The sequence below is a fragment of the Elgaria multicarinata genome, chromosome 4 (genome assembly GCF_023053635.1).
Source record: "Elgaria multicarinata webbii isolate HBS135686 ecotype San Diego chromosome 4, rElgMul1.1.pri, whole genome shotgun sequence".
Lineage (NCBI taxonomy): Eukaryota > Metazoa > Chordata > Lepidosauria > Squamata > Anguidae > Elgaria > Elgaria multicarinata.
In genome coordinates this window covers 40,434,551-40,487,182 of record NC_086174.1, presented here as the reverse complement: position 1 = coordinate 40,487,182, position 52,632 = coordinate 40,434,551, and the positions used below count along the sequence as shown (strand labels likewise).

Below are 52,632 nucleotides of genomic sequence, written 5' to 3'. Positions count from 1 at the left end.
GTTTACTATTTTTAATTGTTGTAAACCACCCAGAGAGCTTCGGCTGTGGGGCAGTATATAAATGTAATAAAATAAATAAATAAATAAATAAATAAATAAATAAATAATTAAAATAACACAAAGAGTATAGCAAAAGCTTCAAAGTACAGCAAAACCTACAAAAGTAGGATTGAGTGAAGTTAATTTCAGATACAATGAATCTTTCACTTGTTCTTTATTTCAGTGATTTTAACATTAAAATGTTATGAAGAAGAGATTTGTCTTAAATGTGTGCTGTAAAATCAGACATGTGACCAAGGCTATGTTCGGGTGGGCACGCCCCCTTGGTGCTGGACACGCCCCCTTGGGGGCGACCATGTTGTCCTCCTTTTTGTTTTCCAAAATATGGTCACCCTACACATGAACTAAACACAAAAAATAAGAATTTGAACTGAATGTTTCACAAAGGTACCAAGGTAATACAAATGCTTAGGGCAAATTCCAAGATGCTTAATTTAGCCATGCTAAATTTCCAAAGAGCAGTTAACAAGCTCCCATGCCAAAAGAGTTCATGTTATTGCCATTGTTTGTTAGACTGGTTGCTGCTTATTAATCACTTTAATCTGCATGAACATTCACACCAGCTCCACAGAGCATGGCCACATTGTATTGCTTACCTGCCCTATATCTATAGCCGGGTTTAAGCTGGTGCCAACATCCATCACAATGTCTGTGCGAAGATTCTAAATATTGGCAGAAGCAAAGACTGAATAAGCACAGGCCTAGACGTATACAATTAACCAAACCTTGGGCTTGCTTGATTTTACATTTTCATAGGTTTTACAGCTAGTAGTCTGTAGTGGTGAAGAGCCTGAGCTATGAGCTGATACTGTCCAAGTCAACTCTCAGCCCAGACATAAATGTGCTAAGTTGTCTAAGGCATGCTATTGTCTCTCAGCCAGGCCTCACCCTCCCATCTGCAATACAGCAATAGGAAAACTGGCCTAAACTATGGCATGGCTAAGAATTAATAGGATAAGAGATGGGGATTGGATCCATATTTAATCATATCCAAAGCAGACTCATTGAAACCACATGGGACTTGAGTTTGTCCCGAATAATTCAAGTCCCATTGATTTCAATTGTTCTTCTCTAAATATGACTAAATCTGGATCCAACCTGGGAAGTGCTTTGAGCATATAAGGAAACACTATTGGCTCTTAACTCAAAGTCTGATACATGGAACCCTTGTCAAAGCAGACTTCAGGACTTGTCAGTTGTATGTGGCAACCACCCTACAAAACCCACCATCAATATGAACTACAATAATTATTATAAAGTAGGGTAGAGGGGTAAAGAGAAAGAGAAGTTAAGACTCTTATGCAAGGCCATATAATGAAGGCCAGAGAAGAAAATAAACTTTCTTCTCTCTCTCTCTCTCTCTCTCTCTCTCTCTCTCTCTCTCTCTCACACACACACACACACACACACACACACACACACACACACACACACACATATATATATATATATATATATATATATATATATATATATATATTCCCCATCAAAACAAAGAAGAACTTGTAATTGTTTAGCCTGCTTACCTTATGGTCACCTGTCAGACAGTCTATTTCAACCTCAGAACAAGCAACACCATAAGTGAAGTAATGAAAGGGCCTTCCTGAATTTGTCTTGAAGTCATACCCAACGTTAGGAATTCTTGAGGGAAAGGGGACACGAAAAGATTGAATCAGCAGAGATTTGATTTACTGTTTCACTGGAATCAAGATTTTGCCCAATTGAATCATAGTCATGATGTGCAAAACTGAAGGTTATTGGACTCAAAATGGTTAGGGAAGTTTGAGGATCAGGGCAGTACTCCTTATTAACCAACTTTGTAGGGAATTTGAGAATATGCATCATTTCGATCATTCCAATTTCCATCCCTCTCTGCTTCCCCACTTTTCTTCCTCCTCCACTCCCCATCACCCCACAGCAACAGAAGCTTTTTAGCTCTTCTCTCTACCTCTTGTCCATACTCCCCCTACTGCAATCTTGCCCAACCTGGGTCACTCCAGATATTTGGGTTTAAACTTTTCAAGAAATAATTAAAAATCAATCAGTCAAGTTCTACAAAGCATCAATGAATGGAAATGCTTTGTGTGTGTTTCTCATCATGGGTCAAATGGAAACTGCGCAGCTGGGGACTTCAAAGCTTAGAGGAGTTGGGAGGCACGTGATGATGTTTATAGTACACAACCTTCATGCAAGAGATGACTGAATCGTATCATCTTCTTATATGCCCAAACAGTTCATGAAATTAGTTCACATTTCATCCAGACAGGCAGAAAGAGCACCCAAGTGCCAAGGGCGCTTAGGACATCCTTTCAAAGACCAGCTGGTTCCTGTGCTGACTCACCTAAAAAATCCTGTAGCTGACAGACTCACACAATTATGGTAGGCTGCTGACACCTGATGAAAAAAATACAGATTACTTTTTTAAAATCTAGTTGTCTTAAACTAGAATGCCTATAATGCATTATGGAAAAGCTCAGAATGGAAGTGCTCTTTAGGAAAACACAAATGAGAGCATCCCCTCTATGCTCATAAGGGGAAGGATCATTACCAGTAGATTCCTAGGGGCTGTTCATACAAGACGCTAACCCACACTCAGTGGTTGAGTGTGGATTTGTTTTGAATTGTGGGTTGTTTGATGAACTGTGGGCTATTGTGCCATCTGAACACAGCCAGGGTGGTTTGTTAACCATGCAGTGTGGCTTATTTTCTTGAACAAGCCACCTTGTGAAACCATGTTTTGTAGCTGGGTTGTTCAGGGTGGATAACAAGCCACACTGCATAGTTAACAAGCCATCCTGGCTGCTTTCAGACAACATGATAACCAGCCCTGTGGGAGATCTTCACTGCTCTAGCACCTCTTCGGGCATGTTCTTGCGTGTCTGCCAACACCCCACCAATAATGTGGCCAACACAGGTGACCTGGGATTCAAAAGACCTTAGTTTAGTCACTGACCCCTGACAAACTCAGGCTGCTTTTTTATTTTTATTTCTGGAATATTTCATTTTGCAGTTATTATCTTTGAAACCCAATTTCAATTAAAATGGGCATGCTTCTGCATTTAGATATGCAGTTGCAGAACAGCAGGAGTAAATCAATGTTGCAATCAATGAAGTGCTCAGTATGTTTTATGAGAATGTTCTCATAAAACATACTCTGGTAAAACATATGTATCTCAGGGAAGCATCCAGCTCATTGCTGTCACTTAGGCTGCAATCCTACTTAGAAGTAGGACCCACTGTGTTTAATGGGAATTACTCCTAGGAAAGCATGAATAGGATTGCAGCCTGAAAGTATGCCTGCACCAGGGGATGTACTAAACCGAAGGACACCGAATGGCCATTGAAGTGCATTGTGTCATTCCGAATGGCCATAGGAAATCATTGAAGGAGTTTAGGGATCATCTACAAATTAAAATATCTAAAGGAGTTAAACATTTAGTTTTCATAGAAAACCACACAGAATCAAAATACAAACCAACAAAGTGGTTTTGGGGAACAATTCCTATGACCCCCAACACAGTGGTTTCTAGGGATCATCTCCAAACGGAAAAAGAAAACAGAATACAATAAAGAGAAGGTGACTGCCGTTTCATACAATGCTTCATAGGCACCAGTTTTAAAAGACCAAAATAAGTGGAGGGGGGTTGCCAAAAACTGTCACAGATTATTTCCATGTTTACAAATGCACCCCCCCCCCCCCACCGTCACCCTCTCCTCACAATTGGCTTACATTTCAAAGTGGTCATAGGAATACATGGGAATGATACCACAAGCCCCTTAAGAATCAGATGAAGCTGAAAATGCTTACGGAGGTTGAAATTAGAAACCCAAGCATCCTAAGACTCTGTGCTTGATACATGTTGCATTGGACTTGCCCCCAACTTGCGCATAGCCATAATACGGGGTGTCATTCAGAATGGCCATAGGAAAGCATTAGGCTGTCACAAGCAGGCACGCAGAAAAGAGGGGGAGCCCCAAAACGCTCATGGAGATTTGAACTAACCCCCCCCCAAAAAAACCCTAAGAGTTTCTACTGGAGACATGCTCCACCGGAAAGACCCCCACATTGCACATGGGCCCATAAGGTTCCATCAGAATGACCATAGGAAAGCATTGGACAGTCACGCAGCCCCAGAAATCAAGGGGAGCCCCAAAATTCTCATAGACATTTGTAATGAGACCCTAAGCATCCTAAGAGTTTTTGCTGCAGACGTGCTCCATTGGAATGGCCCCTAAGCTGCACACGGCCACGTGAGGTTTCTTCAGAATGGCCATAGGAAAGCATGGCGCTTTCTGGCAGCCCCAGAAACTCAGGGGGAGCCCTGAAATTCTCATAGATGTTTGTAATGAGACCCTAAGCATCCTAAGAGTTTTTGCTGCAGACGTGCTCCATTGGAATGGTCCCTAAGCTGCGCACGGGCACATGAGGTTTCTTCAGAATGGCCATAGGAAAACAATGGGCTTCTCTGGCAGCCCTCCCAAATCAGGGGGAGCCCCAAAATTTTCATAGAGGCTTGTAATGAGACCCTGAGCATCCTAAGAGTTTTTGCTGCAGGTGTGCTCCATTGGAATGGCCCCTACACTGCACACGGGCACATGAAGTTTCTTCAGAATGGCCATAGGAAAGCCTTGCACTTTCTGGCAGCCCCAGAAAATCAGGGGGAGCCCCGAAATTCTCATAGATGTTTGTAATGAGACCCTAAGCATCCTAAGAGTTTTTGCTGCAGACGTGCTCCATTGCAATGGCCCCTAAGCTGCACACGGCCACGTGAGGTTTCTTCAGAATGGCCATAGGAAAGCATGGCGCTTTCTGGCAGCCCCAGAAACTCAGGGGGAGCCCTGAAATTCTCATAGATGTTTGTAATGAGACCCTAAGCATCCTAAGAGTTTTTGCTGCAGACGTGCTCCATTGGAATGCCCCCTAAGCTGCACACGGCCACGTGAGGTTTCTTCAGAATGGCCATAGGAAAGCATGGCGCTTTCTGGCAGCCCCAGAAACTCAGGGGGAGCCCTGAAATTCTTATAGATGTTTGTAATGAGACCCTAAGCATCCTAAGAGTTTTTGCTGCAGACGTGCTCCATTGGAATGGCCCCTAAGCTGCGCACGGGCACATGAGGTTTCTTCAGAATGGCCATAGGAAAACAATGGGCTTCTCTGGCAGCCCTCCCAAATCAGGGGGAGCCCCAAAATTTTCATAGAGGCTTGTAATGAGACCCTGAGCATCCTAAGAGTTTTTGCTGCAGGTGTGCTCCATTGGAATGGCCCCTACACTGCACACGGGCACATGAAGTTTCTTCAGAATGGCCATAGGAAAGCCTTGCACTTTCTGGCAGCCCCAGAAACTCAGGGGGAGCCCCGAAATTCTCATAGATGTTTGTAATGAGACCCTAAGCATCCTAAGAGTTTTTGCTGCAGACGTGCTCCATTGCAATGGCCCCTAAGCTGCACACGGCCACGTGAGGTTTCTTCAGAATGGCCATAGGAAAGCATGGCGCTTTCTGGCAGCCCCAGAAACTCAGGGGGAGCCCTGAAATTCTCATAGATGTTTGTAATGAGACCCTAAGCATCCTAAGAGTTTTTGCTGCAGACGTGCTCCATTGGAATGCCCCCTAAGCTGCACACGGCCACGTGAGGTTTCTTCAGAATGGCCATAGGAAAGCATGGCGCTTTCTGGCAGCCCCAGAAACTCAGGGGGAGCCCTGAAATTCTCATAGATGTATGTAATGAGACCCTAAGCATCCTAAGAGTTTTTGCTGCAGACGTGCTCCATTGGAATGGCCCCTAAGCTGCGCACGGGCACATGAGGTTTCTTCAGAATGGCCATAGGAAAACAATGGGCTTCTCTGGCAGCCCTCCCAAATCAGGGGGAGCCCCAAAATTTTCATAGAGGCTTGTAATGAGACCCTGAGCATCCTAAGAGTTTTTGCTGCAGGTGTGCTCCATTGGAATGGCCCCTACACTGCACACGGGCACATGAAGTTTCTTCAGAATGGCCATAGGAAAGCCTTGCACTTTCTGGCAGCCCCAGAAAATCAGGGGGAGCCCCGAAATTCTCATAGACATTTGTAATGAGACCCTAAGCATCCTAAGAGTTTTTGCTGCAGACGTGCTCCATTGCAATGGCCCCTAAGCTGCACACGGCCACGTGAGGTTTCTTCAGAATGGCCATAGGAAAGCATGGCGCTTTCTGGCAGCCCCAGAAACTCAGGGGGAGCCCTGAAATTCTCATAGATGTTTGTAATGAGACCCTAAGCATCCTAAGAGTTTTTGCTGCAGACGTGCTCCATTGGAATGCCCCCTAAGCTGCACACGGCCACGTGAGGTTTCTTCAGAATGGCCATAGGAAAGCATGGCGCTTTCTGGCAGCCCCAGAAACTCAGGGGGAGCCCTGAAATTCTCATAGATGTTTGTAATGAGACCCTAAGCATCCTAAGAGTTTTTGCTGCAGACGTGCTCCATTGGAATGGCTCCTAAGCTGCGCACGACCACATGAGGTTTCTTCAGAATGGCCATAGGAAAACATGGCGCTTTCTGGCAGCCCCAGAAACTCAGGGGGAGCCCTGAAATTCTCATAGATGTTTGTAATGAGACCCTAAGCATCCTAAGAGTTTTTGCTGCAGACGTGCTCCATTGGAATGGCTCCTAAGCTGCGCACGACCACATGAGGTTTCTTCAGAATGGCCATAGGAAAACAATGGGCCAATCTGGAAGTTCCAGAAAATCAGGGGGATCCCCGAAATTCTCATAGACGTTTGTAATGAGACCCTAAGCATCCTAAGAGTTTTTGCTGCAAGCGTGCTCTATTGGAATGGCCCCTAAGCTGCGCACGGCCACATGAGGTTTCTTCAGAATGGCCATAGGAAAGCATGGCGCTATCTGGCAACCCCAGAAAATCAGGGGGAGCCCGAAATTCTCATAGATGTTTGTAAAGAGACCCTGAGCATCCTAAGAATTTTTGCTGCAGACGTGCTCCATTGGAATGGCCCCTAAGCTGTGCACGGGCACATGAGGTTTCCTCAGAATGGCCATAAGAAAACAATGGGCTTCTCTGGCAGCCCCAGAAAATCAGGGGGATCCCCGAAATTCTCACAGACATTTCTAATGAGACCCTAAGCATCCTAAGAGTTTTTGCTGCAGTCACGCTCCATTGGAATGGCCCCTAAGCTGCGCACGGCCACATGAGGTTTCTTCAGAATGGCCATAGGAAAAGAATGGGCTTAGTGTGTTATTACAAGCCTATGGCCATTCTGAAGAAACCTCATGTGGCCGTGCGCAGTGTAGGTGCCATTGCAATGGAGCACACCTGCAGCAAAAACTCTTAGCAGGCTTAGTGTGTTATTACAAGCCTCTACGAGAATGTTGGGGCTCCCCTTGATTTTCTGAGGTTGCCAGAGAAGCCCATTAATTTCCTATGGCCATTCTGAAGAAACATCATGTGCCCGTGCTCAGCTTAGGGGCCATTCCAATGGAGCGCAACTGCAGCAAAAATTCTTAGGATGCTTAGGGTCTCATTACAAACGTCTATGAGAATTTCGGGGATCCCCCTGATTTTCTGGAACTTCCAGATTGGCCCAGTGTTTTCCTATGGCCATTCTGAAGAAACCTCATGTGCCCGTGCGCAGCTTAGGGGCCATTCCAATGGAGCACGTCTGCAGCAAAATTTTTTAGGATGCTTAGGGTCTCATTACAAACATCTATGAGAATTTCGGGGCTCCCCCTGATTTTCTGGGGCTTCCAGATAGCACCATGCTTTCCTATGGCCATTCTGAAGAAACCTCATGTGCCCGTGCGCAGCTTAGGGGCCATTCCAATGGAGCACGCATGCAGCAAAAACTCTTAGGATGCTCAGGGTCTCATTACAAGCCTCTATGAGAATTTTGGGGCTCACCCTGAGTTTCTGGGGCTGCCAGATAGCGCCATGCTTTCCTATGGCCATTCTGACGAAACCTCATGTGGCCGTGTGCAGCTTAGGGGCCATTTCAATGGAGCACACCTGCAGCAAAAACTCTTAGGATGCTCAGGGTCTCATTACAAGCCTCAACGAGAATTTTGGGGCTCCCCCTGATTTGGGAGGGCTGCCAGAGAAGCCCATTGTTTTCCTATGGCCATTCTGAAGAAACCTCATGTGCCCGTGCGCAGCTTAGGGGCCATTCCAATGGAGCACGTCTGCAGCAAAAACTCTTAGGATGCTTAGGGTCTCATTACAAACATCTATGAGAATTTCAGGGCTCCCCCTGAGTTTCTGGGGCTGCCAGAAAGCGCCATGCTTTCCTATGGCCATTCTGAAGAAACCTCACGTGGCCGTGTGCAGCTTAGGGGCCATTCCAATGGAGCACGTCTGCAGCAAAAACTCTTAGGATGCTTAGGGTCTCATTACAAATGTCTATGAGAATTTCGGGGCTCCCCCTGAGTTTCTGGGGCTGCCAGAAAGTGCCATGCTTTCCTATGGCCATTCTGAAGAAACCTCACGTGGCCGTGTGCAGCTTAGGGGCCATTCCAATGGAGCACGTCTGCAGCAAAAACTCTTAGGATGCTTATGGTCTCATTACAAATCTCCATGAGCGTTTTGGGGCTCCCCCTCTTTTCTGCGTGCCTGCTTGTGACAGCCTAATGCTTTCCCATGGCCATTCTGAATGACACCCCGTATTATGGCTATGCGCAAGTTGGGGGCAAGTCCAATGCAACATGTATCAAGCACAGAGTCTTAGGATGCTTGGGTTTCTAATTTCAACCTCCGTAAGCATTTTCAGCTTCATCTGATTCTTAAGGGGCTTGTGGTATCATTCCCATGTATTCCTATGACCACTTTGAAATGTAAGCCAATTGTGAGGAGAGGGTGACGGTGGGGGGGGGGGGATTTGTAAACATGGAAATAATCTGTGACAGTTTTTGTCAACCCCCCTCCACATATTTTGGTCTTTTAAAACTGGTGCCTATGAAGCATTGTATGAAACGGCAGTCACCTTCTCTTTATTGTATTCTGTTTTCTTTTTCCGTTTGGAGATGATCCCTAGAAACCACTGTGTTGGGGGTCATAGGAATTGTTCCCCAAAACCACTTTGTTGGTTTGTATTTTGATTCTGTGTGGTTTTCTATGAAAACTAAATGTTTAACTCCTTTAGATATTTTAATTTGTAGATGATCCCTAAACTCCTTCAATGATTTCCTATGGCCATTCGGAATGACACAATGCACTTCAATGGCCATTCGGTGTCCTTCGGTTTAGTACGTCCCCTGCACCAGCTTAATTTTGCATGATCTATCACTTCAAATAGTGCAGGTTTGTGCTCCATCCCATGTTGTCATTAAATCTCCCCCCCCATTAATATTCCACTTCCTAGTTCCTGCTGTATTCATGTGACACTTCATGCTCCATTAGAGGGTCACCAACTTCCCCACAACTAGTTTGCAAGGGATTTGTGCAGTGTTTTTCATTCCAGCCATTGTCCCACTCCTCCTCCTTCATTATCATTTTAAAAATACCAAATATATGTATAAATCCAGTACAGATGCCCAACCAATTTCTTCTGTTACTTTTTGGAGGCAGGCAGGGGTGAAAAAGTACTGAAAGCCTCCATTTGTCATGGGGGGGGGGGAGAGAGATTTGATGAATTAACAATGCTAAGCATGTACAATCAAGTAATGTAGTCCCATCTTAACTCATAGGGGATAACTTTGAAAATTTTATGAATGGAACAAACAAAAAGGCTACATACAGTGTCCTTTGCAAAGATGGTTTCATCATTAGCAATCCCACTGGCATTACTCCCAGGAACATCCTTAGCAGAGACAAAACATACAAAGCCAGGTACTTTCTGGGCCTCTGTGGTATCAATAGAACTGGGAGGAAAGAGGAGCACAGAGAAGGATTAATTCATGTTATCTAACCACATAGGCTCATGTAAGCTGTATCGGAAGAAAGGATTCCCTAGAAGTTTGGCCAAAATTCAAAATCCTAAGTGCATATACACACAGCTATGATGTAGCAGATGGGTGCACTACATGACTTATACTGTTAGTTTTACCCTACCCTGTGCCTGCTTTCCCTACCCTGTGCCTGTTGGCATTCTCTTCCCCTCCTTATTGTTTTACTATGATTTTATTAGATTGTAAGCCTATGCAGCAGGGCCTTGCTATTTACTGTTTTACTCTGTACAGCACCATGTACATTGATGGTGCTATATAAATAAATAATAATTATAATTATAATAATAATAATGACTTGCCTCTTCTATAGATGCTTCCAGTCTTGCAGATTTTAAACTCCTTCCGGAGATAAGTGTGAGTCACAAATATTTCCTGAGCTTTCAGTTTAGTTGAAAGAGGCTGGAATGTGTTTCTGTGAGTGCAATAGACAGAAACGCCTTGTACCTCCCAAGGGGTCTTGGCTATATAAAAGTCATCCAGTGCTAGTCTAACTTAAGTCCTATTCATTTCAATGGGGCTGCTCTAAGTAGGACTAACACTGGATACAACTCCAAGGCCTTAGATAGATGGGGTGATATCCTGGGGCAATCCCCAGGATCATCCCTGTGCATTCACATGACACACAGGGGATTCCGGGATCAGAGAGGGATGATCCCTCCCTTGCCCCGGGATCTTGCTCCACCCTTTGAGCCTGCTTTTTCCACAGTCTCAGGCTCGTGCGCAACTTCTGTTGGTTTTTTTAAAAAAGAAAATGGTGGGCGCAACGTCCTCTCGCTCCGAGATCATCGTGCGCTGTGTGTAAACAGAGGGGGGATCTCACGCTAAAAATATTGCAAGATGTTCACCCCTCCGTCACGCAATACCAGGTAGGTCTAGCTGAGGCCCAAGACTCACACCATCATAATGGTGGGCATTGGGTGCTTGTTTGAAAAGACAAAGATACTTACACAATCTTAGCATGGGCTTTGGTGCTGGTAACTAGTGTTAGGTAGAGTTCATTCTCATAGCGAGGTATGTCATCACAATAGACTGCCTCTCCACTCGCCTGTTTGGCAGCCGAAAGGTGCATCAGGGGTCGTCCCACTGTATCTTCGATGGACTGCCCTGGAGGCACTTCCTGCAACAAAACCAGAGACTGGAAGTACTTTCCTGAGGCTACTGGTCCAAGGTTAACCTAAATATGCCTAACATATATTATACAATGGAAATATTGTATAAATTCCAGTAGCAGCAGTGGGGACATGAGAGGTTTATAGAAATATTCAGCACATTTATTCCATGGACAGTTCCTTCTATCTAGAGCTGAAAGGAAGAACACATATACAAATCCATACATCATTAATTTGGGTGTGTGTGTGAAAGGGACGCTATAGTAAACATAGCAACGTAAGACTCAGGGAAGGACAAATGCTAGCCAGGTTCCTAGAATGGAGACAAAGGCATCACCAGGTGTGACAGTAACTGGAAGGTTGACCATGTGATTCCCTATAACTTACTTGGAAAAGTTGTACATTATTGACAGGATCCTTGTGAAATAATTCAGTGGCACTGGCATACCTCGAGGGGACCACATCACCCAGATTATTCTGCAAAAACATATTTACAACCCAACTTTAATTTCATTTCTTCTAGGAAAAGTTAGTTTTTTTTTCATATATGACTTGTAACTTACACAAAAGCATTACTTTAAAAAAAAAACTCACCCCCTTATCAATAGCTAATACTACCTACAGTGGTGGGCAAAATTTTGGACACTTTTTGAAATTTTCATGTTTTGCAACTTTGCATGCTTATAGAAAATGTTCTGTTTCACGAAATTCAAATGTTTATATATCAATTGAAAGACCTGATTCACGTAATACAACAATCCTGCTTCTTTTCCTGGGTGTTCAATCAACTCTTTTCTTTGGTGCCATTTCTGATGTACGTACATACACTTTTAATTTGAGAAATCCTTCAAATATTCACACAATCTCCAATTGCGCTTCAGTTACAGAACAAACAGCAAAACTGACTTTCCCCAACTTGAAACATGATGTATCGCAGCTACTGCCATGTGATTGCTCCCCAGAACAAGGACTGTGATAGGCCAGTAGGGTTTGCAATTCCAATCCACTTCTTCAATCACACCTGTGTTTGTTTTTAGACTAAAGTAAGCATAACTTTTTTTGTACTGCAGATATTTGCATTCTGTTTTTTTGTATTGAATTCAGCATTAAATTCTCTTTCAACTGATAAATAAACATGAGAATTTCAAAGTGTCCACAGTTTTGGCCACCACTGTATACAACTTACACATTCAGTTTGGAAATCAGTTTCCGTTTGTGGCTGGTCTAAAGGATTACAGCGGCAATCATATACACATTTACCTGGGACCAAGGGCCTTGCTAGACCTACCACCAAATCCGGCGGTGAGGAGGGGCCAGGCCGTGCTAGAAGTAGCGCGGCCTGTAGGCCCTGTCTACACCTGAGGCACAACGGGGCCGAGGGAAGCCCCGTTACGTCCACCATTTTTTTTCAGTTAAAGCGGCCGAGTGCGCAGGAGCGCACCAATGACCGGTAAGTATTTTTTTTAAAAAAATAGGGTCCCCCTTCCCCCAATTCCCCCCCCCCGATCTCCCCTGGCCTGTGATCCCCCCCTGTCCCCACCTGCTGTGTCCTGCTGCCGCCGCCACCAATGTCCCCAGTCACTCTGTCCCGCTGCTGCTGCCGCCATCACTGTCCCCAGCCGCCGTTTCCTGTTGTCACCATGTCCAGCCTGTGATGCCTGCTGTTGCCGGACATGGCAACAACAGGAAATGCTGGCTGGGGACAGTGACGGCGGCAGCGGCAGCAGCGGGACAGAGCGACTGGGGACATTGACGGCGGTGGCGGCAGCAGGACACAGCAGGTGGGGACAGGGGGGATCAGAGGCCAGGGGAGGTCATGGGGGTGGAATCAGGGGAAGGGGGCGGGAGCGCTGCGGCCCATCTGCCGCTTTTCCCGGCTACTCGCGCATAAGTGCGGTAGCCAGGAAAAGCGGCGGAACGGTCCACACACCCACGGTCCCAGCTCCAGCCCCAGCCCGACCTGAGGCCGAGACCGCAGGAAGAACCGCGCTACAAGCAGTTCAGGTTATTTATTTATTATTTATTTATTTATTACATTTCTATACCGCCCAATAGCCGGAGCTCTATGGTCCCAGGGCGGCTGAAGCCCTGGCTGAAGCCGGCATCCCCTGTGCTTCATTTGGACACACAGGGATGAGCACAGGCCTCACACCGCACTAACCCCTGGTCTAGCAAGACCCTAAGTATCATTCAACCCAATCTGACCTACTTTTAAGTAGACTTGCATCGCATCAGCCAATTTAGTCTATCATAAATTCTTTGGGATTCCTCCTTTCCTTTCCAGACTTGCCATTTTCCTCCTTCTAATCTTTTATGTTTTTATGACACCACCCACTCAACAGTGGTAAGTTGAGTATCAGTTTTGCTTTCATAACCTGAGAAGGAACAGATGCATCTGCAACTAGCTTCCTCCATCAGCAGAGACAATCCAGTTCTCACACACATTTTAATTCTGCTTTGTACTGTTTAAGGTATTATGATTACACTCTGTAGATTAAGAGCTTTTCTACATGAAGCATTTATTGCGTGCTCATCATTCTCCACTCACAGTTGTTTATGAGTTCTTTAGATGATGTCATTACCCTCCAGTTTCACTTCTGTTTTTAAAGAGCACTTCAGTGATTGTTGTGAGGGATTGGGAGGGAGTAGGGAAAATACAGCATTATTTGTGAAAGCAAAATAAAATGCATCCCCTTGTATAATTGCGTTATCCTGTTATACTCAGCACCACCTAGAGGTTATATAGCAGAAAAGCAGTAAGGAAAAGCTCTTTGTGTATAGCTCAGAGCTCAATTCTGCAATGGAGCCAAAAGTAGATTCAACAGATTTAGCCTCATGTAGAAAAGCTCTAAATACATATTGCAGAATTCCAGTGCTAGAAACACACCAATAGGACCATTGAGGAAACCTAAATATCAAAGGAATTAGGTAATGGATCTCCTCCTCAGATAAATAGGTAATGATCAGTTTCTCTGACTTTCCTACCATGAAGAGAGAAGTTCTAGAATACCCAGAACCTAAGCACAGCCAAAACACCTACCACAAAGACTCATTTCCCATAATGCCCCAATGTCTAAAGGTTCCCCAAAAATTCAACAGAAGCAGCATTTGTCTCCACATGCTGTGAATTCCTGCCAGACCCTCACTCTGGCAAGATGATGGAAGCACTCACATTGCCATTGAGTTCTAAACTTAATTTCTGTAGCACGGTGAGATAGAACTTAAAGAAGAAGCTGAGCACGAGAGTCCGTCAGAAGTCCACCATGCCACCCGGGGCTGAAGGGGACAGATTCATCTCACCAGCCAGCCTGTGGCAGGCTTCCTGCAAAAGGTTTTCTTTCCATTCCCTGCGGAGAAATGAACCACAAATGAACACAAAATTCCGCTTGCCCTAAAGTCCATGCGGTACAAGTCCTTAGGCTGTCCCCATGTTCAACACATCTGCATTGCCAACATGGGCTGTGGAAAAATCCGTGGGGCCAGCCCAGGCAATATGCTGGCAGAAACTGTCGGCTATGGGTTCTCCTAGATAATATTCCTTCTGCACCTATGACTCTCATGCAGGTACACTGTAAGAATTTCCCCTGTTCTGTAATATCCGAGTCTTGTTTTCCTACCTCCCAGTGAGCTCCTGACATGTCTTTGTAACCAGCACAGTTGTGGGAGCCATTCCTCCATAGCTCAGCTTAATTTCTTGTACTCGATCGGTGCCCTCATGAAAGAGGACTCTCATTCCGCAGGTCACGATAGCAATGTCATCCTCCCGTCGTGAAGCTTGCTTGAATGCTGAGAAATATTCACCCTAGGATAAGAAAAGGAAACTTATTTATCTGAAATTCTTCACTTTGAGGTGGGGGAGAGGAATAGAATAAAGACACTCCAATAGTCTATTTCTATGAACAGAATTAAAATTTCACAGCATAATTTTAAGACATGGGAGCAGTGGCAGGGATAAAGTAGGGCAGCATATGGGAGAAAGATCATGGACTTCTGGGCTGAGGGTGGGGTTAATGTTTCATCATGAAAGGGCAGAAAGTCATTTTTGTGACTAAAAATAGGCACTAATGATGCATACAACAACTTACAGCATTCACTCTGTAGGCAATTTATTTATTTATTTATTTATTTATTTATTTATTTATTTATTTATTACATTTCTATACTGCCCAATAGCTGGAGCTCTCTGGGCGGTTCACAAAAATTAAAAACATTCAAAGTATAAAACAACAGTATAAAACCATAATATAAAATACAATATAAAAGCTCAACCAGATAAAAACAGCAGCAATGCAAAATTACAAATTTAAAACACCAAGTTAAAATTTATTTATAGACTCTTAAAATGGTGGGAGAATAAAAAGGTCTTCAGCTGGCGTCTAAAAGCATATAATGTAGGTGCCAAGCGAACCTCCTTAGGGAGCTCATTCCACAGCTGGGGTGCCACAGCAGAGAAGGCCCTCCTCCTTCCTTTGGCAGGGGCTCATGGAGAAGGACCCCTGAGGATGACCTTAGAGTCCGGGCAGGTACATATGGGAGGAGCGGTTCCTTCAGATAACCTGGCCCCAAGCCATTTAACCTGGCCCCAAGCCATTTAACCTGGCCCCAAGCAATACCCATTAATACTACAAACTGCTTCTACGTTATTTCAGTGCTGAGCTGGCTGAGGCATCCCAATTTGGGAGTGGTTCTGTTGTCTTGAAATTGTAAGCAGCTGTCAATCTGAGAAAGATCAGTGGATGTCCAGGGTCATTTGATTTCTCACCTGCTTCCAGCTAAGCCAACTGATCTTTCATTCAAAACACCAATTGTCACTTATTAATCCTTCTAGATAGTATAAAATGTTAATATTCAAGAGAGCCCTAGCATATTGTTTTTCTTGATTTAATCACAACCATTTCATATTAATATATTCTCCCGTTTTAGAATTTATACTGATAGATAAAAGCTAATTTAAACACACACACACACAATTCAAAGATCACTAATTTTAGATCTTTTAAAAAATGCAACATAAATTAAACAGTCAGTTGTCAACCGCATAATCCTGGAGCAAATAATTCCCCTTATTTTGGAGGTATTTCACACTCTCCTTAGGCCTGCACATCCTATAGATGGATGGATGGATGGATGGATGGATAGGTAGGTAGGTAGGTAGGTAGGTAGGTAGATAGATAGATAGATAGATAGATAGATAGATAGATAGATAGATAGATAGATTTGACATGAGTGAAACCATTATTCTCTACAATGGGAAATTGCTCAATGTGAAAATTGTGCTGCACAACTGTTATATAATGAGTTCTGGGAGAAGTCACACACTACATTTTGTAGGTGTGCACCTTAGATTTTCTAACTACGCGCCTGTAACAAGCAGATAATATACATTTATCACACTGAGCAGATGTACTGTAAACCTGATCACACACCTGGCTTTGCTGCTATGTAGGTGTGGTGGGAAAGGCCCTTTCATATATGTACTTTCTAAACACCTGGGTTGGGTGGATCATAGCCATTGCATTCCAATTCTTCCTAGGTGCGAATCACTCCATTGACATAAAGCCACCAACAGAAAAGTAGAAAACACCTACTACCAAAGTCCAGATAGTGAAGTTGGGAGCCAGTGCCTGTATGCCATAAACCAGCCTTCCCCAATTTGGAACCCTCCAGATATGCTGGACTCCGTCTCCCATATCCAAGTCCCAAGTAAGTGGTGGCCCAACACTATGGAGGGCACCAAGTTTTAGGAGGCTGCTACAGTCACTGGTGGCTGAGTGAATAAGGTACCCTGCCCAGGCATTCAACAGATCTTGACAAGAACAAAACTTCTGAATTAACCGTATTTCTCTTTCATACATCATTTCACAATCTACTTTCCTCCCTTCACCTCCACTGTCTCATATGCTTTGCTATACTGCATCATATTTTTAGAGAACTCAGTTCAGCAAAATATGACAAGAGTGCCGGTATCTCAGAGCAACTTTAGACATGCATGAGCCAATTCAAAAGCAAATGGTGTTTTTGTAGGTGTGCACTTCCTAATACACACCCAATGCCCTTCTGTACAGACAGTTTTGGATGTGGGCCTTAGCCCGTGAAAGTTGGGTATTTAAAACAATTTTCAGGAATTGCAGTTAAAACATGGCTCTCATGCAAAGGAGACTGAGGCCATAGCTAGACCTAAGGTTTATCCCTGGATCGTCCAGGGGTCAAACCTGTTCATCTAGATGACACACAGGGGATCCAGTTCTCAGGCAGGGGTGAACCCTGGATGATCCCAGGATAAACCTTAGGTCTAGCTGTGGCCTGAGTCTCAGTACAAGTAGTGCTTAGGAGAGCAGTGGGCAATTTGTGGTCTTCCAGATGTTTTGGTCTAGAACTCCCATCATCACTGGCTACAGCAGCTAGGGCTGATGGGAGTTGTAGGCCTAAACACCTGAGGGGCCACAAGTTACCCACCCCTGGCTTAGGAGGTCTAAACCCTTGTGCTTTTTCACCGTGTGGGTAATTCAACCCTTCCCATTTCCATGTGCCACCAAATGCATTTTGCTGAAATATGGCTTACTATGCAGCCTTAGCACCCTCTGCTGTGCATGTGTAAAATGACATTAAGCCCTGCTGATTTCAAAGGAGCTTACTTTGTAATTGTGCACAAGTTCGCAGCCTTTTCTACTGCCTCACCTGAGGTGCTGTGATTTACAGCATGGCAAAGCAGGCATGAAACACTAAGAACTCAGTGTCAGTTTTCCCTAGCGGCCACAAACACCCTAAAACCCACAGAAACCAGAGTAGCTCGGTTCCCTTTCCAGATGTTCACACATGTAAGTCTTCTTCCTTCTTCAACACTGAAATACTTATATGACTTGCCGTGAGAACCAAAAAAAAATGTGGATAAGGCTGGGTGAAAGTGCAAAAACAGCAGCAGCAGCAGCAGCCACCACCAAACAAAACAAAGTACTATAAAAGCTTTCTAAATTATGACATTGTACTGGTGCACCAAAACATCTAGGATGGTATGACTAATTTATGCCAGGGTTTATTTGAATTAGAGCCTTTCTGCACAAGACTTTTATTGCATGCTCATGATTGATCACTATGGAAGTTTGCGGGTCTTTTACATCACATAGTCAATTTCCAGGACAACTCCCATGCTTTCTGACCTTTATCCTACTTTCAAAAGGGAGATAACCCGATAAGAGACATTAATCCAATATACTGTCTGAGTGTAATGATGGCATTGTGCCATAACAGCACCATTTAGTGGCTGTAACCTATAGAACTGAATAGAGAAAGGAAGTCCTTCATTCAAAGCTTGTGTCTGGCCATGTAATCAGAATGAAACGACACACATTACTGCAAAGCAAACAAGATGGTCCTTCTGAGGATGCTATAATACTGGGAATCCATTTTTATTTTATTTTTTACATTTCGTAATCAATGATTTTGTGTGGTCAGTGATGCCTATCTGAAGGGCACCAAGGATCTATACTGCACCATGCTCTGGGGCCCAGCAGTTCTGGGATCCGTGCAGCTCTGCCTTGACAGGCATGTGCAAATTTCACCACCAGGCACTGTGTGGTTGCCCTGTTTCTTGTGGGTCCTGAGCTCAGCTGAAGGCAGCTAGCTTCCCAGGGGCTTTAGTGGAGAAACAGATATCACCTTACATTTGTATCTATCACCCACGCCTGCTGGTTTTCTTAACTCTATGTAAGTGCAGTGGTCCAGTCCAGATCTTAAAGGCCACCCGCCCAACCAACCAACCAACCAACACGCTAGTATCCCAATCTGGATCAGGGGGCCCCACCTACGCTACAGTAAAGAGGGGGGGAAGAGGAAATAAGACAAAGCTGCTAGATACAGACTGAAAGCAATATCTGTTTGGGCTCTCAAAGCACTTCCCTCTCAGCTTCCCCACCCCCCCACCCCCCAGCCTCCAAGCATTCCAATGTGGTGGCCAAGGTGCAAAGTTGCAGGGCCAAACCAGACTAGCCACTAAACCAGAAGCAACTTTTATGGCCAAACTTAGGGTAACTATATGGAAAGGAGGACAGGGCTCCTGTACCTTTAACAGTTGCATAGAAAAGGGAATTGCAGCAGGTGTCATTATTACAATACAGAGATAATCCAATATCAATTTATGACAGGTCTTTTATTCTACCACTAGATGGTGGTGTTTCATTGCAACAACCTAATTCTTTTCAATGACATTCCCTTTTAAATGAAAAATCACATGGGTGCTGTTCCACGCCCATTTTGAATGAGAAAAGATCCAAGACCTGGTTAATAAGTGATTTTTTCCCCTAGAAAACCTCTGTATATCTGGAACCTCACAGGAGGAACAGTAGCTGAAGGTGTATGATTTGGAGTTGAAAAAAATAACCCCCACCCCTGAGTTGCTTTTTCATAGAGAATGCAGCTGCTGCCATTTAAAAACACTCATTGGCATGAAATGTCTGGCTCATTCCTTTTCATGGTTTCTGCAGCCATTTTACAGTGGCCCTGGGAGTGAAAGGGTAGCCTCTTACCCATCACCCCAAAAAGAGGAAAAAAGAATACACAGATTTGCGTAAAATATGCGTGTGCTAATTTATATTTATAGATGCAAGTGTAGAAATAATTACTGTAATTGAACTAAAGGGGGGAAGATTGTGACCAGGGGGCTGTCTACACACGGGGAGTTACCTGGGCATTTTCAGATGGAGTTGTAGTACTTATTACATCAATATGGCACTTCTGTCATCTGACGTCACTCCAGGTACAATCCAGGGGCAGTGGATGGTGACCAGTGATTGGCTGCCTTCCCCCAGGAAGAGGGCGGGGCAGCTCCAGTACCCAGATGTGCACCTGCAAAGTCTGCTGTCCAGGTGGGGAATGTCCAGGCCTCTGTTACTCTCCCTTCTTGGGGTTCTTTATCTTTAAACAGGACTTGGACTGGACAACCTTTCAAATAAAGGAAGCCTTGAAATAGAGGACTGTCCTCTGTAAAGTATGACATATGGCCACCCTAAGGGAGAATTTCACAAATGTAGGGGGCAAGGTTCTGCACAACATTAATCAATATAGCCAAGAAAGATTAAATTTGTACTCACAATAAAGTAATGAAAAAGTAATGAAACTATTCTCAAAGAAAGGGGGGAAGTGCTTTCAAATCATCTCACCTTCCTGCTGAAGGGAATCTCAACTGAGACCAGTATTTCCTGAGGCTTTAGTTTAGTCTTTCTATAACCAGTAAAGAAGGTTTCATCCATCTTTATAGTCCTGCTGCCCTCTGCAAAGAAAGAAGATGGTGGAAGGAATGTGTAAACAAGCCATCTCCCAGGCCATGCAAGCAATTACGCATTCTGATGTTTTGTCTCCACAAGGAAAAGCATGGAGCTATACTAATGGCTCAATATGTTTTCCTGGCAGTTAAGAACATAGTACAAGTGGAACAGGATAGCAATGGAGTCTTCCCATGATGTTGTGTGTCAGTGTGTTTGTGTCTTGTGTAGTGTCTCTTGGCAAGATTTGGGTCTCCTGAAGACCCTTCTAAAGGGGGACCAGCAGCAGGGGACAGGCAGGGTGTCCTGGCAAACTCATCTTGTCACAAGGCAAGGCAAGGCAAAACCATGGACCAAAGAGACTGGCTGGTGTCCCATGCATCCAAGAGCCAGTGTGGCGTAGTGGCTAAAGTGTCAGACTGGGAGTCAGGAGATCCAGGTTCTAGTCCCCACTTGCCCATGGAAACCCACTGGGTGACTCTGGGCAGGTCACAGACTCTCAGCCCAACCTACCTCACGGGGTTGTTGTTGTGAGGATAAAATGGAGAAGAGGAGGAGGATTGTGTACTCTGCCTTGGGTTCCTTGGAGGAAAAAAGGTGGGGTATAAATGCAATAACAGATAAATAAAATAAAATACTGTTAAATATTACATATCAGTGGCATTCCAATATCCACCAGGGAACTCTGGTTCTTTAGAAGTTCCTCAGCAAGGGTAACGGCTGAAAGCACCTTGCCAACCAGTTCTGATCGCCCTCTACAGAGGTTCTTTGACAGACACTGATATAAAAAGGGTTCCCTGAAAGTAAAATATTTAATAACCGCTATGATGTACCAGTGCACATCGCTTACCAACACTGTCAAATACTAACTACTAGTGCATATGTGCTATCAAATGAATAAATAATAGCATATGGTTTTATTGATGGTTTTATCTTTTTAATTTGTTTTTAATGTATTTATGCAACCTGTGGTATTTTATTGATTGTTTTTATGTTGTTTATCTTGTTTTAAATTTGTATGCTGCCTAGGGTATTTTGTTTATAGGTGGGGTATAAATTGAAATAATAATAATAATAATAATAATAATAATAATAATAAGAAGAAGAAGAAGAAGAAGAAGAAGAAGAAGAAGAAGAAGAAGGCTGCAAAATATCAACTGTCAGATATCAAATATTGAAAACAAATACATAGGGAAGAATCCAATGCTGCCTGTGTACCTTCATGGATTATATTGCACCGGTGGGCCTCACTGCTGGCACAACAAGAAGCTCTTGCTTCCTAGAGCAACCCCAGAAACAAGCTGAAACACTCGTTTCTGGAATAGGACTGCTCAGCAGTGCTCCTTTCTGGAAGCTCCACTGACCTGTTCCATCCCATTTGGCTCATTTCCGTTTTCTTTAGGAAGCACTAGCTTCCTTTTGCACCGGCAGTGGGTCTCACTGGTGCACGGGCAGCACTGGACACTATCTTACAGAAAACATCTCGTGGGCCCTTAAGGCACAATCCTATGCATGTTTAGACAGAAAGAAGTCCTCCAGCATTCCCCAGTGAGAGTTGTAGGGCTCATCTTCTGACTAAACATGCATAGGATGGCACCTTAGGGACTATATGAATACACAAAGTTATCCTGAGAATATTCTTCATCAAAAGTCGCAAAAGGACTTAGAGAGCCCTCTGTCAATGGACAGAGGCCTCTGAGGTCAGAGCCCTCCATCTATCCTATGTCCTGCCAACAAGAGGCAATCAATTTCACTTCCTGTTTAAAAAATAAAAATTTCAGCTGCACAGGCCCCTGAGCCTGTCTAGCTGACCTAATCCAGTTGTGGGCAGAGACATTGATGGAGAGGCTGTAGGATCCTGGCCTCTTTTCTCCCTTCCCTCCCTGCTCACCAGAACATCTTTGAGCTCTTCCACTAACATCTTCCAAGCTCATTGTTGCAAACTTGGTGTTTCCTATGGTGGCGCTATCGGGACGGAGGGGGAGGGCAAAACAGTCCAATGACAGATTCCTCCATCTACTTTCTCCCCATCCATATGCCCGTCACCATCATGTGTTTTGTTACCACAGAGCTCTCTTTTTGTCTGTTCCCCCAAGAGCAGACTCTCAAGCTCTGTTTAGTCATTCCATCACTCATACAATTACAGTTACCATTACCAGGTGGAGAGGAAAAGGGCTACACCTCTTGACCCACCCTGTCCCACAAGCTCCCGTCGTGAGTGCAGCAGTGTTCCATTGCGTTGGGGGTGAATGTTTGCAGGGTCTTAAATTGCACAGAGAGCCTACACAAGTACAGCAGTGCCTCCTCCCCACACACTGAAGAAGATACCCCTCCAACATGTGAGGGGCAATAAAGCCAGCAATGAGGACACAATGGAGGGGGAGGGGCCAACAGGGTCACCTTAGCTCTCCCCCTCACACAATCCTAATCATGGGGGGAGTGGAATGACTGAAGAGGGCACAAAATTGGCTTCACTATTAAACAGAAAGCAAGGCGCTTCGTTAGATTGCTTTTGGAAAGAAGAAGTACAATTCTGACCAGATAGGTATCCATTCTGGGTTTCAGTCAGAATCAGCCAGAGCTCTAAAAGAGCTGTCCAAGGTGCTCAACCCTACCTTAGATAGTTCCTTTAGAGTTCTAGTTGACTCTGAATGAAACCTAGAATGGATTCACAGCCCCACTGAAATCGGGGCCTTTAGCCTCCACTGATTTTTATTATCATTTTAGCATTGCATTTATAGACAAAAACACTCCAACGGGAGCCAAGCTCTTCCTCTTACCCACTTCTGTGTTCCCGACCACAAGCTTGGCGGTGGGGTACTGAGCTTTGAGAGCCACCAGTTCCTTGAGGGTTGAGGGCTGAAACCACATCACACACTCGCCTTTAAAGCACAGCTGCTTTTGAGGTTTATTATTGTGCGTCTGTGGAAACAATGCCAAATTTAGCTTCAAATAGTGACAAAGACGCTTGGCTTTCGCAGGGACTGAGCTAAGACATCATCAAAGCTATAGGTCATGGCAAGAAAGAGATTTTTTTTAAAAAAAAAAAGATTAGAAATTAGTGATCATTGTTGCACTTTGGTGTTTTGTATCCTCTTAAAGTAACCGGTGATGTTACCAGACAAAACAACAGCATAACTTTGTTGTAAAAGTCACCACAAGGTAACTCTGTCCCTCAATATACCTGTGTTAAATAGTCTTCTAAAAGCCGTTGCATCTTAACCCGCCTATGTTGGGGGGAAGGTTCGTATGGGCCCCAGCCACTTCACATTTCATGTATTCTCCATATTCTTCAACAATGTGGTCAATTGTTCTGTGGTGTTTCAACCCACTGCACCTATTCCTATGTATGTTTGATCTGACCATGGTCACGCATGCCTTAGTTACATCCATTTGGACTACTGTAACACACGCTACATGGGGCTGCCTTTGAAAACTGTTCAGGAACTTCAGCTGGTCCAGAATGTTGTGGTCGGACTGTTGACCAGGGCCAGTTATAAGGAGCATGTGACTCCCTTGTTACAACAGCTTCACTGGGTAACCGGCCTGTTTCCAGGCAGAATTCAAAATGTTGGATATGACCTATAAAGCCCTATGAAGCTTAGGACCAGGCTACGTGAAAGACTGTCTTCTCCTATACGCGCCTGACCGGTTCTTAAGATCTTTGAGAGAGGCCCTTCTTTCAAGACTCCTGCCTTCAGAGACCTGTTTGGGGATGACACAAAAGAGGGCTTCCTTGGTGGCTGCTCCCAAGCTGTGGAATTCCCTCCCAATGGAGGCTAAGTTCACTCCTTGTCTGCTGTCCTTTCACCCACAGGTACATGCCAAAGGGATGCTTTTTATTCAAGCACCCCTTTGGCATGTAAACAGGTCTGTTGGGCTGGGTGCTGTTTTTATTCTGTTATTGTTGTGTTTTTCAATGTGTTTTAACACATTTGTATTACATTGTTTTAATGCATTTGTTTTATTATTGTTTTAATCAAGTTTTATTTATGATTGTAAGCCACCTTGAGTGCTCTTTTGTTGGCACAAAGGAGGGGTACAAATCAAATAAATAAACACTCCCCCGTACATGTTTTATTTGAAGGTTTTATTAAACTGTCAACATGGCAGAGTATGGGTTAAGTGTGGGTTGTCTTTGAACCATGGGTTGTTATTGAATCATAGTTTATTGTACTGGTGAAACCAGCCACACTAACAAACCATGCTTTGTTAACCACGAACAACCCACAAAGAGAGCCCATGCTTTATGGTTTGGTTGTGAACTGTGGGTTGTTTGTGGTTAACAAACCATGGTTTGTTAGTAAGGCTGGGTTCACACAACAAAACAACTCATGGTTCACAACAATGCACAGTTCACCAATAACCCATACTCAAAACATACTCTGGCTTACTGTGTTGTGGGAAACAGGTCATTATCTCACACAGTAGTTATTGTGATGAGGAACAGAATCTTAAGAATTGCACTAGATGGTCAGTTACTGAAGAGTTGGATGAGAAAACAGATTATTTAATAACAATAAGCAATATTTTTGCTTATTGTTATTAAATAAAGGTTATAAAATGTCACCATGAACTGTGCATTTTATCAAACAAACAATAAAAGTTGCGACAATAAAATGGGATAACCTGATGTCTATCACCAAGAGCTTCACGGGGAAAGGTCAGAACACAAATGTAATTTTAAGAAGAGCGTATTTCTCTGTCAAGTCTATCATCCAAGGATAACTTTCTTGATCTAATAATCCCAGTCTACGCAAACGTGAAATTAAAAGTCGTTTCTGAAGCACCCCGCTGCTTAATGTCTTGGAATATTCACAGTGTGTTTTCCTCTGGAACAGCAAACTGCCAGAAATAACAGAGATACTGTGCGTAAGATTATTTACCCAAAGATTAAAGAGTGGTGAATCAAGAGTCCCTAATTTGCCTACAGTTGTTGATACTCTCTCTTTTCATCTCATACACATGATTCCCGTCCCCCCCTGCCCCACTTTTTCTCTCTCTCTCCCTCCACTTTAACTTCTGATTCACCCCCTAAATGTGTAAACTAGCAGAAGCTGGAATGCATCATTTAAACATGCCCTCTGTCAGGAGCAGTGGAGCCTGGTGACTCTGATCTCAGCGGGGTGGTGAATCCGCTCCAGGTTTCAGTCAAAACCAGTCAGAACTCTGTGAAGCACCTTGGATAGTTCCTTTAGAGTTCTGACTGGTTGCGGATGAAACCTGGAGAAGATTCACCAACCCACTGGTATCAGATCCATCAGCTTCCACTGATCAGGAGTGGAGACCCTCAGGCCTGGGAGCCAAATCCTGCCTTCTTGGGGTCCCAATCTGGCCCTCCAGGGCTCCTCAGGGGGCCGCACACCCTTCCCCTTGCCCCACCTACTTTCCTCTAACCACCAATCATTTGGCGATTTCCTGGCTTTTCTGCAGTTTTTTCCCTATTCTAAAACATCAAAATGCTTATTTACTAGCAGTAACAGCTTCTAACTAAAATATGTCGATATTTTTCAATATTTTAGCCCTGCCCCTTTTGCCATCAGACCTGCCCATTCCCTGAGACCTTCTCCAGAACTGAATTTGAACCCCGCGCTGAAAGAAATTCAACTCCCCGGCCCTAGGTGAACGCACAGACGTCAACAGGTTCGCCCAAATCTTCTAGGGTGTGTGGAATGCCTCAAGAAACCTATTGGAAGAGGGTGTACCTACCAATAACTCTGGTGGAAATATAGGCTCTTGTGTGAGATCCAGAGGCTGGAACTCAGATGGACTGAACAAGGTTGAGGATATCAGGCCCTACAGAAGACAAATTGCCATTGGTTAGTGCAGTTCTCTTTTCTTCACTATTAAAGAAGAGTGCTCTTTCTAGGAAAATCTTTCATACATACGTGTGTGTGTGTGTGTGTGTGTGTGAGTATTATATCTTAATTACTAGTCTAATAAAGAGAACCTATAAGTAATACAGCCCTCATCTTCATGCTTTTTGCTTTGCTTTTTATGAATAGGATTCCCCCTCCCCTCCCAGCTACAATAAGAGTCTTAAACAACTGCAATACCTGCTTGAGTAATAGTAGCCATGTAACTTCGGAATATACTCCTCGGGGTTTCAATAGTTAGATAAATAGAAAGAAATACATGCATTTCACTATCAGCCAGTGCAGGTTCCCAGTTTCTGAGGGCCCTTAAGCAAAGCAGCCACACTGGGGCCCTCCTTCAGTGACTCTACCTTCTCACCACCATTGTCACCAGCTGCTATTGCTCTTCATCCACTTCCCCATGCTTGCTTGACAGGCAGAGAGTCAGTGACCAAGTAGGCAGCGGTACCTATTGCTCCTCCTTCTCACAACCACCATTGCCTTTGTGAGAGTAGGAACAAGGCCACGAGGAGCAAGTCTGCTTTGTCAGTGGGCCCCTACTCCAGTGTGGACCTTTGGTAGGTGCCCAGCCATGCCTATTCTTGATGCCAGTCCTGCTACCAGCACAGAAGCACAATAGTTCATAGTGGAGCTCCATGGCCCTGATACTGGAAGAACTGAGGTTGACCTCAACTGTATACCATTCCTGTAAAAAACCCAGTTAGGACAAACTCTTTCAACAACAGACAGGAAGATGTTGAGCTCATCCTTGGCTTTCCTCCTTCAGAGGTCCTGCCCAGTATTACAAACACTTCTGGTTTTTATCCCTTCGGTGAATTGGCTTCCTCTTGCCCTGAATGTCATCCTGTGATGTCACCCCCAGCTGGCTTATTTTTTTCAGCCCTCCTCCAGCCAGCCTTCCAGGATGCCTCTGCCTGCCATTCTTTGCAGGAAGCTCTGAGGATTGAGGCCAATTTCTCGGTGACTGCTGGGTGAAGCGTGCCATGATAGAGATAGATAGATAGATAGATAGATAGATAGATAGATAGATAGATAATATAGCTTTACCTATAGCATAGATAGATCTATGCTTTACCTAAGCAGGCACTGATCATCTAAATATTTAATTCTACAATAGAACAAGAAATAAGGGGAAATATCTATTGGCCCTTTGCACTTACTGTATGGTCTTTTTTTTCATCCATGCAACAACCCAGGCCATTGACTTGATTTCCACAGCATCCATGACCATTCTGGAAAAAAGAAATAAATATTTAATAGCATAATAGCATACTGTCAAATATTAAAGCCCCCCCCCCAGCCCAAAAAAATGTTTTAGGAGAACTATCCTGGTGCCTTTCCAGCCTCCTTCTCTCCCACTCTGGAATTCCCCAGCTAGATGGGCAAAAAAAAAAAAAAACCCATCTAGCAAAAATGCAGAGCAGGTGGCATAGTGACGATCACCTCCACTACTCCTGGATGATCATAAGCCTCCAAAAACCCATAAACAATCTATTACAAATACAGCAAATTATAACAAATATAATTCTCTAATTCTGAAAAGCCATGCCATCCAAAATTGTACAAAGACATTAGGATAAAATGTCCCTTTAATTTTTTTTCTGTGTTCCCTTATTTTAATGTATGTCAATCCTTCCATTTGATGACAGACCACACCTTATGGACCATTCTGAGATAGAAGGTATACTGATGGATTTCCACATAGGGGCTATATTTTTGATAAACATCCAAGAAGATTTATATAAATCTACTATGGTTGAAGGACAAGGGGAAGCATGCCCTTTATAAAGGACTCAGAAGTTTAGAAAGCTGTGATCATTCTGAGCCCACATTACACAGAGACAGATGAAAAACAGGAGTATATTGAGCCACATGGGAGGTCTGCATTTCGGAGCCTCACAACCGGAGTCAGAACAAAGCAGAAATCTCACTCTGCTAGGTCCGCCTCTTTGGTCCCACCACATCCACACACTCATTGGCTCAGCAGCCCGTCGCCCCCGAAGAGGAGATCCTGTGCTGAAGCTGTGCAGCTGCTCTTCACCAGCCTTTCTCCCTTCGCTGCCTTCCTGTTTTCCTCTACAAATCACTGTTCACTCCCTTTTAAGAGGAGAACCCAGCTTTCGCACATTTGTAAAGAAATCTTGAACATATCCTTGACATTTTTTTGCATTTCTCTTGAATTCAGCAGCATTCTTTTTATATCCCTTCTCCATTTTTATGTTAGCTCTCCTTCCAAAGAAGATTTTAAAAATATTTTGTGGTTTCTAAAAAAGATAACAATTTACATTTTGGAGAAGAATGTCTGTTTTATTTTTAAAGAAAACCCTCTTTTTTTAGCGCAATCTACTCAGTTCTAACTGAGTCAGGCCATACCATTTTGACACTAGAGAATTAAGACACATTCCCTCTTTCCAGAAAACCCTGGGCATTGTAGCTTTGCTAGTGAGGGACTAGAGATCTCTAACAGATAATTCTCTGCACTGCAATTCCTATAATTCTTTGAGGAAAACCATGACACATAAAAACTAATACATAGCATCTAAACAGGAGTGGGCAACTTGCAGCCCTTGGCTTGATTTCAAAATCCCTCTGCAAACTATCAGTTCGGACCTCTAGCAAGAGCAATCTGCCTCTCCCTTAGATGTCTACTGGGCAGGAAAGAAGAGGGAGAAGCAGAAGGAGAAGAGTGGTGATAGAGAGAGTAAGAGAATGAGAGAGGGGGGACTGGAAGAAACAGAGGGAGAAAAGGATGACTTTTTCAGTGCTATCTCCCATTGGTACATTATATATCATTAGACTATTCTCTGGCCTTGTCTCTTAGAATCATAGAATCATAGAATAGTAGAGTTGGGAGGGGCCTATAAGGCCATCGAGTCCAACCCCCTGCTCAATGCAGGAACTTCTCTGGAAATTCTTAGCAAATGCCACTTTCTCTCAGTTTCTTCTACTGAATCTGAAGCATAACAGAGAACTGTTATACCAAGGAAATTCTATACAGATAATTTTAGTATGCTTACATGTTGTCCTCTGGAACTTCTCAAACAAGGACTACCCTGAGTAAAATTTAATTGCTAATTAGTGACGCTTTGCATGCCCTCTTTGAGTTTAAATACCCAAAAAGCATGGTGAATAACACACATAATGAAGGTTCACTCTCCTTTTTCCTAGGAGACATCAGTCAGATGATTTACCCCTCTGACATTGCATTGCTCACATGCGCTGTGAGCTACATTTATGAGCTGCAGAGCATATATACGGACAACAAATAATCATATAGCATATTAAGCTTGCAATCCTATCCATGTTTACTCGAAAGTAAGTCTCACTATATTCAATGGGACTTACTCACAAAGTTATTCTTTGAGAGAAGACATGCCATTTAAACTGATATAAAAACAATATAGGTCGTAGGCCATAGCTAGATGGTGCTTTATCCTGGGGCAATCCCCGGGGATCATCCCTGTGCTTTCACATGACGCACAGGGGACCCCGGGATATGGCCCTACACTTTAGGCCCGCTTTTTCCATGGTCTCAGGCTGATCCCGAGACTGTGGAACGTGTGGACGGGCGTCATGGTTTGTCCCGGCTCGTCACAGTTACTCGCAAGGAGCTGGGACCTGTGCATGGGGCACAGAGCCCCTCAGGAGCTCTGCACCCATCAGGGGTGGGGTGGGGGGAGCAGGGTTTTTTTTAAGAAATAAAAAAACCTTACCTTTTGTGCACAAGTGCTCGTGCGCTCCTTCACCTTTTTTAAAAAAAAAAACCAAAATGGTGGGTGCGACGTCCTCACCCTCTGAGGTCGTCATGCACCATATGTAAACAGAGGGGGAGATCTCACAATAAAAATATAGCGAGATCTTCAACCCTCCATCACACTAGACCGGTAGGTCTAGCTGAGGCCATAGTGTCAATGCACAATCATTATTGAATTACAGTAAATTAAAGCAGATCATTAAAGCCAAAGTTAATTTCCTCTTCTGGAACTATTTTAGGGTTTTGAGAAGCAACCAATATGTTTACCCAACTAACTTACCACTTCATTTTCCTTTCCAGCCATACAGCAGCCAAAGCCATTTACTTTTCCTCCACAGCATCCCCCATCCTAAACAGAAAGAAATGCTTCCAAATAAACTTTTTATTAAAACTTTTTCACATTGTTAAGAGATATTAACTACCTTTGAATGAAGGGGGATGGGGAACCTGTGGCCCTCCAGATGTTGCCCCAACTACAACTCCTATTATTTGTTTTTTTTTTTATTTTGTTTGTTTTTATTACATTTCTATACCACCAACTGGCCAAAGCTCTCTCAGCAATTCACAGAACAGACTTAAAACTCTAAAATATAATAATATAGTAAATCAATATAGAAATGCTGTAAATTTAAAAAAGAATCAGATCAAAGCAGGAACCAAAATAAGAGGCAGCAGCAGCGTGACAATCTAAAATGTACTAAGGAAATTTTAAACCTGAAAGGCTAAAAAGCCTTGTAAAATTAAAAGGTCTTTACCAGGGGGCTGCCCTAAGGCACCAGGTTGCCCTGCTTTTATCACACACACACACACACACACACACACACACACACACACACAGTGCTTTTGCTCCTGCTGGGTGGCGCCAGGTAATCCCAATGCAGGAGGCAGCGTTGGCTTTCTGGAGGCCATTTGGCTTGAAGGGGCGGCCCCTCCACTCCCCCTTGCCCAGTTTCCAGTGACCAATGGGAGGTTGCCTTCTGCCCATTAACACCCTCCGTGTGGTGCCAGACTGAGGATAGGTGGCACAAGAATTGCGTTAACCTCGCTCCAACATGAAAAGTCCCTGACTTTACCGCTGCGCGTCTTCGTCTCTTTGCCCCGCGGTTGCAGTGAATTGGCGGCTGTGGCATATAGCTGACTCAGTGTTGATTCGCAGCCACCTTGGGCGACATTTTCCCTCTGGTGCTGAAAAGACCACAACCTAGGCACCCGGCTAGGCTCTCTGGAGAGGGCCTTTAACAACTGAAAAGACCCTCTCCTTAATGGCTGCCCACCTCACTGCATTCATCGGAGGCATCTGGAAAAGGGCCTCTGAGGATGACCTTATGGAAGTTCGTGATCCTTCAGGTAACCTGGCCCCAAACATTTTAGGGCTTTGCAGGTTAATACCAGCACTTTGAATTGGGCTCAGAAACAAACTTGGCAGCCAGTGCCAATCATAAAGCACTGGTGCAATATTAGGCTGACCATATGAAAAGGAGGACAGGGCTCCTGTATCTTTAACAGGGCATGTGGACGTGCCCAGTGCCCTCACTCTCCTGTACTTGGAGGGTCATCAGAGCCCTCCAAAGAGTAACCAGTGGAGACTAATGCCTATCATGAGTTGAAGTGACAGGTAGCTTCTTAAGACTGGTACTTACTTAGGGGCAGTCAAAAATTGGCATATCCCCCTCCCCCTGGGCACATCAACTTTCCTCTTACTGGTAAAAGACAGACATAGCCTTTTTAAAAAAATTCTTCTTGTTGTTTATTCAGCAACGCTGCTGCTTTTAATTCCAAATAAACAAAGGAGGGGTGGAAATTTTTAAACTCACCCCAAATCAAGTCCAATGCTAGAACTCCGTCAATTTTCATGTCAGAAACGTCAAGTTAGGCACCATGACAACTGATGCACGTATACACATGTATGCCAAGGCTCAAGGCAATCCAGGCCTCCTCTGATTTTTGGGTAATTTTTGAAAGTTGGACACCTCAGTATCTCAGGGATTTAAAGCTGCAGACAGCTCAATGGGGCCATTTCAAAGGAAATCCCAACATGCCATGAATTGGGGAATAGATAAACGTATGAATCTTCTTTCACACTTGTAAAATTAATTTGGAACTTCAAAAATTCTAAGTGAGTGCAGGAAGGACTTGTCCCCTGAGACAAAGCAAGACACACAAAAACCATCCCTGCGAAGCAGGCACAGAGGAGGAGGACAGGCAGGCACAGAGGCAGGCAAAGTTCTGCCATAGATCTATGGGGGAGTCAGTCCCGGCAGATACCCCAAAACAACAGCACACAGGTGGAGGCGGGAGAGCAGGCATGGAGTAGACATTTCTGGGGGCACAAGGAAGTGAGCTAAGAATGCCAGTAATGCAAACCATCCCTGTGAGGTGGGAGCAGCACAGAGAGATCCCTTTTCTTTTGCATCCCATAACTAGGAGGTTAGGAGGATAAGAGTAAAGCTTTGTGATTCTTGCTTCAGAGTTGATTGACTGCATTGTGATCACAGCCATTATTAAACAACAACAAAATAATAATGTTAATAATAGCAGTACTAATTAATAATTAATAGCAACAACAACAACAACAACAATAAGGAGTTGAACCACAATGAAAGCCTGCCTGACTTCACTGAAGAAGAAAAGCCAGGAGAGCTTGGGCTATGGGGTGTAAAATGGAATAAATAAATAAATAAACAAAGGCGGGGTGGAATTAAAAGCAGCAGTGCTGCTAAATAAACAACAACAAGAAATTTTTTTTAAAGGCTATGTCTGTCTTTTACCAGTAAGAGGGAAGTGGACATGCCCAGGCGGCGGGGGTAATTAAGACGCTACCTGTTACTTCAACTCATAACAGGCATTAGCTTCTCCAGTCTCTCCACTGGTTACTCTTTGGAGGGCTCTGATGACCCTCCAAGGAGTGCACTGGGCACGTCCACATGCCCTAGGGGACCTCATCCCCATGCACCACATCTATTCAGCTGTTAACCAAGGTTAGGGTGGGTAGCAGTGCTGTGTTTCCTATCCGACTGTTATTTATTTGCTTTGTATATGGTTTCAGGTTGTGTTTGTGCATTTGGTGGGGATACAGTTTTAAAAAACACTGGGAAAAGTCCGTTCAGACTAAGAAAGAGAAGTTTCCCAGTATCCCAAGTTACTAAGACAGTTCCTACCTGCAGGCTTAAAAATCTTTAAAAGACACGACACACAAGGAAGAATGGACGTGGACGGATGAGGAAAATAGCACACGGTCTTTCAGGATGTACACTATGCTCCCTATGTTGGGTTCTCGCCTTGAGCATTCATATTTGTTCATTCCTCTCCAGACGGTCCCTACCTGCAGGCTTAAAAATCTTAAAAAGACATGACACAAGAGGAAAAATGGACGTGGACGGATGAGGAAAATAGCACATGGTCTTTTAGGATGTACACTTTGCTCCCTATGTTGGGTTCTCGCCTTGAGCATTCATATTTGTTCATTCCTCTCCAGACGGTTCCTACCTGCAGGCTTAAAAATCTTAAAAAGACACGACACACAAGGAAGAATGGACGTGAACGGATGAGGAAAATAGCACAGGTCTTTCAGAATGTACACTTCGCTCCCTATGTTGGGTTCTCGCCTTGAGCATTCATATTTGTTCATTCCTCTCCAGACGGTCCCTACCTGCAGGCTTAAAGTGAACAACGGTTCTGACCCACAATCAACAAGGACATTTTCTTGTGCACGCCCCATTGAATGAATGAAAGCTGCACAAGGGCCCTCCCAGTGCTGTTGCACAGCTCCTCATATTCCTTTCAATGGGTTCTTTGCAGGACAATGTTCTGGTTAGTTGTGCATCGTATTAATTAGCAGAAAGAAGAAGTCTACAATTTGGATGTTCTGCTTTGCGCACCAAAATGTCTTAGGCAGATCCTAGTTACTCTGAGCTTAGCCAGAGATCTCTTGAGTTAGATTTAAGTTGTTTCTCTTGGTTTTTTTACATGCATGCCAGGATGTCCAAAGTCATACAAATATAGCAATGTGGACAGAAAGAAAACTGGTTGTGCAGTCTAGATTGTGTGTGTGTGTGTGTACATTTGTATATATGGATAACCTGGTGAAATTCCCTCTTCGTCACAACAGTTAAAGCTGCAGGAACCCTGCCATCTTGACCAGATACAAAAGAGGCAAGGCTCCTGCGACTTTAAATGTTGTGATGAAGAGAGAATTTCACCAGGTGCTACATGCATACAAATGACACCTGCTGAAATTCCCTTTTCTATGCAACTATTAAAGATACAGGAGCCCTGTACTCTTTTGCATATGGTCTATTAAAGATACAGGAGCCCTGTACTCTTTTGCATATGGTCTCCCTAGCCACATGGAAAGGAAAACAGGGCTCCTGGATCTTTAACAGTTGCCTAGAAAAGGGAATTTCAGCAGGTGTCACTTGTATATATGGATAACCTGGTGAAATTCCCTCTTCGTCACAACAGTTAAAGCTGCAGGAACCCTGCCATCTTGACCAGATACAAAAGAGTCAAGGCTCCTGCGACTTTAAATGTTGTGATGAAGAGAGAATTTCACCAGGTGCTACATGCATACAAATGTAGGGTGACCAACTGTCAGGATTTTCCCGGATTTGTCCTGGTTTTTGTTCTTTCCATGGTGTCAGGGGGGATTTTCTATAATTTTCAATAATGTCCTGGAATGACACACCTTCCTCTTTAAGGCTGCCATTAGCATGGCAGGAGGGAATGACATGCTTTCTTGAGGCACATCATTCCCCCACCCTGAGCTCCAATTGAGGTCTTAAAGGGGAAAGTGGGTCATTCGTGGACATTATAGAAAAGGCCCCAACTGGAGTGGATGGTGGTGGTGCAGAATGAAATCCTTTCCCCTCCTCCACTCCAATCGAGTTCTTTAAGGTGGCGGGGGAATAACGTACTTTCTGCAGGACTCAGAAAGCTGCTTCCCCACACACACACTAGGTGTCCTCTTTTTTGGTTTCCCAAATATGGTCACCCTATACAAATGACACCTGCTGAAATTCCCTTTTCTATGCAACTATTAAAGATACAGGAGCCCTGTACTCTTTTGCATATGGTCTCCCTAGCCACATGGAAAGGAAGACTCCTGCATTTTTAACAGTTGCCTAGAAAAGGGAATTTCAGCAGGTGTCATTTGTATATATGGATAACCTGGTGAAATTCCCTCTTCGTCACAACAGTTAAAGCTGCAGGAACCCTGCCATCTTGACCAGATACAAAAGAGGCAAGGCTCCTGCAACTTTAAATGTTGTGATGAAGAGAGAATTTCACCAGGTGCTACATGCATACAAATGACACCTGCTGAAATTCCCTTTTCTATGCAACTATTAAAGATACAGGAGCCCTGTACTCTTTTGCATATGGTCTCCCTAGCCACATGGTCACTTCCGTTTCCAGCACGGAAGCACATTTCCCGCCAGACCAGCAACGTGGAAGGTAAGGGAAGTCCCCCCTCTCCTCTCCTTCCCTCCCCCGCCCAAGTCGGCTAAAAGCCCGGGTTTCAAGTGAGCGCCCGGCTTGCCGGGCGCTCACTTGAAACCCGGGCTTGCAGCCAGGAAGGCCCGCACCGCTGTTGTGTGTGTGTGTGTGTGATTGATTGATTCCCTAGCCTCCGGCCGCTGCCGCGGTTGGCAGCAGCGGAGACCAGGGAATCAATCACACACACACACACACACGGCGCGGGGCTGAAGCGTCCGTTGCTGCCGACGCTTCATGGCGTGTGAAGGAGGCGCGGTGCGGAGTCGAGGGGGCAGAGGCCGCCTCCTCCTGCTGACGCTTCGGGGGCCACGCTTTAGGTGAGGAGAGGGTGGCCGAAGGGAGAGGAGGAGGAGGCAGCCGTGGGAGGAGGGCTGGGTTTGGACGTGGGCGTCGTGGGTCGAAGTGGGTCTTGTGGAGGTGCCAGGCTGGGCAGGCGGGCGACATGGGCTTGAAACGAGCATTTCTCTCCACACGTACACGCACACACGCTCGCAATGCAAAACGTGATCAGGGAGTTCTTCAAACACGCGTTTCTTCCCTTTGTTCTCGAACGCCCTGGCGGCTTAAGAGGAGGTGGCGGCAGTCGCGGGGACCGCTTCGGATTTGGCGCTTATCTGTGCGGCGATGTGGGTGGGTAGAGTGGGGGGATTTGACAAGGGAAAGCGAAGATATTTACTAGGTGGCTTTGAACCCAATGGTATCTCACGGCCTGACCTATTTGTCAGGGTGGTTGTCACGTGGAAATGCCCTTTTGAGCTCAGCGTATCTGGGTATTCAAACAGCACACACACACACTGACTGGTTTGAATACACTTGACAGAATTCTCATCCTGTTTTGAGTGGGAGGACTACAAGACCCATTTCTCTCCCACTTCAATTCCAACTTATAATGGTGTCTTCTAAAAAAAATCCTCTAGAAATTGGGAGGGCGGCTATTAGTACATACAGAGGCTTATGTGATACGTAATATAGCACTTTCCATTTAGGATTATGGGCCAGGGGTCTGTTGAAGTGGACTCCAGTCCATAAAAGCTTATGCCATAATACATTTGTTGGTCTTTAATGTGCCACAAGACCATTTGTTCTTGATGCAAGAAACTGATAGGTTTATTCTTCTATAAATAGCATAACATTATTTTCTTAAGAATTCTTGCCTGACTTCAACTATTTTTAAAGGTTCTTATTAATGTTGACTAGTTTGATCAGGGCCCTACTTTTGCTGGATGAAAGACTGCATTGTCAACTACTACTAAAATAGCTCTGCTTTGTAAAGATATACTTCAGTTCTTTGCATGCACACTTGTGTGGCCACTGCCTTTGATTGAAGTTTAATGATTAAGTTATCATACTTATTGCTAGTTGAGTTGTTCACATTCTTGGATGCCCTTTACTGTGTACTTTCAGGCTTATCGTGAAGTTCTATATTGTGGTAGTTTTATCTGTTAATGACCTCTAAATCTTGCTTTAGGGATGCTCATAGCTACAGTCTTACAGAAGCATAATGAAGAAGGAATTTTTGAAGTGCATGAAACCATCTAGGAATGTATTCTCTAATATGCATTAAATGTTTTTGAGATATTATATGCAAGAATCTAAATTCTTATTGTAGTTTACTCATATGTAAAAACAAAATCAGTTTTGTGTTAAAGATGCTTTTTCTTCCTTAACATTTTTTCCTTCATGTGAACATTTCTATGATTTCCAACAGAGGGTTTTATCAATAGTAAAGTTTGTTCTGTAGAACATATTATGTAATATGATTTTTATAGGCACAAATAACAAAATATGGTTTAATTTAATATAGGATTTCTCCCTCTCTCTTTTTTACTGTCTTTAAGCTAGAGTCAGTGACCAACGAAATGCATAAAAGTACTACATTTCTTCATTGAGAGCATTCAGAGAATTGCATATAATTGGCCTATGTTTTGTTTATCCTAAAAAAAATCTTCGTGTGCATGTATTTATTTTATTTATTTATTTATTTATTACATTTTTATACCGCCCAATAGCCGAAGCTCTCTGGGCGGTTCACAATAATTAAAACCACAAAAAAACACCCAACAGGTTAAAACACAATTACGAAATACAGTATAAAAAGCGCAACCAGGATAAAACCACACAGCAAAGTTGATATAAGATTAAAATACAGAGTTAAAACAGTAAAATTTAAATTTAAGTTAAAATTAAGTGTCAAAATACTGAGTGAATAAAAAGGTCTTCAGCTGGCGACGAAAGCAGTATAGTGTAGGCGCCAGGCGGACCTCTCTGGGGAGCTCATTCCACAACCGGGGTGCCACAGCGGAGAAAGCCCTCCTAGTAGCCACCTGCCTCACTTCCTTTGGCAGGGGCTCACGGAGAAGGGCCCCAGTAGATGATCTTAAGGTCCAGGTAGGTACATATGGGAGGAGGTGTTCCTTCAGATAACCTGGCCCCAAACCGTTTAGGGCTTTAAATGTCAATACCAGCACTTTGAATTGGGCCCGGACCTGGACTGGCAGCCAATGAAGCTGGAAAAGGGCTGGCGTAATGTGATCTCGCCGGCCAGTCCCTGTTAATAACCTTGCAGTGTTAATAACCATGTTAATAACCATGTAGTGGCATGGTTATTAACCATGTAGTGGCATGGAAGCGACTTCAGTCTGGTGTGATCTTGTCCTGCTGGAGGGTTTGTGTGAATATTGCAGCCTAGTGGGTGGGACCTACTGCATGGGTGTTCCTGGTAAGTTCTAATTGGAGGGGAAAGACCTATACAATTGTCCATGTGTTTTTATTACATTTTTAGCCTCCCATATTGGTGAAGAACTATAACTCAGTGACAGAACACATACTTCCTGGTTTAATTCCTGGCTTCTCCAATTAATGTTGTTTATTTATTATTTATTAAAACATTTATATCCTGTCCTACATCACAAGGATCTCAGGATGGCATACAGATAAAATCTTACATATAAAATAGAACAATAAATATACAGTTCTAAAACAAATTAAACCATTAATATATTAAAACCAATATGAAATTTTAAAACAGTAAAATCCAATTAAAACAAGACGGTGTGCAGGCTGGTGGATTTAGCCAGCAAAGGCTTTGTTAAAAAGCCATGTCGTAGCCTAACACTAAAATGAAGCCAGTGCTGGTGGCAGTTGGTCCTCCAGGAAGAGGGGATTCCACAGCCGGGGTGCCACAACTGACATTCCTCTCATGTGTCCCACCATAGCATATATCTCGCGTTGGTGGGGCACAGAGAAGGGCTCCCCCAACAGATCTTAAGTCTCGAGCAGGCAGATAAAGGGAGAGGTGCTCCCTCAAGTATCAAGGTCCCAAGCCGTTTAGGGCTTTAAACATTGCCAACACCTTGAATTCCGACTGGAAACATATTGGCAGGCAGTGCAATTCCTTTAAGACCAGTGTTATATGGTCTCTATGAGATGTCTGAGTCAGCAGTCTAGCTGCTGCATTTTGCACTAGCTGCAACTTCCAAGTCGTCTTCAAGGGCAGCCCACGTAGAGTGCATTGCAGTTGTCTAATCTGGAAGTTACCAGTGCATATATTACTGCGGCTAGGTTATCCCTGTCCAGGAAAGGCCATAGCGGTTAGATCAACCAAAGCTGACCCCAAGTACTCCAAGCCATGGAGTCCACCTGGGACTCCAGTGACAAGGATGAATCTAGGAGTTCTCCCAAGCTACGCACCTGCTCCTTCAGAGGGTGCAATCCCATCCAGAACAGGTTGCTTACCCAATTCCTGGACTTGGGAACCACCAACCAACAGAGCTCCCATCTTACTAGGATTCAGCTTCAGTTTATTAGCCCTCATCCAGCCCATTACAGCGTCCAGGCACTGGTCCAGCACTTTCACCACCCCAGCTGCCTCCGATGACTAGGAGAAATAGAGCATACTGATGGCACCCAAACCCCTAATGACCTCTCCCAGCAGCTTCATATAGATGTTGAACAGCATGGGGGATAGAATAGAGCCCTGTGGCACACCACAGCTCAATAGCCATGGGGTGGAACAGGAATCCCCCAATACCACCCTCCGGAATCGGCCCCGCAAATAGGAGCGGAACCATTGTAACACAGTGCCTCCTACTCCCATCTCAGAGAGCCGATCCAGTGAGATACCATGATCAGTGGTATCAAAAGCTGCCAAGAGATCCGGGAAGATCAGCAGGGTAGCACTGTCTTCCACCCAGAGTAGGTCATCGGACAGAGCAACCAAGGTTGTTTCAGTGCCGTGCCCTGGCCTGGCACCAGACTGAAATGGGTCCAGATAATCCATTTCTTCCAAGAACATCTGAAGCTGCCCAGCTACCACATGCTCAAGCACCTTGCCCAAAAGGGATATTAGTGATTGGGGCAGTAGTTCTCACATACCTCTGGGACCAGGGAGGGCCTCTTCAGGAGAGGGTGCAATACAGCCTCTTTCAAGGCAGCAGGCACCACCTCCTGACAGAGTGAGGCATTTACTACCCCCTGGACCCACCCAGTCAATCCACCTCTGCTAGATTGTATTAGCCAAGAAGGGCAAGGGTCAAGCTTACAAGTGGTGGGACAGATTGATTCAAGCATCTTGTCCACATCATCAGGCTGCAACAACTGAAACTGATCCCAGGAAACATGACCAGACAGGGGCACTGGACACCTCCCCAGGCTCTGCGATAAGTGGCATCAAGTTCTGAGTAAATTTCTCCTCGAAGTGCCTAGCAAATTTATTACAGCAGACGACAGAGGGTTCTAATCCTGGTTTCTCTAAACCTGAGCCTGGTCCCAGGAGGCTCTTAACCACTCGGAATAATTCTGCTGGGCGACATTTCAAGGATGAAATAACAGTTGCAAAGTAGGATAATTTTTTTGCCATCTTCACTGCTGCATGATAGGCACACCAAAGTTTTTGCTAATTATAAACAAATAAGAGAAGTAGGTAGTTTGTTTCCCCATTTTAAGACTACGAGTAGCTTAGCTGTTTTTAGCCCTATTAAAAAACAATCCCTCGTGATTAGAGTGAGACCCTGCTCACTCTATCACATCTTCATTGCCCATCTCCGTCTCTTGGGTGCTGAATGCCAGCAGCAGGGTGCTGAATGCCAGCAGCAGGGAATTGGCTCAATGTTTAGGCTCCATGAACCCTATTGGGTTTCTAAATTGCACAATGAACCTACATGAGTAGAGAAGGCTCCCAGGGTGGATAAAAAGTAATGAAAAAAATCAATCAAAACAATTGTTTTTTTAAAAAAAGTAATCAGATTTATTTATTTATTTCAAAAATGTCATAAAGTATTAAATTTCCCCCTAACATACTAAACCTACACTTAAAGTCTCATAAAACTTTGGTAGGTAACTTCAAGATGGGCATTAACTTCAGTCTTTCATCTCATGAAATAACTCTGTTCCACCCTGTAGGGTTTTTTTCTCAACACCATAAATGCCCCCCGCCCCCAGGTTTTGTCCCATCCTGCTTTAAAAGTATAAGTTAAGGTTCTGTTAGGCTTCTTGGTAGATTATCTTCAGTATCGGCTTGCTATTATAGAATCAGGTAATTGGCTTCATATCAAAGGTCTCAAGGTTTTCTATGGCTCTTAACCATTCAGTCCCAAAGGTTTATTTGGGATCTATAGTAGCCTTGCCAAACTTTATATACCCTATTTCTTCGATTCGAAGACACACTTTTTTCCCATATAAACATCTCTAAAAATGGGGTGCGTCTTAGAATCGCGGGTGTGTCTTAGGTGTTTTTTTTTCTGTTGGTGGTACTGCAATTATTGTGCGTCTTACAATTGAAGAAATACAGTAATGATTTTTCCTAGCTTCATCCCAGATTATCTTCAGTATCTTCTGTGGTTTAGTGTGGGTGACCTTTACTTCATTCTGTATATTTTGTTGATTCTGGCTATGAATGCCTTTATTACCTGCCTTTCTGTGGCTATATTCTTCATCCTTTGCAGTAACATTGAGGTTATCTGTCTCTTATTTCAGTTTTCAATTTCTGCTATAAGGAAACTCTTCTCCCTCTATCTGGGATTGTTTGCTGCTTGCCTTTTCCCAATTTGCTTGATGCTTTCTACATGCTTGATGTGTTCACTTTGCCCTATCAGAAACTCTTAGGGTTTGTCTTCCAGTGTTTCAGATAATCTAAATTTCAACATTTGGAAAGAATGACTGGCCCGTTAACTGTAGTTGGAAAAGTCCATAGTTGTAAGACTTAGCTAGTAAAGATATTGTTCTGGTAGTCAGCATATCTCTCCCTTTTCATCTCATGGTTGTGGTGGATGCAGAACAAAACCTATTAGAAAATGTGGCTGTCTGTCTTGATAGATACTGGAGAACGGGTGAAATAGTGGAGAATTGGAGGACAGACGTCATCCCTATCTGCAAAAAGGAACATCCATGGAATTATAGACCAGTCGGTCTGACATCAATACCTTTGAAGATTCTAGAGCAGATTATAAAGTGCTCAAAATGTAGGCACCTTGACACTAATGCAGTGACCACGGGTTTGTCAAGAGCAAGTCCTGCCAAACTAATCTTATTTCATTTTTTAATCAGGCAACTTCTTTAGTAGGTAATAGACATGCTGTGAGCATAATATATCTTGACTTCGGTAAGATATTTGACAAAGTGTTTCATGATATTCTGATTAACAAACTAGTTAAGTGTGGGCTGGATGACACTACTACTAGGTGGATCTACAGTAGGCTCTAATACCATAATACTAACTATATATACCTTGCTGTATATTCCAGTAACCTCATTAAAAACATAATTCCAAGTACACATACTTAGAACACAGTATCACAACTCAGTGCTAAACACAGTTTCTCCGAAGACATTGCTAAATTTGTTTTAGATAAGAATGCCATTTCTAACATAATGACTCCTAAGATGGCGATCTTAAGATTACTGTTGTGAAACACTTGTTATGAGTTTGAAGAATAGGCTGAGATATGCTTTTTATTGTTCAGTTCCTGTGCTACCGTTTATAAAACATCTACGTGGCACACGCAATTCTGAATGAAGGTGGCAGGGAGAAATCCCACTAAACAGTAGTACATTAATACTGTAAGCAAATTCCATTTCAACATGGTCTTGTAAACAAGTGCCACTCCTGCACATTGCTGCCAGCTCATTATGATTTCACCAGCTGCTGAGTCCCCAAACAAGGCCTGCCTTATTGGTTAACAAGCCCTTTTAATCAACCAATGAAGTCTTTCTCCTCAGTTAACAGGTTAAGTGGCCAAGTATCTCATAAAGCCTGTTCGTTGTCTCAGCTAAGGTTGTATGGAGCTAGACTTTTCCATTGCTTTCATCCTTCTTTTTTCATGGCTTCCCTGGGCTTTTGCAGAATCCAATGATACTTTGAGCCCGATAGGGCTGGATTAACAGTGGTTACCCTCCCAGATGTGCCTTCAGTTTGCAGCCTGCCTACTTTGTCACACAGAACTTGGAAAGCTTAAGCTTGATGTTATCTGCATAGCCCTATTGCTTCCACTCGACTTTGGACTTCTACATCCTTATAAATCAGGTGGTCTGTATAGTTGTCACCTCATGTGTGACTGAGGCTTGAACTATAAGTATAAATATATTTAAATATCTAGATGTCAGCACCACATTTTTAGGGATCTTTGTACAGGATTGGAAAAAAGTTAAGCTGCCTTATACCAGACAAGACTACTTGTCCTACTTCCCAGTAATATCTGCTCTGTGGCACTAGCTCTCCAGGGTCTAAGGCAAAAGTCTTTTCCACCATCTGTTACCTAATCCTTTTAATTGGAGAAGTGGGGGAACCTGAGACCTTCTGTATGCAGAGCATGAGTTCTACCATGAGCTATGGCTCCTTGCCATAGTTTTAGGAAGTTGAGAGGTCAGGTTGCTGGAATAATTTTCTGGCCTGACTACCAGCCTTTAAGAATCTAAGCACGATTTCTTAAGGGAGTTGTGTTAGACATGATACCTATTTAGATGTTTGGTATCTGTGAGTATTGAACAGGTGAAGAGGCCAGCAAGATAGTGTGGGACTATTCCCATCTCCTTGATGCTACCATATGTGCCAATCACAGTCTTGGTTGATGTGGGACCATTGTCAGTCTGAAGGAGGCTGCTCCCTAGAGACAAAAACTCTGATTAACTGGGGTGACGGGAAGGGTGCAAGCCTGAGGTCCTCCATGGCTTGTTTAGGATCTAAACCATGGCTTAAATGATTGTTTAAACTGGGCCTCTGTCAGTAAAAAGGCAACCAAAGTATTGATCAATTTCTCCAACAGATATTTGAATGTATTATTCTTTATATGTGTTTCGTGATCAGTTAATGATTATTATGCAAATAATAAGAATATATTAAAAATCTTTTGTATACAAGTTCATTGGTTTTTAAGTAAGTTTATAAGGCACAAAATAACGTGCACATTATTAAGTCTTTTTTATTTGCAAACTTTGCTAAAATATCTCTTCTTGAATGCTTATCTTGGAATGATTTCCCTAGGATATTTTTTTACCAGTTAGGAATTGCAGTCTGAAATAATTCATGGAAAGGAACAGCATTCTATGTACAAGCAGTTTAGAGCTGAAAAAGATAATTGCACATCAGTGCCAGTTTCATCTTGAAGTATTTAGAAATCAATTTTGGTTTCTCATAATTACAGCGTGTGAAGAAACCGGCATTTAAACGTAGGGCAGCATTTTGGAAGAAGTGTATTCATTTCTCTAAAGTAGACACAGTTTTTCCATTCACTTTATAAATAGATGTTAATCACTGTAGGAAAACTTCTTTCAGATATGTTCAAATAAGTTTCAAAACCAAGCTTTGCTAATAGAATCTTACATATCTCTATAGGTGGGTGAAAGTGGTGAACATAATAAAGTGGCAATTCTAATGCTGAAAATATAGATAACTTATTTTTGTTAATACGCAACCTGAATTGCTTCTTGGAAAATCATATTTACTCCATTGCATTGAATTGATGATGGGGAATTTGGGAAAGAAGTGCAAAACATTTACTGAAAGCTGTGGCTATGATCCAAAGACATGTGAAATTAGTTTTGGGAGCCCAAGAGAGATTTATGCTTGTATCTTCTCAAACACCCCCCCCCCCCAATGCCGCAGGGTAAGCTGCTCCTGGAGCTGAGGAGAGATTTCTGTAGCAATTTGTGTTCTGCCATGGAGGAATCAGCTGTTCAAAGAGAAAAGTAATCGGGGGCTGGTGCAAGCCCTTTGTGTGATCCAAAGCAGCTGTTCAGATTCTGTCCAATGTGGTTCGTGTGTTGTGTGTATGTGGACACATCCTATGTGGTATATACATTCACTCTGTGTACCAGAAACCTTCAGTTGACAAATGAAGATCAGCTGTAAGCAACACACCTAAAGAAGTATACATAAATGAAAGATTGAAACCACAATGGAATGTAGAGTGGAATAAGAGATGCATACAAGTGATATGAGCGTTCTAGAGGCCTACAACCTGGCCTTCCATATCTGATACCTGTTGGGATATGATGGTCTAATATTTACAACCTTATTTTAGTTATTGCCAGACTGGGCTTCTGGCCAATAACCTTATAACAGAGTTTTGCAGCGGTTTCCAGCAAACTCAGCACAGACACAGATTAAGACTGAGACTTTCAGTAGGTTTAAAGAAACCTTTACTGGCATATAAAAATATAATTTAGTTATGGCATTCACAAATACAAATACTTACATACGATCAGTCAATACAGCTCTGATACAGTGATCATTTCAGATCATTTCTGATAATTTCTGATACATGTACATGGGAATACATCCTTTTTATAGGCTAACTGTACAATGATGCAACTGCTTGCAATCCCTTAATTGAAACAATCAAGTCACCAATTAATCAATCATGACATCAATGTCCAGGTGCAACGTTGACCTTTAAGTTTTCTGCTGAGTCTTCTGATTCCTCCAGCTCCTCAGCAATTAGTAAATCCCTGGAAACATATCTAGGATCCATTCCAGGATCCAACAACATAATGTACATCAATTCTAGCCAAAGTAGAAATGAGATGGAGCATTAACATCAAAATGTTAATATATTGGATGTGTTTTCATTTGGATCAGACTGAGTGGAAAAAGTAATATTTTCATCTTGTTAGAAGTTTCTTGCATTAGTTATTTAACAACGGGCAGTATTACAGGAATCACTGTAGTGATTCCTGTTGTTAAGGCCGGTGAGTGAGTTGAGCATTCCACCATTATAATTTATTTAGCGGGGGGGGGAAGGGGAACCTAGGACCCTAAAATGAAAAATATTTCAGGAATCTTTCTGAAACGCGGGTACTGCCAGAAAGAAATGCTGGCTTTACATTCCCTGCGCGTTTCAGGGAGATTCCTGAAATATTGAGGTCTGGGTGGGAGTTTAAAGGAGAAAAAGGGAGAGAAAGTCTGTCCGTCACAATCTGCTTTGTTTTTCTCGGGGGGTGGCGACTTTTTTTTTGCGCACTCGTAGCGCAAAAGGGGGAAGCCTCCCGGTGGAATCTATAAACAGGATTAAATTCTGCTATCCATCCGATTGATGGAATGGCCTTTCTTTTTTCGAAAGACCGTTCCGTCAATTTTTAATTAATTTTTAAAATCCCCATGTTTCTCAATGGGGAATCTGATAAGCTCACGCATGCGCGTGAGCTTCAGAATCCCCAGAGGGAAACGGAGAGCAGGGAGAGCGCGGCCGGCGCTCATCCCCGATGGGCCAGGTAAGTGGGGTTAGGGGGCTTCTCGGGGACCAGGCGTAGCGGCGGGGGAAGCCAGGGGGGGAAGTCGCCCCCCACCCCCCGGCTTCACCTTGTCCGTCGGCGGCTGGCACGGGTTTCAATCAATTGAGCGCCCGGTTCCACCCGAAAACAAGGCCGCAATTGCGGCCTTGCTTTCGGGTGGAACCGGGCGCTCAATTGATTGAAACCCGGCCTGTCTCCGAAGGTTTCAATTGAGCCCCCGGCTTCGGATGGAGCCGGGCGCTCAATTGAAACCCAGGCCTGCTGTGGGGGGAGGGAACGGAGAGGGCCGCACTGGTGTGGGGAGATCCCTAGGCCCCAGCCTGCTGGTGCCGTAGGAACTATGACGATGGCAGGCGGGGGCCCAGGGACCAGGCCGAGGCGCGCTGGGGGGGGGAGGGGGCCCTAGCCGGGCTGGGTGGGGGGGGAGAGGAGGTTCTTACCTTCTTCCTCGTTCCAGGCATGGCGGGAAATGGAGTCTTTACAGTAATAGGAAGTGTCGCAATACCCCTTTGCGACACTTCCTGTTGTGGGGATGCCATTTCCCACCAAGCCTGGATGAAGAAGGAGGTAAGCACCTCCTCTCCTTTCCTTACCCCACCCTGGCGGAGGGAGGGGAGTTAGAGGAGAGGGGGGGCCGCGTCGCTGGGGTGGGGGGGCGGGGGGAGCTTCCCGTCGAACTGCGGCGTCGGCGTCAGGGAAGCGCAGCGCCGCTGGTGTGTGTGTGTGTGTGATTGATTCCCTGGTCTCCGCTGCTGCCAACTGCGGCAGCTGCCGGAGTCTAGGGAATCAAACACACACACACACACCAGCGGCTGCAGCGGACTTGGGTGGAGGGGGCGGAAGGAGAGGAGAGGGGCCCCCGCGTCGCTGGTGTGTGTGTGATTCCCTGGTCTCCGCTGCTGCCAACCGCGGCAGCAGCGGGAGTCTAGGGAATCAAACACACACACCAGCGGCGCGGCGCTCGAAGTGCTAGGAAGCTCCCCCCCCCCCGGTTTTACCTTGTCTCTCGGCTGCAGGAGCAGGTTTTACCTTGTCTCTTGGCTGCAGGAGCTTGCTTTTGGGTGGAGCCGGCCGCTCAATTGAAACCTGAGCCTGCAGCTGTATTATTTCCCAATACGTGTTGACTCCGCCGTACGTGTATAATCTCTGATACATGTACATGGGAATACAATCCTTTTATAGGCTAACTGTACAATGATGCAACTGCTTGCAATCCCTTAATTGAAACAATCAAGTCACCAATTAATCAATCATGACATCAATGTCCAGGTGCAACGTTGACCTTTAAGTTTTCTGCTGAGTCTTCTGATTCCTCCAGCTCCTCAGCAATTAGTAAATCCCTGGAAACATATCTAGGATACATTCCAGGATCCAACACCCCTTCATATGTTTACACTGGATTTAACAATACATTGTACAGTTATTTACATTTGTCCTCCCTGAAACCTAAAGTTTCACAAACTTCCCTGTGTTTGGTGGGACCTAGTGGCTTTGTGAACATGTCAGCAAGGTTTTCTTTGGACTCACAATAAACTAACTTTAAACTTCCACTTGCTATATGTTCCTTCACGTTTTGATACTTTATAGCTATGTGTTTGGATTTGGATTTGAACATTTCTGTGTTGGCCAAGCCTATGCATGCTTGTGAATCACAGTAAACTGTTATTGGCTTCTCTACCGGGGCCTTAAAGTCCTTTATTAATTGAATTAGCCAAGTAACTTCTCCACACAGCTCAGATAAAGCACCATACTCAGCCTCGCAAGACGATATAGAAACAAACGCTTGCTTCCTGGACTTCCAGCATATCGGTGCCTTTCCAAATGTCAAAATGTATCCAGACGTGGATTTGCGGTCCTCGACAAAGCCACCCCAGTCTGAATCCACATAGCATAACAGCTCCTTATCTGCATCGGCAGATAACTTCAAGCTATGATTTAAGGTCTCTTTCAAATACCTTAAAATCTTTTTCACTGCTTGCCAAGCAGGCACAGTTGGTTTAGCAACAAACCTGCTTAAAATGTTGACAGAAGCAGACAAATCTGGCCTTGACCAATTCACTAAATACATCAACATTCCCACCACTGAATGATACAAGCCTGGATCACTAAAGTCCTCTCCTTGTAGATTCTTTAGGGCTTCCAGTTCCATAGGGCTTTTTGCTGGTTTGCATTCAGACATTCCACACCGTTCCAGCAAACTCAGAATTTTTTGCTTTTGACTTAGCAAAAAACTTCCATCTTCTGCCCTGTTGATTTCAACTCCTAGATAATTCTTTACAACACCTAGGGATTTTAAATTGTACCTGCTACTCAGCTGCTCAGCTACTTTGTTGATTTCAGCTTCACTAGAACAAGATATTATCAAATCATCAACATAAATCAAAATAGCCTTGTAGGCTTTACCTTTTCCCTTTGTATAAAGACAAGGGTCAGCTAGGCTCCTTACAAATCCCATTTCACTCACCAGAGTTTCGTTTAGTAAAGAATTCCAGCACCTAGCACTCTGCTTAAGCCCATAAATCGCCTTCTTTAGAAACCACACGGTGTTGTCATCTGTTTCTAAACCTTCAGGCTTCCTTAAATATATTTTCTCAACGATTGGTGCGTTGAGATAGGCAGTTTGAAAATCATATTGCCTCACTTTAAGGTTTTCTTTGGCTGCAATAGTCAAAAACAAACGCAAAGTCTCTGATTTGGCTGTGGGGGCGAAAGTTTGGTCATAGTCGACCTCCTTGACCTGGTTGAACCCACGGGCGACCAGCCTAGCCTTGAACCTCTGCTCCCCTGTTTCTAGCTGCTTGAGTTTAAATACCCATCTGCAGGTTAGAGATTTTTGCCCTACTGGCAAACTCGTCTCTTCAAACACTCCGTTTTCTCTGAGACTGTCTAACTCTCTCTGCATGGCACTTTCCCACTGCTGCCTTTCTAAAGAATTCAACTTCTTTACTTCAGAGTACGAACCAGGCTCATAATTCACACAGCAAGCTTCAAAGCTGTACCGTTTTGGTGGTACGCCTTTATTAACTCTTTGACTACGTCTTGGAGCTTCTTCTTGCTGTTCTTCTAGCCTTAACTCTTGAGTCTCTGTACTTTGTGGGTTAACCAACAATTCAGGCTCCTGCCTGCTTTCTAGTTCTACCAGCACTTCCGGGTTGCCGTGCACTCTTTTCCAATTCGCTTCACTAAAGCTAGCTGACCTAGAGACCACTATCCTTCCCCCTTCGCACAAAAACCTCCAGTTGTTGTGATCATAGCCTACAAAGCGTAATCTAATTCCCTTCGGTGATAAATTACGTCTCGTGAACTTGGAACATTTACAACAACAAAACTCCCCCAAGTTCTCAAGTGCTTTAGATTTGGTTTCCTGTTGTAAAGCAAAAAGAAAGGAATGTTATTTATGGTTTTAGTCCAAGTCCTGTTACAAAGGTAATTGGCTACCACAAACGCTTCTCCCCACAATTGTGGCTCTGCTTCAGCGTCCTTTAATAAACATTGCAATTTTCTTTCAGCACGCCGATGCACCTCTCCACATTGCCGTTCTGATGCAGTGTCCTTGGGCTGCATAATTTATGACTTATGCCAGTCTTTTTACAAAACTGCTTAAAACGGGTCGATTGGAACTCGCCTCCCCGATCCGTCATCAGCTGCCGGATCTGCTTCTGGAGTTTTCTCTCTATGAATTTAACCCATTCCTGCACCGTGTCTAAACATTCAGATTTGTGCTTTAACAAATATACCCACGAAAAACGGGTTTTATCATCCAGAATGACTAAAGCATATCTGGCTCCTCCATAGCTCTCTGGAAATGGGCCGGTCAGATCCATGTGCACCAGTCCCAATACGTGTTGACTCCGCCAGTCTCTGACACGTGGAATATTCTTCTCTTTCGACTTGGCAACTTTACAAATCAAACAATGGTTTATCGCCTGAACTGCTTTGGGCTGACTTTCTCAAAATCCTCTTTTGACATTCTTCTATCAATCTGCCCGATATCAAATTTAAAGTCATGTCTTGGATCCTCATTGCTTCTAAAGTTGTCACCAGCACGTCCCAGGACGGTGGTAAGCTCGACAAAACCACATACGTTTTCATTTCGTCACTCAGAGGTAAGCCTGCTGCATTTAGACTTTCAAAACAGTCTCTTAATTTCTGCAAATGGGCTTTTACATCTTCTCCCTCTTTCATCAGTGTGCGGTAGAGCTTTCTGGTTAAACTTATTCTAGCTCCTGCGGTATCTCTAACATATACAGCTCTCAGTTTAGTCCAGATAACATCAACTGTGTCTTCTCTGCTTATATACGACAGTTGGTCATTTCTCATGGACAGAACAATGTGGGCTTTTGCCCGCTCAGCGCGACGTCTCCACGCCTGTAAATCTGCTGCATTCAAATCTTCTGCTGGGGCATCTGTTACAACCTCCCACAAATCAAGATTTCTTAGGCTCATTTCTAACTTGAATGACCATGACATGTAATTTTCGTCTGCAAGTAATTCCATAGGGACAGTGTTCCCAACGTTTAATGCCATACTTTAAATTTAACAGGTTGTTTCTGATATACAACCCCTTCAGTAGTTTAATTTCTTTTAGGGCCTGACCAGCTATACAGTTTTAGCTTCCTCAGTGCCCCCTTAAATTCAAAACCACTCTTGCCAGTTCTCTCCGTGTGATTTTTCAGACACCAGCTATACGAAATAGCTTTCCGGCTGCCTGTTCCAACGACTTTCAACAAAGACGCTCAGGAATTTAATCAACCACGGCTTAATCCCTCAGTCCTACTGTTCTTGCTGTAACCACTCTGCTTGCTGGTTGTTTTTGGGACCTGGGCCCATAACCTGTTGGGATATGATGGTCTAATATTTACAACCCTATTTTAGTTATTGCCAGACTGGGCTTCTGGCCAATAACCTTATAACAGAGTTTTGCAGCGGTTTCCAGCAAACTCAGCACAGACACAGATTAAGACTGAGACTTTCAGTAGGTTTAAACAAACCTTTACGGGCATATAAAAATATAATTTAGTTATGGCATTCACAAATACAAATACTTACATACGGTCAGTCAATACAGCTCTGATACAGTGATCATTTCAGATCATTTCTGATAATCTCTGATACACGTACATGGGAATACAATCCTTTTATCGGCTAACTGTACAATGATGCAACTGCTTGCAATCCCTTAATTGAAACAATCAAGTCACCAATTAATCAATCATGACATCAATGTCCAGGTGCAACATTGACCTTTAAGTTTTCTGCTGAGTCTTCTGATTCCTCCAGCTCCTCAGCAATTAATAAATCCCTGGAAACATATCTAGGATCCATTCCAGGATCCAACAACATAATGTACATCAATTCTAGCAAAGCAGAAATGAGATGGAGCATTAACATCAAAATGTTAATATATTGGATGTGTTTTCATTTGGATCAGACTGAGTGGAAAAAGTAATATTTTCATCTTGTTAGAAGTTTCTTGCATTAGTTATTTAACAACGGGCAGTATTACAGGAATCACTGTAGTGATTCCTGTTGTTAAGGCCGGTGAGTGAGTTGAGCATTCCACCATTATAATTTATTTAGCGGGGGGGGGGGGGAAGGGGAACCTAGGACCCTAAAATGAAAAATATTTCAGGAATCTTTCTGAAACGCGGTACTGCCAGAAAGAAATGCTGGCTTTACATTCCCTGCGCGTTTCAGGGAGATTCCTGAAATATTGAGGTCTGGGTGGGAGTTTAAAGGAGAAAAAGGGAGAGAAAGTCTGTCCGTCACAATCTGCTTTGTTTTTCTCGGGGATGGCGACTTTTTTTTTGCGCACTCATAGCGCAAAAGGGGGAAGCCTCCCGGTGGAATCTATAAACAGGATTAAATTCTGCTATCCATCCGATTGATGGAATGGCCTTTCTTTTTTCGAAAGACCGTTCCGTCAATTTTTAATTAATTTTTAAAATCCCCATGTTTCTCAATGGGGAATCTGATAAGCTCACGCATGCGCGTGAGCTTCAGAATCCCCAGAGGGAAACGGAGAGCAGGGAGAGCGTGGCCGGCGCTCATCCCCGACGGACCAGGTAAGTGGGGTTAGGGGGCTTCTCGGGGACCAGGCGTAGCGGCGGGGGAAGCCAGGGGGGGAAGTCGCCCCCCACCCCCCGGCTTCACCTTGTCCGTCGGCGGCTGGCACGGGTTTCAATCAATTGAGCGCCCGGTTCCACCCGAAAACAAGGCCGCAATTGCGGCCTTGCTTTCGGGTGGAACCAGGCGCTCAATTGATTGAAACCCGGCCTGTCTCCGAAGGTTTCAATTGAGCCCCCGGCTTCGGATGGAGCCGGGCGCTCAATTGAAACCCAGGCCTGCCGTGGGGGGAGGGAACGGAGAGGGCCGCGCTGGGGTGGGGAGATCCCTAGGCCCCGGCCTGCTGGTGCCGTAGGAACTACGA

At 44.0% G+C, this 52,632-nt stretch overlaps 1 protein-coding gene across 1 annotated transcript; it reads right to left on the bottom strand.

Annotated features, from left to right (window-relative positions):
* Positions 1-546: 546 nt before the first annotated feature.
* LOC134398146 (xanthine dehydrogenase/oxidase-like) lies at positions 547-49,104 on the bottom strand. Its single transcript, XM_063125391.1, is given in 16 exon segments — positions 547-722; positions 1,587-1,701; positions 2,402-2,454; positions 2,905-2,979; positions 9,778-9,901; positions 10,936-11,105; positions 11,485-11,574; positions 14,270-14,444; positions 14,715-14,899; positions 20,253-20,362; positions 23,135-23,276; positions 26,064-26,150; positions 27,391-27,462; positions 30,265-30,333; positions 47,232-47,348; positions 48,667-49,104. Coding segments are annotated over 16 exon segments (2,130 nt in total). The 3' UTR covers positions 547-614.
* Between the last annotated feature and the right edge of the window lie 3,528 nt (positions 49,105-52,632).